At 40.7% G+C, this 71,997-nt stretch overlaps 3 protein-coding genes across 4 annotated transcripts in view; 2 read left to right on the top strand and 1 right to left on the bottom strand.

Annotated features, from left to right (window-relative positions):
• Nucleotides 1–3,801, top strand: part of FAM227A (family with sequence similarity 227 member A) — a gene marked incomplete at its 5' end in the record, with an annotated part of 38,254 nt that extends 34,453 nt beyond the window's left edge. The window contains 1 exon segment of the mRNA XM_080939226.1: nt 3,718–3,801. Coding sequence (XP_080795352.1) covers nt 3,718–3,790 — 73 coding nt within the window. The 3' untranslated portion in view covers nt 3,791–3,801.
• An 11,136-nt stretch (nt 3,802–14,937) lies between these two features.
• Nucleotides 14,938–54,035, top strand: DMC1 (DNA meiotic recombinase 1; the record flags this gene model as incomplete). 2 transcript variants are annotated; one of them, XM_080939846.1, is made up of 13 exons in its annotated part: nt 14,938–14,988; nt 15,838–15,882; nt 17,184–17,330; nt 20,515–20,597; nt 22,939–22,991; nt 24,545–24,586; nt 27,234–27,306; nt 30,580–30,671; nt 31,152–31,225; nt 31,347–31,461; nt 31,952–32,012; nt 48,513–48,629; nt 53,966–54,035. In XM_080939846.1, the coding sequence occupies 13 exons, from the start codon at nt 14,938–14,940 to the stop codon at nt 54,033–54,035; spliced, it is 1,023 nt and encodes a 340-aa protein (XP_080795972.1). The 2 variants fall into 2 exon arrangements, with proteins under 2 accessions (XP_080795972.1, XP_080795973.1); XM_080939847.1 differs by lacking the exons at nt 27,234–27,306; nt 30,580–30,671.
• Nucleotides 39,798–40,472, bottom strand: LOC308438074 (high mobility group protein B1-like; the record flags this gene model as incomplete). The annotated part of the gene is made up of 1 exon (XM_080939403.1): nt 39,798–40,472. Exon 1 carries the CDS (start codon nt 40,431–40,433, stop codon nt 39,798–39,800), a length of 636 nt encoding a protein of 211 aa, XP_080795529.1. The 5' UTR covers nt 40,434–40,472.
• Nucleotides 54,036–71,997: the final 17,962 nt, after the last annotated feature.

Raw genomic sequence — 71,997 nt, forward strand, 5'->3', positions numbered from 1 at the left:
ATGGGATCTGATGCCCTCTGCTGGTGTGTCTGAAGACAGCCATAGTGTACTCATATATAATAAACAAATCTTTTAAAATCTAGTTTTTAAACTTTTTCTTAATCTATAAAGATCTGCCACACCCATTAATAATATATTCCAATGACTTCCTGGTTTTTAAAGGACCATCCCTGGAAATACCATGACATTACTGCTTTATTTCAAGGGCTAGATATTAGTCACGTGGTTATTATTGCAAGGGAGCTTGGGAAATGTAGTTTAAAAGGTGGAAACTATTTTCATCTCCAAACTGGTTTCATTGCCAGGGTGAATGAATGGCTTGGTTGGTGACTGTTCCCGTCACTGATAGGTGGTGGCAGCCTCTGTTTTAGAGATGAAGAGATCAGCACTCAGCCACACTAAGAAGGCTAGCCTATCGTATTAAACCTGTGGACTAACATTTTTCTTGAGTCGAGAAGACTTTGGACTCATAGAAGAAGTAGGGAGTGTCACTAACAGGCTTTTCACATTATCCTAGCTTCTCAAGCATCAGAACAGCAACTCAGTCTAATTCCCTCAGATCCACCCATTCAGACTCTACTCCCCTTTGTTTTTTCTCTCACCCTAAACCCAGCTCAGTCTCCCCTCCTCCAGGACGTCTTCCCTGATATTTGCTCAGAGCACATCCTAGACTTGAGCACCCCCCTCCCTGTATTTCCACTTTGTCCTCAGATCAGAATCATGTTTCCCCAGAGTCTTGTCCAGTCCTGGCCCCAAGCTGCTGTCGGAGGATTAATGAGAGGCATGGCCTTGTGCTGACCCTCTACGTCATCACCTTACCAACCTTACCAACGTATATTTATTTCTCTTCCAGTGCACATCCAGGTAGCAGGGAAACTGCTGCCAGAGAAACCACACTGAATTTCTGAACTGGTTTTTATTGGTATCCATTTTGCTTCCCCCACAGGAAGGAAAAGAAGGAGGTAGAAGAGAAACGTAAGGTTTTCCAGTCCCCTTTCTCACTCCAAAACTCTATGGATAACTATTCCCCGGGCCTAAAAAGCCCCCACAGAATCAAGTCTCCTTCCAGGTGAGGTGGACCAACAATGGGAAGATAGGGAACTAGCAAGTGCCCATCCCTCCCCCACTCTGCTCCTTCAGGGTTTACTGGAGACCTGGTAGGAAGAGTTGTGCGGGGCCACAGCATCTTTTCAAACTTGTATTTAAAGTGTGGCCATGATAGTATTACAGTGCCAGGCAACAAGGAGCATTAAGAAAAGAAACCTGGTGCAACCATGACCTCATATGAAAGCTGAGCTTTTTTTGGGTAGGGATTAGTCACCACATCCCAAGCCCAGAAACAGGTTATAGCATCCTCCAAAATTTTCTGCCGCAGGCACCTTGTAGCAGTAGGATGTAGTCGTGGGGATGTAGCAGGAGGTACTCAAAGCCACATTTGACAAGTAGCTGGTGGCAGGAGGCAAATTAAATGCCCACAGTACTGGGGACCCAGGGAAGATGGAACAGGGGTCCAGGATCCATGCAGGAGTGATATCCCTGAGTCTGGCACGGATGGCAAGAGTTCCTGGCAGGAGAAGATTCAGAAGAGGCCAGCTGCTAGGAGGGCAGAGCAGGGGGTGGAGAAAAGCTCAGCAGTGTGTGGAGGGGGCAGGGCAAGATGTGGCTTCCAGGGCATCAGGAACCTGGAGACCAACTCTGGGCAAACAAGGAGATTTCCATGAAGTTCTTGGCTTTCTGTTATGGGGACCACCGGAAGATTCGGGGGCCACACTGATTACACTTGGCTTTTCAGAGGCCCAGTAGGTTTTAGTGTTCCTGTTCGGGTGACTTGTAAAGGCTCCCACAAGTCTGTACTGGGTGCCTGTCTATACTTTTCAATCAGGAATCTCCAGGCTTTCTGGATTTTGGCTCGAAAAAATATTTCAGGAGCCAATCCTTAATATCACATTAGTAAATAAGTAACCATTTACAAGTAGAAAGTGGAGGCATGGGGCTGGCAACACAGCACTGAGGAGGCTGAGGCCAGAGGATTTTAGAACAGGCACTCTGGTGTCTAACTGTGGTGAATTAGTTCATTTTTGTTGCCCTAATGAAATACCCAGGGCTGAGTGTCCAGGTGCCTTAGTTAGGGTTTTACTGTTATAAAGGGACACCATGACCACAGCAACTCTTATAAGGACAACATTTAATTGGAGCTGGCTTAACAGATTCAGAGGTTTGGTCCATTATCATTAAGGCAGGAGCATGGCAGCATCCAGGCAGGTGTGGTTCAGGAGGAGCTGAGTTCTACATCTTCTTCCAAAGGCAAACAGAAGACTGGCTTCTAGGGAGCTAGGATGAGGATCTCAAAGCCCACGCCCATGCCACATATATGCAGCATTCTTGTCCACTCTGTTCTTAGAGCTTTGTACACTAGCTCTGTATGCACCAACTACATTCTCCCAGAACTCCTGCAACTCTCCAGTAACAATGACACACCTCCTCCAACAAGGCCACACCTACTCCAGCAAGGAACATCTCTAATAGTGCCACTCCCTGGACCAAGCAAATTCAAACCACCACACCATGTCAACAAGATTTATTTAGCTTACAGTATTGGAGGTCTCAAAAAAATTGTATGTGTATACTGTGTATGTTGTGAAATACAGAGTAAAGAAATTAGGATTGTAAAACCACACACACACACACACACACTGACACATTGTCTGGGAGAGAGCACAGTGGGTAAAGCCCTTGCCATATAGGCATGAAGACCTGAGTAGGAATGAATCTCTAGAACCCAGCCTGCATCTGTAACAGAGATAGTAGGGGAGCCAGAAATCCTTGGGCTAACCTCACACATGCGCCATGATACCTGTGTGTCCTCACACATATTGTACACATGTGCTCCAGGTATGCCCCAGGTAAGTGTTAACCAGGTGAACAGGTTCTCTTTTGTTTGACCCTATAGACAGATGAAGGTATGGAAACAAAGTGTGTTAGAGAGCTGTAAGTAATTGTCATTTCATAGCTGTCACTTCTGTGGTCCTTTTCAAGTCTCTTAAGTTAGGGAAATCCCGCAGCGTTTCTGGTTAGAAGTCCTGGCCACGCTCTACCCACAAGGACTCCTTTGTGCTGGGCCCTGGATCCAGGGGAAATTCTCAGAGCCCACGAGACAGGTTACCATCACGTGTAATACTAGTTCCATGGGATCCAATGCCTTTTTCTGGCTCTAAGGGGACGTGGTATGTACATGCATGTATGTTGGCAAAACACTCATTCATACACATAACATAAAGAACAAATCAATCCTTAAAAAAAGATGTAATTGTTATTTTAATTGAAGTAGGGTGAATTAAGGCATATTCATCTCTCTCTGTCTTTGTTTTTTGAGACAGGGTTTCTCTGTGTAGCCTGTCCTTGAACTCACTCTGTAGAACAGGCTGACCTCAAACTCAGAGATCCACTTACTCTGCCTCCCAAGCGCTGGGATTAAAGGCATGTGCCACCATGCCCAGCCTAGGTGTTCATTTTAATTTTTCTTGATTTTTTTTTCTTATGTGTTTACCGCAGTGCACCCACACATTCCTCCTCGGTTGAGTTCCTGTCCTTCCTGGGCCCTCCATGCCATCTGTCATTAGCTGGCCTTTTGACCTCCTTCCCCCAGATGCTTGATGCTAGCCTGCTGACCTCTTGGTCATATGAGGTTACCACCATTTCTGTCTTCTTCCTCCACAGTGAGCGCCGCCGCAGTAAGTCCAAAGGCAAGGAGGACATGCTCTTCCAACTCTCACCCACCTTCATTGAATAAACTCTCTCAAGACCAGGAGGACACTGCGGAGGTGACACCTGTGTCTGTTGTCAAATGTGATAGAAAACAGAATCAGCAAAGGCAACTGAGTGCCCTGTCGGGGATGTATAGAGTCTCCCAGTCCTCAGGAGAAAGAATATTAAAGTTCACACCTACCAGGAACCACTCAGGGCTTAGAGACACTAATGTGTCTCATCTGTCAGACGTCTACTAATTTGTTCTTTCATTCACTTGATAACAACAACATAACTTATCACATCCTTACGAAATAGCAAGACCTTGTCTGAAAAAACAAAAAAACAAGCCAACAGCATTAAGCTACCTAGTCCCAGCTATCTGCAGGCAGGGGCAGGTGGATCTCTTGATTTTAAGACTGGTCATCCATACATGTTTGTTAAAACATGTGACACTTACTTAATTAAGTAATTTATAGATGGGGCTTACTCATCTATTAATCTCTATTAAGTTAGATATTAACACTTAACACTTATTTACATGTTTTTGGTGTAAATTTTCTGTCTGTTTGTAGTACTAGACATTGAACAGGCCTTGCCTGTGCTAGCAAACCTCTCCTTTCTATTTGAGGGTCTTGCTAAGTTTTCTGGGATGCTTGTGTGAGTCTCTTACCTTAGTCACTGAGCCCAGCTGCCTCTACCTGGTTTGGGGGTGATCATAAAATACATTTAAAGTGAAGCATTGGACATGAGTTTGAGCCTACCTATTTGCAGCCTTTAGTCCTGCACCTCTTTGTATTGGTTGTCTGAAGTGTGTCACCCTCCTGGGCCTGCAGGCTCTCCCAGAGCTTTAAAACAGTGCACTTCTTTCTTGGGAATGGAGAGTTGGTACTACCAAACATTTCCAGGAACCTTAGATTGCTTTCAAGGTCCCTGAAACTGCCTGCCCCACAAGCCAACTACACTTCTGGAAATCTACCCTGAGAGAATCTCAGGAAAGAAGACATGTAGAAGACGCTTCACTTGTCATCTCTGATTAGAGGGGAAATTTGTTAATAACAGACATCCAATGCAATACTGCGCAGCCTTTTAAAGCTGCAGGGAAGGAGGCACAGGAAGCGCGGAAGTAGGCCTGGGGCGTGGCCGAGCAGCAATGCATTGATTGCGTCTTTTTGGTTTTGTTAATGTTTTTAGTAAAAACCAACTGTTACTGTTTTGGCTTTGGTTTCTAAAACTTTGATGATTTTGTTTTCTTCCTGTTAATCTCAAGGAGGGGTTGAGATTCGTGTATAGGCACACATCTTAGAGTTTGTCAGAATATCTCTTTGAAGTAATAAGCACAGAATTGGAAATTGGTACTAGAAACAGTGGAAGATGGGCCAAGAGATAGAGCTTGCGGCCTAAGGACATGTGTTCTCAGTCGGCTGCCCTTCCACTGGACCCCAGCTTCACGCACCGTCCCACATCAGCCTTTGCCCTCCTATCCTGCCAGACGCTCAGGGGCTCAGCCCAATTGCCATGTTGTCCATCCCGACCCTGGCAAACTAGATCAGGTGTCCCTGTGCATGTTCCATATCACCCTGTTTCTTTTTCTGTTATTTTTAAGATTTCTCATTTTTATTTGTATGTATGTGTGTATATCCATGTGTGTGTAGGTCAGAAGAGGGCATCAGATCTCCTGGAGTTGGAGTTTAAGGCAGTTATGAGTCACTTAGTGTGGATGCTGGAAACTGAACTCACACCTTGGCGCACATCTTTAGTTCCAGCACTTGGGAGGCAGAGGCAGGAGGATCTCTGAGTGTGAGGTGAGCCTCAGCTACCGAGTGAGTTCCAGGATAGCCAGAAACCCTGCCTCAAACAAACAAATAAAAAGGAAGGGTTGGAGCAGAGGGACCTGGTTCTCTCTGTGTTCCCGGAAATCCTGACTACATCCTGTGAGTGGTCACACGACAGAACATGAAGAAATATTTTTCTTTCATAGGTTTGGACCACATTTGGCCACGGTAACTTTTTTTTAAAGGGGGAAAATACTTCAATGGTAAAACTGGCACAAGAAACATATTTTTGTTGTTAGAGAGGCAACTAAGCACTCCACTTCCTCCTTAACAGTGTTCAGACCTTTACAAAGTGACTCCGGACAGGGGAGTTAAATAAAATTTTAACTCTTTTTTTCCTTTCCAGCCCAAGCTCCAGATATATTGACTAAAGCTATCATTAAATGCATAGGTCATGAGCTTTGGATCATTCCCTGACTAGCTCTTAACTTAGTTAACCACTTAAACTCTTCTATGTCTCTCTTCAGCCCTGCTGTTTTTCCTCATTGTTTTCCCCGAGTTCATGTTCTGCTGATTTACATCTGTCTCTTTGGTGTGTCTCTCATCTCGTTTCTCCTGGCTTTCCCAGATCTCTCTTTCATCTCCTACTCTTTCCCAGAATCCTCTCTCTTCCTGCCAGTATCTCACCTCTTATTTCCTGCCTCAGCTCATTGGCCATTGGCTTTTAATTGACAGATGATGTTTATAAGAGTTTCTCTCTACAGTAGAGGGGCCTTGTCATGTAACTAAATGGTAACCTAGGCCCAGAACGTTAGTGGTTAGTCAAGCCTGGCACGCGTGTAAGGTAATGACATTAGGGACATTATGCTGAGACACAATGCAACAAACATTCACATGGAAACAGTAAACTGCACAGAGGTGAGCTGTGTGTCTCCCCTTGTTTGGAAAACAAATACTTTACGCATTAAAATCATGGTAGTGTTTGCATTTATAGATGCTGTGTCACACAGAAAGCTGAAAGTGCTATTTCACACCCACAGAAGTAATCCTCAGCATGGTGGCACATGGCTGTTCATGAATATGCCCTACGCGGAAGACACATAAAACTCCTACTTCATAAGAGAAGAAGTGCTACATTTTGTGAAAAACACAAGCCTACCACTTCCATTTTCAATGTAAAGCACCCACTCATTGGTCTGATAACAATGATCTGGTCAGGGAGCTATAAAAGGCTCCCTGTACCAATGAAGGTTAGCACAGACTAGAAGGCAGGACTTGGCACAAGGCAGTTAACCAGAACACAATAATAAACAATCTCCTATTTTTTTTTCTATAGCACATCCTTAATATGGTAAAATGAGAGATCAGCCACCCATTTTCTATTAGTGGGCTGGCCTGTGGTTATAGCAGGACTTTGTGCAGACCAACAGTATAAATAATGGCGGAAGACTTTTATTGTAGTGTAAAGCTTAGGCCTTTTGCCAGGGCAGCCTCCCAGATTATCATTGAAACTTAACCGAACCCTTCTAGCCTATGACCCACCACATGGCTAGCTCTAGACCTTTCTTTGATCTCTCTGGTCCATGTCTGTTCCTTTCCAAGTCAGCTCTCTGAATTTCCCGAGTCTACTTTCTTCTTCTTCAACACTTCCTCCTCCTCCCTGCTCCAGCTACTGGCCATTAGATTTTCATTACAACCAATCAGCAGTGAGACAATCTCTGATACAATTCTAGATTGCCTTTAGGCTGATGAAGAAGGCTAAATATACACAAAATAGAAAGCCTGGTAATAGGCCATAGATATGACAATATCAGAATCCTGCCAGCATTTGGTTCTCTGTCAGTACAGAATTAACAATTGGAAATATAGAGACACACCTTCACACAATGTGAAGAAAAGTTATCCCAACATTCGGTAGTTAAAAATAATTAAAATTCAAGGCAGGAGCTATTTCTTAATTTTTTATTGTTTGTGATTTCGCATTATGTACCCCAATCCCATTCATCCCCCTGTCTCTTGAAACACCTTTCCCTCGGTAAAAAACAAAACAAAACAAACCCAAAATATCTTGGACCACTTCGACTCATATAAAGAAAAGGTTGGCTTTGAACTCAGGGATCCACCTGTCTCTGCCTCTCTACTGCTGGGATTATAGGCATGTACTACCATGCCAGGCTAAAATATTTTTAAAAAAACAAAAAGAATAAAGAATATATAAACTAATTTCTCAAATGAGACAGGCACATTTCTGGTGACAGCAGATAAAGGAATGACACCAAGTTTACTGATGGGACTGGAAAGATCCTCAGTGAGAGACATCTTGAGAGACTTGGTGCTAAAGAACTACAGTAGAGAGCCATCCTGAGTCATCCCACTGAGAGCACTTGCAGAGGACTCCGGCTTAGTTCCCAGCATCCACATGGCAGCTTGTAACCATTCTTAACTCCAAATCTACGGGATCTGACTCTCTCTTCCTGCTCCTCAGGCACCAGTCAAGCACACACACACACATGCAGGGAAGATACTCATACATAAATATAGTTTTGGGGACACGGTCTTACTGTGTAGCTCTGACAGGCATGGAACTTGTGTAGACCATTTGCCTGAGTATTGGAATTAAATGTGTGCAACACTACACCTGGTATTCAATTTTTGAAAAATATTTCTGATGTTGATGCTCAACAGGTAAAGGCACATGCGGCTAAGCCTGGTGATCTGGGATCAACCCAGTGACACACACAGTGGAAGGAGAGAACCGACTCCCTTGAGTTGTTCTCTTTGTGCTGTGTTACTGTGCTTGCACACACACACACACACACACACACACCCCAATGCATATGTATGTTCTTAAAAAGCTTTAATATATTCAGTTTACAAGTAAAATAGTATTGAAGGATTAAAGGAAAAATTTCAGAAAGATTATTTAACAAGATAATGTTGATTGGAGGCGGCAAAGAATTAAAAGAGGGCCTCATGTAGCCCAGGCCCTGCAGCTGAGGCTGGTCTTGAACTCTTAATCTTCCTACCTGGTCCTCCCAAGTGCTGATACTATTGGAGGTGTGGCTACCTCTGACAGGTAAACATTAGTTAAAAACAATCTAACATATGTACATTTTATCTTCTAGCATCTCAATAAAATCTGTTGCACCTGTCTGCCTTGAGGGACGACGTGGTTAATAACAGGCTACTTCCAAAGCCTGTGCTCATCGGTACCCACCAGCCTTTGCAATGACATCTAGGGAAATGTGATGTGCATCGATGAGAGCCAGTAAGCAGGGAAAAGTGGCAGCCCCAGAGGCCTAAGAGGGAATTAGGGAGTTGTGGGACCATGGTGGTGAAGGGTATCCAGATTGAGATAAGTTGAAGCCCCAGGGACCCTAAGGGATGGCAGGAAACTTCCTAGTCTCCTGGGAAATCAGGCCCCTCTCACGTAGCTACTGCCCCTCACAACCCCCTGTAGAGAGGGTTGAGTTGTGTAGGTCATGTCCCAAGTCCCTCCTCTACAGGTGAGGACTTGGCCACATGGCATGCATTCTCAAGACAGAAGCAGGACCACACCTCCAAATATGTAGATGATATTTAGAGCTCTCAGGCCAAGCCAATAGGAAGGACCTGTTGCCAGATTCGGACCCATCTCAAAACTGTATATGAGGCCTGTCGGGAATTAAAGGTGTGCAGGAATTACTTCATCGTCTGAGAGCTTCTGTCATAAAAGCTATAACACCACGGCTCTCCCAAAATTGTGCTGCCAGAAGCTCCGGGCACACAGGCAGAAGCGGGATGGCACCAGCAGCAGAGGCGGTAGACCCAGTTTCCCCTCCCTGCCTGAGTTCTCCCCTTTGCCTGAACCCATGCACCTAGCTGGACCAGAGTTCCAGAACACAGCTCCACAGGGGGTGTTAATGAATTTCCAAGGACTGTTTAGAAAGAATGAAGATTTTCACTTTCCAAATATACAATAGAGTACACATGGTGCTGTAGACCTTTGATACCAGAATTCAAGAAATAGAGGCAGGTAGATCTTTGAGTTCCAGGATAGCCAAGTCTACATAGTGAGACTCAGGGAGAGAGAGAGAAAGAACGGAACAAAAACAAAACATACTACTGGAAGCAAATTATTAATCAAGGGAGTGTACAGGTCGTGTGTGTGTGTGTATTCGTGCATGCATATGTGTGTCTAGACTGAATCTAAGAACAGAATGTTATGTAGAACAGTGATTCTCAACCCGTGGGTCAAGACCCCTTTAGCAATGATTTATCTCTAAACATATTTACATTATAATTCATAGGAGCAGCAAAATTACAATTATGAAATAGCATCAAAATTTTATGGTTGGGGGCAGGACAGCATGAGGAACTGTTGTAAGATGACAGCGTTAGGAAGGTTGAGAGCCACGGTCACAGTATCTCAGCAGCAGCTCACCAGAGCATGCAGTAAGAGAATGGCATTTTTGTGTGAGCACCCGGCCTCAGGGAAGACACATTTTAAATTTCTTGTCAAAGTGACTCGCTGTTTGGTTTCTAAAAATTGCTTTTCAGTCCCAAGGCTCACATTCCATAGAAAGATGAGACTATTCATGGAAAAGTATGCAAAGGGAGAGGCAGACTCGAGGGTTATGTCCTACAGCAGCATCAAAACTGCCTGGTTTTTTTTTTGTTTGTTTGTTTTTTGTTTTTGTTTTTTTAATCTCAGCCCTCAGTAGCACTGGTGCCTTGTCTTTGAGTCTCTACCATGGGAGATCTATTGCAGGGCACGGCACACAGTTGGGAATCAATGCCTACTTTCTAAATGCATTCAATGTTTAAGGAAAGATTTGTCCAACAAATGATTTGGGGTTGTGTGTGTGATGAAACCTTCTTTAATTCTCTATCAAAGTATTTCTCAAATTTGTGCTCTTGAAACTCCAAAGATATACATTCACAGACAGACAGCTGGTGTGATGATTCCCCAGATCCCCAGCGAGACCAGGAACCTCTATTTGGCTGTGAGGCGGTTGTCCACAGAGGGGCAGTACAGTGCAGTGGTTTAAGACTCAGGTCCTGCTCTGAATCCCACTGCCACTTTTACTAAGCATTTAGAATCTATGCCCCCACCAAGTATATGAAAGTTGAGTCATCTCTGAAGTGCCCCCCCTCGATAGGCCATATTATCTGGCAGTAACTAACACAGAAGTGGCTTAGATGTCATGAATAGAAAAATAGCACTTGACATGCAGGACTTCTCTTTCTATATCTATCTATCTATCCATATATCTTATCTATCCATCTGTATATGTATGTATGTGTGTATGTGTCTATCTCTATCCATTCATCTATCCATGTATCTATCTCCATATCTATCTATCTATCTATCTATCTATCATTTTATCTATCTATCATCTATCTCTATTCATCCATCCATCTCTATCATCTATCTACCAGTCTATCTAACTAGCTAACTAACTAGCTAACTATGTTTTTTTGAGACAGGGTTTCTCTGTGTAGCCCTGGCTCTCCTGGAACTCACTCTGTACACCAGGTGGCCTTGAACTCAGATCTGCCTGCCTCTCAGATTCTGAGACTGAAAGCAGATGCCACCATACTGGGTTGATTTTTTTTTTTTTTTCTTTTTTAAACATAGTCTTACCGGGAGCTTGGAGAAGTGGCTCCATGACTAGGAACTCCTCCCTACTATCATAGTTCTAGTTCTAGGGGATCTGATGCCCTCTGCTGGCCTCAAAGTTGCCAACTTCTGAGGTACACATGCAGGCAAATGCACATGCACATAATCTTATCAGTCTTCTATGGCCTTTGAATTTTGTGCTCTGCCCTGCTCTCAAAGGGGACCTACATTTGCTCCCTCGCACCCACACAGTGGCTCACAGCCATCTGTAACTCTAGCTCCAGGGGACCCGACACCTTCTGACCTTCACTGGCACCAAACATCCACATTGTACACACACATGCAGGCAAAACATTCATACATATGAAATAAAAGAATGTTAGTTTAAAAAAAACACTTTTTAAATAAAAATAAATGGCTCCATGTTTCCTTCTCATGCGTTTCTTATGTTGTTTGGATTGATCCTTCTAGAAGTTATTTTGGCATAAGGTGTGAAGTGTGGCTCCAGTTTTGTTTCCCTCCAGATGGTTACCCAGTCGTTCCAACACCATTCGCTCGTCTCCTTCCCTTCATCAGCTTGAAACTGCCACTTCACGATGCTCAGAATTGCTACAGAATCTTTCTTCCTGGTTTGAAGGGAAGTTGCACTCCCCCCCCCCCCCTCGTTTGTGGCTGTTTTTAAACGTTTAAAAAGTTGCACAGAACCATCAGTGTGCTATCCTAACAAGCCTTTCTCCTCACTTCATGAATTTGTCATTACCAAGCTCATTTCAGTTTCTTCCTTTGAGTGTACTGCACACAACCTTCAAATATTATGAGCATCTCTCTCTCCCAGCTGTCGCCGCAGCAAACCACATATGCTAGATTTCCCTAAATCGTCTTGCTGCGCTCTTTGCAGCTCTCCGGTATACTGTTGATGTCTTCAAACAAGTTGCTCAAAAGTTACTGTATTTTAGGTGGATTCAGAAGGAAAGCCTGCCATCGTTATTGGGTTCCTTTACAAATGGACAATTTTCATTCGAGAAGACAGGCAGTGATTCTGTAAATAAGAGCATTCTGAAGAGCTATAGCATTTACTGGTTTAAAAAAAAAAAAAAACTATCAGTGGGAGACGGGAATGCCCTTCAAAATAACTATTTTGGAATTTATTCCATTAAAAAAAGGTTCAAAAAAATTTTTAAAGGTCACCTGTATTGGTGGGTCATCCAAGACACTTCCAAGCTACCTCAGCAGATGGTCTTTCAAGTGTTTCATGACTCCTAACCATCAGTTTGCATTTAAGGGGAAAAGGAAACAATCTGGAGAGATGTCCTTGCTGGCATCATGGCTGACCCTGAGCTTCTATTTAAAACGGAACTAAAACCTGTTGTGTTTCTCTAGACCATTTAAAACCAAGTTAGGAAAAAAAAAAATTACTCTCCATCTCAGAAGAAAGGGCCGCAAATGTAGAGTCGGGAGAGAAGAGGGGAATGGGAAGGTTGGGTACCCAGCCTGCTATGCAAAGCTTGAAGTGAAAGCAGCCCCAGGCAGGGGAAACCGCATCCCCATGTTCGACCTCCTAACAGTCCTAGGTCGTCATCTCCCACCCTAGTCAGCTGCCTAGGCTCAGCGTCCCAACTTAAGAGTTCTCTCCCCCTGATTCAGCAACTCCCTTAGCCCAAGGGACGCCCGGGCTCCCTTCTAAAACACAAACCTCTCCCTTGCCCAGCCCTGCCCCACAGCTCAGCCCCGCCCCACACCAAATCCCCGCCCACCCACAACAGAGCCCCGCCTCTTAGCTCAGCCCCGCCCCACACCAAATCCCCGCCCACCCGCGACAGAGCCCCGCCTCTTAGCTCAGCCCCGCCCCACACCCAATCCCCGCCCACCCACAACAGAGCCCCGCCCCTTAGCTCAGCCCCGCCCCACAGCAGAGCCCCGCCCACGTCGGGGGCTTGCTCCAGCGGCCCTCATTTGGCGCCAAACCCGTAGATATTCGACGCCTCGGTTGTCGGCCTCCGCGTTCTGGGTCCGCGTGAGAATTCTGGACTGGACGAGAAAGCCGGAGCGGGAGTCGTAAGGGATTCACCTTGAAAATCACGGGGAGGCTGTGGGTACGAGTGGGGATGAATGGCATAAAGGAAGCGCGGGAAAATCTGAGGAAAACGAAGCGCTGAGAAAGCGTTCCTCTCCGTGCCCTTTCTGTGGTAATTTTTGGTCGTTATTGGACGTGGCCTGGTGTCTGTCACCTTCCACCCAGGCTCTGAGGCGTGTAGTGATTTCAAGACATTGCCAACCTCCTGTAAATTAAGTCTGACCCAACTCTTGAAGGCCTCCTCGCATTATGAGGGAACTAGGTCAGGCCTGGAAAATGTAGGCCCCAGGGGCCCTCACTGAGCCTCTGGCCACCTTCTCTCTGCCTGCTGCTCCCCGCCAGGCCTCTGAAACCGAGGCTGGGTGCCCTGCCCGGGGTCGGGGTGGACATGCCTGTGACCCCAGCAGAGGAAGGCAAGGCCAGTACATGTAACAGACTCTGTCACAAAATGAGAGGCGATTGATTTGCATTTCTCGGTAAGAATAGTCTGGTATTTAGGCTAATCATGCGTAAGGGGTAAGAAATAGGTATAGTAGTGCACATCTGTACTTCCAGAGCTGGGGAGGTAGAGGCAGGAGAGTCAAAGAGTTCCAAGCTGGGTAAAACTTACACACACACACACACACACACACACACGCGCGCGCGCGCGCGCGCGCGCGCGCGCGCGCGCAAGCGTGTGCGACCCCTCAGGAGGTAGAGGCAAGTCTTTCATTGTAAACTCGAAGCCCATCTGTTCTACTTGAAGAGTTTCAGAACAGCCAAGGCTACAAGCAAAACCCTCACCCAAGAGTTAATAAAAACAAACAAACCCCAGTCTTCCAGAAGAGCCCACTCAAATACTGTCCTCATCTGTACCCAACTCTTTGCCACCTTAGTAGATTGTTTCCTTTGTGCTGGCATCCAACACTTGATTGACTTTGATATTAAATGAGGAAATGTGAAGCCAGCCAGGGCTACACAGAGAAGCCGTATCTCAAAACAAAAAAAAACAAAAAACAAAAAAACAGAACAAACAAAAACAAAACAAGGGGCTGGAGAGATGACTTAGTGATTAAGAGCACTGACTGCTCTTCCAGAGGTCCTGAGTTCTATTCCCAACAACCACATGGTGGCTCACAACTATCTATAATGGGATCCGATGCCCTCTTCTGGTGTGTTTGAAGGCAGCAACAGTGTACCCACATACATGAAATAAATTAATTTTTAAAAAAAGATCTAGCTCTAGGGCATATTATCAACTAGTGATTGATAGAAGAGGGCCCAGCCCATTGTGGGCAGAACCACCTGTGCAGGTGATCCTGAGTTATATAAGAAAGCAGGCTGAGCAAGCCACAAAGAACAAGCAAGCAAGGAGCATTCTTGTGCTTCAGATTCTAACTCCAGGCTTCTGCCTTGAGTTCCTACCTTGGCTTCCCTCAGTGATGGACTGTTATAGTGTGTAAACAAAATAAACCCTCTGGTCCCCAACTGCTTTTGGTCAACGTTTTGCTCAGTAATAGAAAGCAAATTAGAGCTGGGTGGTGGTGGCACAAGCCTTTAATCCCAGTGCTTAGGAGGCTGAAGCAGGCAGATCTCTGAGTTCGAGGCCGGCCTGGTTTACAGAGTTCAGCCAGGACAGCCAAGGCTACATAGAGGAACCCTGTTTGGAAAAAATAAAAAAGCAAAATAAGAAAACTACTTATTTATAATAATACTTCTTATTTTCACAGAATTGATTATTTTACTGCTGTGTTCCTTTCAACATGAAGGAGGATCAAATTGTACAGGAAGAATCTGGATTCCAAGATGAGGAGGTATTATTAGAATGTTGAAAGTTAGGGTGACATCCAGTCTTTCCACAAAAATCAAGTTCCTTGTTTTTTAAGCTACTGTTTTTAGCAACTAAAAGGATAAATACGACATACACATAAATGTGTAAAGATTTCTTTGGCAAGGGTGCTAAGTTTAGCTACTTAGCAACTGGCATGAAGGCTTTTTGTTGTTTGTTTTGCAATGGAAGAGATCCGACCCAATACCTCTTGCTGGTAGGCAAAGGCTCTTCCATTGGTTACAGCTCCAGCTCCAGCTCCATATGAAAGTAGTTTGATAGCACCTTACTCCTGTCTGTGCACAGTGGTCCTGAACAAGGATATCAAGGTTGTATTGAATAAAATAAGTCAAATGAGGGCTGGAGAGATGGCCCAGCAGTTAAGGCAGCTACTCTTCCAGGACCAGGGTTTGATTCTTAGCACCCATATGATGACAAACTCCAACTCTAAGGGATCTGATGACTCCTTTAGTCTCAGAAGACACTGCATGCATGTGGTATACAGACATACATGCAGGCAAAACACCCATACACACACAAAAAAACACATTTTGGAAAAATAAGGTTCAAATGTTCCACTGTTTCAGAGAGCTTTTTTTTTTTTAAGTTATGAAAGCTATTGTAAATGTGATGGGCTACCTAGGACTTTCAGTGTTGGTGCATGTTCTAAATATGTAACATGTTTGAAAAGGTGATCTCTCCTCAGAGTTTAAAGAAGTAGAATTGATGTGTTATGGAACAACTAGTAAATCAGTATTTGTCACTCTAAAAATTGTGAAATATATATTTAAATAAGAAGATCTAAAATCCATTCTTTCTCTTTCATTTCACTTAGGACTCTTTGTTTCAAGACATTGACCTATTACAGAAACATGGAATTGTGAGTAACTTTTCAGTACTATAGAAAATGGTCTGTTCCATTTTCTCAGCCTTGACCTTAACAGCCCTGGATAATTCTTTACTATGTGATGAAATGGGCTGGCTATATGTCTTAAGTTGTTTAGCAATATGCCTGGTGTTCCACAACAGTTTAGTCCTAGTATATGAGAACCAATCCCATGGATCCAAGAGAATGAAGCAAGAAGCAGTCAAATGCAAAGTTTTAGAGAATATAAATATGGGGAACTTACTAGCAGGAAACTCCCTGGATGGCAACAAGTCCATGTAGATCCCCACAAATTGAGTTAGAAGGATATATTTGCTAAGATATAAGTGACCTCATCAAAGCTGGAATGAGTCTAGTTAATTTGTCAAAGACACACTCCAGGGCCCAGTAATAATAAAACTCCACATACCACTGTCTAGTGGTTTGGTTTGTTTATAGTATGCTTGGAAATTATACAAGAAAAACCCAACCAACTAGTTTTACTCTGGGCATTCAACTTACAGATATCAGTAGTCACATCAAACTGAAGTCATATATCTGGCTTCTACTCCTATGACAATCAAAAATATCTCTAGACACTGTTGAGGACTCCCAGTGATTGAGAACTATTGGTTCAGCTAGAGGTGTTCAGAGCTTCTCTAAACCATCGCCCCCATCTCGTTAGGTCTTACACTAGGTATGCTTTCTTTTGCAGAAAATTCTATTTGTCAAATGACTAGGGCAAATGATGATGGCAGAAATGTAGACTAGCAAAGGATGTGGATGTCAACAGCAACTGGCTAAAAGTTTGCTGAGGTTGTCTTTTAAAATCTTTATATTAATCGCTTTCCATTGATTCTAGAAAATAGAAGTAGGAGAAAATCCCAGTCTTTTGGTGATGTAGTTATTTGTGTTCTTCAGGAGCAGACGGAAAAATAAACTTTGAAAACTGTAGAGAACATATTGGTAATGAAGTTCTGTAGAAAGAAGGAGCTGAACTGAGGGGGTGAATGTGTGAGAAACTTGTTAGCTTTTCCACCAACAGACTTTTCTTTTTAATTTCTTGCTACATTGCAATGGTCTCACTAACATTCTTGGGAAAATCAGGGCAGAGCCAGAACATTTGGCAACATGCTGGGTATGTTCTACTCTGATATTTCCAGAACATTTGGCTAGGTGGTGGGTGGGTTCCACCTGGTTGCTTGTGTAAAATTAGCATCGTGATGGAAGGAGATGGACACGAAGCTCATGACATAGTAGAGAAGCCTTTTAGGTTGGCATTTTATCAATCTGCTACACTCATTCTTTTATTTCAGAATATGGCTGATATTAAGAAACTGAAGTCTGTAGGAATCTGTACCATTAAAGGGATACAAATGACAACAAAAAGAGCCCTCTGCAATGTCAAAGGCCTCTCAGAAGCCAAAGTGGAAAAGATTAAAGAGGCAGCCAACAAACTTATTGTAAGCCAAGTTCATTCTTCTCTGTTTTAGTTTAGCAGTGTCATCTTTCTTATGAACACTAGAAACTACAGTAGAAAATTGTAAGTTCTTGTAGATAGACCACAGTATGTTATACTCCCATGTTACCTGCTTATCACTTCAATTTCAAAGCTACAGGAATTAGTCTCTGAAAGACTGGGTCAAACTTTAAGATACCTAGAACATTAACTGGGCCTGAGTTCCATTCCTAGAATGGCAACCATGTTGGAAAATATTCACATGGTAGAAAGAGACATCATGCTGTGCACCCCTAACACACATACAGTTAAGGTGATTAAAATCTGAAAAAGACCTGTTTTGTTCCCAAAGATACTTGCTATACTATTGAAGGTGGTTATTTTATCAAAATTTGCCTTTATACTACTCTGGCTCTTTGTTCCTCTGCCATTTGTTTGTTTGTGCCTGGCCCTTCTTAGGTTGCTCTTGTCTCCTCATATATGCTTATAGCTGCTCTGACATTCAGGAGTAAAGAATTTACTCTTCCCTGGTGTAGGCTAGTTGAGCAGACAGCCCTGGATTGGAAAGAGGCTAGCATCAATCGGGTCTATGTGTGTGGAGCTGAAATAAATATGACAGTGATCATGTCCATTGAGGCTGCTGGGTTCATAACCTATACCATGGATTGCAAGCAGTCAGGCTGTCAGGGAAAAGCATATAGTTTTGACTTAAACTCTCCTGTACAGTTTTGGGAATCATGAGGGCCCTGCTTTTAGGTCCCTGTTTTTAGTCTGAAAATAAAAATGAAAAAAAAAGTTATTAAGTATCCCTCTCTACAGAAGACCCACGGCTTTCTATTTCTACATGTGTATGCATGGGTCTCATGCCAGAAGTGGCAGTCAAAACAGGAAGGTAATACAAGTGCATCCTAGCCTTGAACTTGGAGCGGACCCAGGCAACTGACCACTAGGGTTCCTGGTTCAATTGCTTTGTTCTAGACCCACTAAGGCATTGTATTCAGAGTCACTTCCTCAACTGCCATAATTTCTAAGGAAGTACTATAGTACCACCCAGGTTTTGGGAAACTATTACTTTCTAACTTCTACATTTTTATTTTTGTTTGTTTGTTTGTGTTTTTGTTTTTCAAGGCAGGGTTTCACTGTATAGCCCTAGCTGTCCTAGAACTCACTCTGCAGACCAGGCTAGCCTCAGAACTAGGAGATTTGCCTGCCTCTGCCTCTCAAGTGCTGGGATCAAAGTCACATACCACCTTGGTCTACATAAAATTAAAAAAAAAAAAATTTGTGTGGGGGGGATTTGCACCTAGGTTCAGAGAACAATTTTGTGGAGTTGGTTTTTACTTTTAACTGTGTCCTGGGATTGAACCCAAGTCAAGTTCAAAGCAAGCACTTTTACTCAGAATCATTTTACCATTGTCCATAGTCTTCTTGTCTTTAGAAGCTAAATTTCATTATTTTATATGTATGTGCTGGTATGGTGTACACATATATGTACAAGTGTGTAGAAACCTCAGATATTGTTCCTTGGGCACCATTTACTTGTTGGTTTTTATTTATTTATTTTATTGTTGAAGCTGTGGGGGGAGGCATTCTTTCACTAGCCTTGAACTCATGAAGTTGGCTAGGCTGGCTAGCCACTGAGTTCCAAGAATGTACCTTGTCTGTCTCCTACTTCCTGCTTTGTTTCTTTCTTGTTTGTTCATTAGTTCATTTGTTTGTTTTTCAAAACAGTGTTTCTCTGTGATGCTCTGGCTGTCCTGGAACCCTGTAGACCAGTCTGGCATTAAACTCACAGAAATCTACTCCCCCATCTCCCTCTAAACCCCCCTCAGTGCTGGGATTGAAGGTGTGCACTATCACCTTCTGGCTAGTTTACTGCTTTCTAAACATGAATTCTGGGGATTAAGCTTAGGTCTTTATGCTTGCAAAGCAAACATTTAATGACTCAACTATCTCCCCAGCCCCTAAATTTCGTGTGTGTGTGTGTGTGTGTGTGTGTGTGTGTGTGTGTGTGTGTTAGTGTGTGGGAACATGTGCCTATGCTTGTGTATTCAAAGGCAGTAATGTCTTCCTCTATTCCTCTCTACCTTGTTGTTGAGACAAGGTCTCTAACAGTATCTGGGGCTTAGTTTTGGCTAGGCTGGCTGGTCAGTGAGCTCCTGGGAGCCACCTCTCTCTGTTTCCCAGGGCTGGGATTACAAGCACAATAGCCATACCTAGCTTTTTACATAGCTGCTGGGAATTTGAACTCAGGGGTTTTTGTTTTGTTGTTGTTGTTTGCCTGCATAGCAAGTGTTCTTACTCACTAAGCCATCTTCCCAGGCATAAATTTTGTTATTCAAGGAAAAACAAAAGAATACCATTTATGTATCCAGAGTCTTATCATTTCTTGTATAAAGCTTGGTCTGGGCTTAGTCCTCCCTCCCTCAAGTTCTTCAAAGTTTAAGAACCACTGTTAAGAGCATGGACCAACAATGAAAAGGAATTAACTACATTTGTGTCTGTTTTCACTGCTAATCACTGCATCAGCTGTAGCTTGTTAATTCAGTAAATATGGATGCATCTGCCATGTAAAGACACAAGTAGTGAAAACTACAATTTCTGGGATCCTTGAAATGTCTAGAGCTGAGGAGGAATGATGCTATTGAATGTGATCAATTGAATCATTCAGTAAAATGCTGTTTTGTTTTATGCCATGAACCTATATTCTTCAAGACTACCGCCTAAAGGCACAATATTATTATCTATATTAGATCCATTCTGAATTGTGTCAAGTACCCTTTATCATGTGACTTAATAAGAATGTGAGATGACAGTAAGCCCCCCCTTTTTTAAAGATTTTTATTTTATGTGGATGAGTGTTTTGTATATATGTATGTATGCATGTGCATCCAGCATCCATGTAGAACAGAAGCGGGCATTTGATGTTACAGATGGTTATGAGCTACCATGTGGATGCTAGGAACTAAACCCAGGTCCCCTGGAAGAGAAACAGGAATTTCTAACCACCGAGCCATCTCTCCAGCCCCAAGCCTATGTTCTTATCCATGTTCTGGTACGATCTTCAAAGACCAGCATGCACAAATGATGACCTTGATAGAGGGGGCATGATACTCGTGTTGCTGGGAGGCAGTTGGCATTCCAATCATCTTATACTGTTTTGTAACCTCTCTATTGTCTTTCTTTAGGAGCCAGGATTCCTAACTGCATTTCAGTACAGTGAAAAGAGGAAGATGGTTTTCCATATCACTACTGGGAGTCAGGAATTTGAGTGTGTATCTCGGTTTTTATTCCCACTAAGTACAACCTCTGCAGTCCATGCTTCTTTTCCTGAGTCTCACCTTGATTTCCACTATTGTAGGTGGAAGTAGCTTCCTCCTTTGAAGGGGTTTGTAGTGTATTGTTCCAAGGTGAATGTGAGGCAAATTCTAGGCTGCTTTTGGGAACAGATTACATTTCTTACAAGGAATTCACATTCATAAGTCATTTTAATTTAGCCTTTATTTGCCTATGACCTGAAAGGTCTGCTTATATTTCCTTCCTCTCCATCTTCATTAATGAAGAAAATTTCATTCTCCACTTTGGGTTTATTTAAAAATCAATTGTTAGATTGAATATTTTAGGAGACACACTTTTCTTAGGTCTTGTAGGTCTTACTCCTCAGCAATCCCTTTTCATTTATTCTATGACTCTGACATGTATTGTCATTTTTCCCCAAATGGGTTTAATGTGTTTTCCTGCAACTATTTCATCTTTTTATTAAACTAGGTTTTATTAAATTCTCCTGATGTGAAATATAGCAGCTCAAGTGACCTTTCTGCTTCCAAGCAGCTGAAGCAACTAAGTTTAGCTTTGTTTTTATTTTTTATAATAGTTAATTTATAGATTTTCTCCAAGACTTATCTCTTCTTACTCCAAGTTTATAATTGTGATATATTTATGAAAGAAGCTAGGTGGTTTCCTTTTCAATAGCAGAACAAGCAGGGTTTGCTAATGTAGTATAATTAGGGTATAGGGGAGTTACCAAAGATGACACCTAGGTTTTAGGTCTGAAGATCAGCAAACTATAGATCACAAATAAGGGACTTGTAGAAGGAGCAGATTTCGAACCAAAGGCTGAAGACTTGAAAGTCTAAGCTATGTATTAGACCCCAGTGACTGCTAAGTGCACACCCATCTTTACCACCATCATATCTCCACTACTATACCTAAAACTATTCATTCCTTGCCACCAGTTATCTTCCCAAGAGATCTCAATTTTCCAACTGTCTTATAGATGACTAGCACAGGTGAGGCAGAGTCAGGAGGATCTCTGTGAATTCAAGGTTAGCCTGGTCTACATAGTGAGTTCCAGGACAGGCAGGGTTACACAAAAAGACCCTATCTCAAAAAGCCAGACAGGAAGGAGTTGGGGAGAGTTATAAGATGAAATAAACCCTTTCTTCCCCAAGTTGCTTTTGGTCATGGTGTTTTATGGTATCAGTAGAAACACTAACTAAGAAAGTCTTACATAGAATATTAGCAGTTAGAAGAACAACTGCTGGATTTTGACAGCATATATTTAATTGGTAATACAATGTTTCAGTGCATTTAACGTTCTCTATGAGAAGAACTAAGAAGTTATGATCTCATTCATCCATTCACTAGATGCAGTAAGTATGTGTTGCTGTACTGAGACCTGGTAGGAATACTTAGAAAGCCTTTGTAGTTTCTATTAGCATGTCTTTGGGGGTGCATCACAAATCAGACAAAGCCTTAAGAGAACAGATTTGTATTTGTCTAAGAAAGACAGCAATTGAAGTTAAAATTAATGCATTTTGGAAGTTATCCACAAAGTTAATGAGAGTTCTGCTTATTTCAATTAAGAACAGGGGCTAGAGAGCTGGCTCAGTGGTAAAGAACACTTGCTGCTCTTTCATAGCGCTAGGTTTGGTGCCCAGCACCCACAGCGTGGCTCATGACTTACTTTAATCCCAGCACTTGGGAGGCCGAGGCAGGTGGATAGCTGTGAGTTTGAGGCCAGCCTGATCTACATAGTGAGTGAGTTACAGACCAGTCTAGAGAATATAGAGAGACCATGTCTCAAAAAATACTGAATACTCAGTTAACTTTTAGAAATACTATCTATGCACAATTTGAGAAACTTGATTAGTAACAAGACAATTGCATGGTGTGTAATCCAAGCTTTCTTAGCAAGTACAAAACCCTGATTTTATCTCTAGAACCACAAAATAAAACAAATCTTTTAATTCCAATTTTAAAAATGGACATAATGCCTTATTGACTTATTTACTGTTGGCACTCAGAAGTAAGAACAGGGCTTATACATTGCTTTGTTCATCTGCCTGCCCTTCCACAGTAGAACCTGTGATCTAAATAGTTATGATCATTTCTTTCAACTGCTAATTCCTGTTCTTGTTAGACAGACAATGTTACTAATTATACAAATTTCATCTCCTTTATTTGTTTGTTTTTTGAGTACTCCTGGCTGTCCTCCTGACTCTGCCTCTTTGGTGTTGGGATTAGATGCATATGGCCACTCCACCCAGCCCATCTTCTTTCTTGATTTCTGTATTTATGCTCTGTCACCAACACTTTACATCTGTTTTCAGTAAATTATTAGGAGGCGGCATTGAAAGTATGGCAATTACAGAAGCTTTTGGAGGTAGGTAGAACCTTAATAGTTTTCTGTGGAATAATAAATGTGTATATATAAAAATATTAAATAAGTTCTTATTTGGGAACTCTTCATGAAATGTCAATTATTATAATGCAGGATCATTCCAAGTTAAAGTAAAAATAAATACTAACATTAGCATATTTCTTTAAGTTTGTTTTATTTATATGAGTACACTGTCTCTGTCTTCAGACACACCAGAAGAGGGCACCAGATCCCATTACAGATGGTTGTGAGGCACCATGTGGTTGCTGGGAATTGAACTCAGGACCTCTGGAAGAGCAGCCAGTCCTCTTAACTGCTGAGCCATCTCTCCAGCCCAGCATATTTCTTATTGACATTTTTCTTCCTCTTATCTCTGGTTACTATAGAAAGAAATTGATTTTTTTCTTATTTCCTTAAAGGGTAATTGAATAATAATGTTTTTCTTTTGTTTAGGCAGTACATATTTCATGAATATATAAAATAGATTTTTTTCTCAGTTTATAGCATATATAATTTGATGTGTACATGAGTGCATGCTGGTGTGTGTGTGTGTGTGTGTGTGTGTGTGTGTGTATGTGTGTGTGTGTATACAGGGTTTTATTGTATGGCTCTGACTATCCTGTAACTCTGCCTCCCAAGTGCTAATATTAAAGGCCTGTATCACCACATTCAGCCTATGTACTATATTTTTATAAATAATCCATGCACAGCTGTTTTACATGCTGAATCTTGACAACCCAATATTTGTAGTCTTAGAAAACCAAATGTTTTTTGTTACTATTTTGTTAACTTGAAGTAAATTTGGTTTTTATTATTTCTACTACTAATAATTTTATTATTACTTTAATATTTCAATATTAGCAATTTATTTTATTTTGTATTGCTTATAAGTTTTTTAAAAAGATTTATTTATTTATTATATACACAGTATGTTTATATGATATTATATATCAGAAAAGGGCACCAGATCTTAATACAAATGGCTGTGAGCCACCATGTGGTTCATGAGATTTGAATTCAGTACCTCTGGAAGAGCAGTCAGTGCTCTTAACCTCTGAGCCATATCTCCAGCAAGTTTATGAGCTTTTTAAAAATTTAAGCTGAGAGTTCAGTGGATCCAAGTGATTAGGAGGGAAGATTTCATATAGAGAACATTTGCTTCTGATGGCAACTAGGGACACCACTATTCAGGATCACACCAGCCTTTCCTTGAGGATCTCAGCACAATGAGGGAGCCTGGCTGTCCTTTCTGTGGTCAGGTCTGAAATCTAAACAGTTTTGTTGGGGAGGATGAATTTTTTTTTGTCTCTCACTTTTGGTATTCATACATGTAGCATCCTTTTCTGACAGGAGGTCCTTTAAGAGAGATCTACCAGTTAGAAAGCAGTGAGATCTCTTGTACTGGGGATGAAATCTGGAACCTTGGGCTTTTAGACAAGTGCTCTACCACTAAGCAACATTCCTAACCCTATGCAGTGTTACTTTTGCTTGTTTGTTTAGTAAAAATAATCTAAACAATAAAACTTTTCTAAAAGTTCCTTTTTCTACTTTTACAGAATTTCGTACTGGAAAAACTCAGCTGTCTCATACCCTCTGTGGTAAGAACTCACTCTAAAATCAGCATTCACTTACTAGAGTGATAGAACATTCCCTTATTAGAGTTCTGCTGCACTTTACATGACTGGATACAGTCTTACCCATTTTCCAAGGAAACAAAATCTCAAGGGGTTATTTAAACAGTCCACTGTTACACAGGTGGTTGTGGAATGTGTGAGGCAGCATCAGTCCTGAACTATGAACATCTGAGTGGAAGCACAAAGAAAGTAATGGTTTATGAATGAATCGGCAGGAGAGCCACCCTGTGTCAGTTTCATCCTGTCTATAAACACAGTAAGGACATAAAATTTGCTGAAGACTAGAGTACTATCTACGGGGTGCATTCTGTCCAAAGAGAAGAGTAAAATTACATTTGGAGCCTATCAAGATGACTCAGTGGGTAAAGGCACTTGTTTCCAAACCTGAGAAACTGACCTTGTTGGAGAGTCAGCTCCTACAAGTTGTCCTCTGACCTTCACAGATGTGACATTGCATCGTGTCCCCCTAAAATAAATACATACATAGGTAAATATAATTTGAGGGGTTTGGTTGGTTAGCTTTTTTTTGAGAGGTCTTACTATCTAGGCAGCTCTAGCTTGCTATGTAGGCTAACCTCAGACTCACTGAGTGATCTGCCCGCTCTGCTTCCTAAGTGCTAGAATTAGAGGCATGTACCACCACATCTGGAAAAAAATTTTTAAAAGAAGTAAAATATAATTTTTTTCTAAAATAAAAAACCAAATTCCTTGTTCTCAAAGATTCTATTTGTATTTATTTTACTTAAGAAAAGTAACATAGAAAAGTGATTAAAGGTTCTGATGTGTACCCTAACACATGTGAATATGGATATATACAAGCTAGCACAACACACAAACACACAAGAGAAAAGTAAAAAGTAGGCAGTATTTTAGAATCAAAATGTCTTGGCTCTACTGCTGATAGCTGATAACAAGTTATTTTACCCCTTTAAGTGTCCTCACAGTAAAACTGAAATAATGACAGTGACAAATCTTGGAGGCATTTTGAAAAGTAAGTGAGATAATGTGTGTCTAGTATGAAGTAACTTTATTGTTAACTACAGCATGATAATACAGATGAGTTGGGGATGTAGCTCAGTTGATAAACACGTGTCTAGCATACATGAAGCCATAGGTTCAATCCCCAGCACTATATAAACCATCCTAAACCTAAGTAATCTTATATGGAGGTGGATCAGAGTTCAAGGTCATCCTTAGCTTCATAGTAAGTAGGTTAGATGTCAGTCTGGAATATATGAGAATCTGTCTTTAAAAAACAAACAAAAAAAAGCAAATGCTTGGGCTGGGGAAATGGCCCAGTTGAGAAAGTGCTTGCCACATAAATTGTGAGGACTTGAGTTTGCATCTGTAGCACTTCTGTATAATTCTGGGACACTACAACACATACAATCCCAGTGCTGGGAGACTGAGACAGGACGGCTCCTGAGCTTTGCTGGCCAGCCAGTCTAGCAAAATCAGCAAGTTCCAGGTTCAATAAGAGATGCTGTCTCCCTGGGCCTGGTGGCACATACCTTTAATCCCAGCACCTAGGAGGCAGAGGCAGGCAGATTTCTGTGAGTTTGAGTTTACACAGCAAGTTTCAATTCAACTAGAGCTATATAGTAAGATCTTGTCTTAAAACAAACAAAATGCTCAAATTATATTTACTTATATATTTATCTTAGGGGCATATGATACAAAGGCATGTCTGTGGAGATGGTCTATATAGTGAGTTCTAGGACAGCCAGGGCTACACAGAGAAACTTTGTATCACACACAAAAACAGATGAATATATATATATATATATATATATATATATATATATATATGTACATACACATAGGAATAGGTAGAAGTGCCTACAGTGCACACATTCATGCATGTACAAGGAAATGCACTTAAATATTGACAGCAATTGAAAGGTAACTAAGATAAGTTATTTAACATAAATTATATTTATGTCATGAAAGTAAAATTAGTAGTATTTAAATTCTATTTATTTGGAAAAATTGACTTTGACAAATATTTCCCATTGTGAGAAATGTTGAAATTCTCAGATGAATTATTATCCCAAGTTAGAGTTTTATTGCTGTGAGAAGACACCATGATCATGGCAATTCTTATAAAAGAAAACATTTAATTGAGGCTGGCTTATTATTTTCAGAAGTTTACTACATTAGCATCATAGTGGCATGCAGGCAGTTCCACATAGTGCCAGAGTTAAAAGTTATACATTTTGATCTGCAGGTATTAGAAGTCATTTGTGCACCACACTGGGCATAGCTTGAGCATATATGACCACAAAGCCCACCTCTCAGTGACACACTTCTCCAAAAAGGAAAAACACCTATCCAATAAAGCCAAACCTCCTAATAGTGCCTCTCCCTAAGGCCAAGCATTCACACACTTGAGTCTATGGGGGCCATTCCTATTCAAACCACCACATACTGAGAGTACTTATTTTACTACTAGTTACTGAAGTAGAAATATAGCAATCTTTTTAGAAGCCAATGGGTCATTGTTCTTTGCTAAGTTTACTAGAGTTGCAACCAACATAAAATTAATATTTATGTATTTATTTCTACAAAGTTTGTTTATTTCTGTTAATATTAATTTTTCATTGTTTCCTAGTGACAGCTCAACTTCCAGGAGCAGGAGGATACTCAGGAGGAAAGATTATCTTCATTGATACAGAAAATACTTTGTAACCTTTTATTTAAACAAATCCCAAGACAGTGTTGTAGAACAATATTACTACAAGAGAGTGCCTTGATATACTGGTTTTGTAGTGATCCTAGAAACCAATGATAATGACAGGAACCAAGGGGATAGCAGTGCTGACCAAGTGCTCACTGTGTGATTTACTTACCTATACCTATAAATAATTTTATGAAAAGTAACAAAACAAATACATGAGATAAAGTTGTATATTAATCATTCTTAAATCTTCATATCCAAAGATTTTGCCTCAAGTAGAGAGACACTTGAAGAGCTTAAGCGTACAGAAGGAAAGGGTCAGAGTTGTTTGGGTCACAGAGGACATGGCAGTTTGATATAGAAGTATTCTAAAATACTCAGCCAGAAAAGTGATTTGTGTCTAAGATATGAAGGGCTTTGAAACCAGATGGTGGGTGTCAATTAGATATTTTTCCAGAAATCTATGAAAATGGGAGTTTTTTATCTACATTGGAAGCAATAAGAACAAAAGGAAACTGGGTGAGGTGTTACATACTCAGGGGGCAGAAGCAGGCTGATCTCTGAGTTTAAGGCCAGCTCTGTCTACAGAGTGAGTTCCAAGTCAGCCAGGGATATGCAGAGAAACCCTGTCTCAAAAAGCAAGCAAATAAAGGAAAAGAACAAGAACAGAACAAGAAGCATTAGCAAGGGAACTGCAGGCAAAGGAGAGCCTCTTGAGAAGTGATTCCTAAGTGGAGTGGCCCTGAGGACAACCAATGTTTCTTGACAGTGTGTTGAACATGAGGGGTATGAGGCAGTGCAGATGACAATGGGAAATTCTGGGGAAAGGGTAGAATCAGAGATGTGGATGAATTATAGAGAGGGTAGAGAAAACTTTGATGTGTGCTTGTATTTATGAAGAAGACTAAAACCAAAGTGCAGTGAGAGGAAGGAGGAAGTCTTCAGAAGGCAAGCAAATGTGAAGTGTGAAGAATGAGGTAAATCACTGGAGTTGGGAATTGATTGGTTCCAGGAAACATTTACAGTGGAGTCTAGGATGATGGAAGCATCATGTAAGGAAACAGCAAGTGAGGGAGGCAGTGTGTTAATTGAATGGAAACAGTGATTTGAGGAGGTTCTAAGTTCAGAAGATGTAAGATCTACACAGCTTCACTAAAGCAATTCACAGTGAAGCCCGGCCTGCTTCACCAGGCTTATTTCTCACCATGGTCACAACTAGAGGCAAAGAGATGGGAATGTTCCAGTCCTGCTAAATATGCTTTGTTGTTAAAAATTGGAAAAGGTTGTGCATTAACTTTCTTTGGGCTATAAAGGCTTTTGTGCTCTTATCAAGGCTTCTTAGATCCCCAGAGCTTCTGTTTTGCTATATCACCTTCTTAAGTGCTGCTTTCAGGAAGGTGATCAGGACTCCAGAAACAGACCAGCATGTCTAAAATGCCTTTGCTTTGCTCTCTTCTGTCAGTCGTTGGCTGGTCATATCTAAATTCAAGTGTTGCTTTCCATCCTACAGGGAATTTGCTCCCTCTATTTCTATGTCATAGTCTTACTGAATCCCACAAATGGTTAAGCCACTCATATCAAGGCCTGATCTTTCTGATTTTCTGTAATTACCAGATTCAGAAATCTTGGCCTTCCAGAACTATTGTAGAATTAATTATAAGAAACACTCCTATGAAAGAAAAACAAACCAAGAAAGATTTCAGAATGTTGAGAAATCTGGGCATGAGAAGTCTCAGCTGGAGTTCAGCTAGGTGTAGAAAGAATGACCTCAGAGAGTGAGGAATGATTCTTGCAGATTAGCAATCTGGATTTTATTAAGATGGGAAGAGAATAGTTAGGAGAAAGGAAAATTTAGGAGGGAAATCTCTCATGCTATTCTCTTGTGGTTTCTCAACCTATACTGTCATTTCTTGTTATTTTTCTTACATTTCTATTTTGTCTTTTTGTATATTTTAAACTTACCTAGGGCATAGGTTCTTATGATTCTTTATACTTTCTACGATTAATGGGTTAATATGGCCATCAGTAAGTACTTGTAGATTGATTTGTATTTCCCCTCCATGTAAGCCCTACTCTTAAACCCTGTTCAGAGAGAATCCCTGGTTTGTAGAAGCTGACATGAATGATAGTTTTGTTGCCTCTTGCCTAGGATGTGCAAGGGGTTTAATACCTAACAATGGAGTTTTTTTTTTTTTTTAAAGCTAAACCTGGCAGTGGTGGCACACACATTTAATCTCAGCACTCAGGAGGTACAGACAGGCAAATCTCCAAGTTTGAGGATAGCCTGGTCTACAGAGTGAGTTCCTGGACAGCTAAGGTTATACTTACACAGAGAAACCTTTGTCTCAAAACAAACAAACAACCAAAAACCAAAATAAACAAATACATAAATAAAAATTAAAAAAAAAAACCAGCCATGCTTCCCAGTAGCCAGCAGTTTATGAGCAGTGAGAACAGGAATGACTGTGAAGCTGCGCACAGGCAGGCCTGCTTCTTCATTGCACGGTAACACTGCGAGTCACTAAGGACCAGAAAATGAAGTGCAGTTCCTTTCTGTAGTTTACAGTTGGTAATTATTAGCATCTTCTATCCTTTGAGGTATACGGATTTGCCTCCACTGGAACTAATTTCAGAAAGCTACCAACTCCTTTAGAAGAAGGTGTATAAAAGCCAAACTAAAACAAAACAAATCCCTGCTTCAATTCCCTTTTAGACCCTTGAGGTTATTTTCTGACCCTTTATGTAGTTAAACTTATCAATTTTTTGCCATATTTTATTAGTGGAATGCAAAACTATTTCATTTTGAGCCACTGAAGAATTTGAAGTGACTTGAATATATCCCAGTGACATTAGTGTTCTAGAATAGGTCTATTTTTATAGAACTGAGAACAAAAGAGACTCATAAACCTTAGTTTCTGGTTTTTCTATTTTAACTATTCTGTAGCATAATCCTAAGTTATTTGCCAAAACTCTGTCAATGTCCTTATAAAAGGAAGACATCACAACAAGCTTCTTAACTTGTTTTTAAAATCATATGCCTTAATATTTAATTTCTGATTTACAATAACTGTACACCTACCATTATGTAAGGCGTTTTGAAGCAGTTATGAAAACAACCGCTCTGACAGTTTCTTAAGTAATTAGTAGCATCCAGAACGCCTTTGCAGATGCACTGTTTGTTATGTCTCAATTGCTTTACTTGCTCACAGTGCTACATTTGTAGCTATCTAAACTTTCTTTGGAGTTGGCTTATTGGATCCTTAATCTTGGCACACTCCAGCCGTCCAGATCGCCTTCGGGACATTGCTGATCGCTTCAATGTAGACCATGATGCAGTGCTGGACAACGTGCTCTATGCTCGTGCCTATACTAGTAAGAGCCCTGTGTAGTTGCATGCTTGGGTTATGGGACGATTGACAACACTGGTTTACCATTTGATGATACAACATTTTCACTCGTTTTCATTGCTTTATTTAAATTTTCTGCAAATTAGTCTTCAAATATCATCTGTTCTGTTCTCAAGGTATGCAAATGCCTTCAAAATTTGTATTTGTTGTCCCTGAAATGTAGAGTAACAGTCAGCTATTTTTCCTATTTGGTGCTGGGATTGAACCCAAGGTTTCCCACACTCTAGGTATGTAGTATAGCATTGAACTAAAGCTCCCTAAAACAATATCATTTTGTCTGAAGGCACTGTTTGCCACATATGGTCAAGCAGAGTATGCAGCCCTATTTAGTAAAGTGATAAATAGTCAGGAGAAAAGAAGAGGTCTATCTACCTGGCACACAAAGGCACACTTATGAGCATAGCCTCTGCTTCCAGCTTTTGTAACACTTTCTCTTTCCCTTCAGGTGAACATCAGATGGAGCTACTTGATTATGTAGCGGCCAAGTTTCACGAAGAAGCTGGCATTTTCAAACTATTGGTATGAGTTTTTAAATAATGTTCTCTGGCAGAGCTACGTAGCATATTATTCTATTCTGTTTGAATAGGCACCTTCCTTCCATTTTAAAATTCACGTTTGGTTTTATGTTACTCCCTTGCAGATAATCGATTCAATAATGGCACTTTTTCGAGTGGATTTCAGTGGCCGTGGGGAATTGGCTGAACGCCAGCAAAAACTGGCCCAGATGTTGTCACGACTTCAAAAAATCTCAGAAGGTAGGTCTTTAAAATAAAATGGCACTGTCATAGAGTGTCTATTGACTCTGTTTGCTGTAGTATGTTTTGCAGAGAAGCTCAGAAGGATGTCAGAAGCATAGCATTTAAAAATTACTTCGTGAGAATACAATTATTTAAACTAAAAGTGATTTTGATAGAAATAATAATGATGATGACTTTAAGTAATTTTTATTATTAATGAAAATAGGAATCTGGGCAGGATAGCACACACCTTTAATCTCAGCACTTAAAAGGTTGAAGAAGGAAGATCACTGATTTGAGGCTAACCTGGTCTACAGAGTGGGTTCCAGGACAGCCAGGGTTACACAAAGAAACCACATCTCAAAACAAACCAAAAACCAATAGGAACAAGAGCTTGTTTATAAAAATAAACTGATGGGGGCAATGTTCCTAAACTGAACTCTAAACAATGAACTTTTAATTTTTATTGCCCTTTTCTTAATTTCTTAATTATATTTTTTTGATGCAGAGTATAATGTTGCTGTTTTTGTGACCAATCAAATGACTGCAGATCCTGGAGCAACTATGACGTAAGCCCTTGTTTTGTATTCACAGAGATTACTATCAAAAGGTTACTGAATAAAATAAAATCACTTAGAAATAACCAACCTTATCTGGATGTGATATCACATGCCTGCTATTCGAGCACTTGGGAGAGGATCACAGGAGGCTGGTGAACTCAAAATCAGATTGGGCGATGTTGTGAAGCCTCATCTCAAAACAGCAACAATAATAATCAGCCTTGATGTGAGCACATGCATCATAGATCACTTCATTACACAGTGTGCTGTTACTTCATAACTGCACATGGCAGCTATTTTGTTACTTAGGACCTATTTTTCTGTATTCTTTATAGAGTAAAGCAGCATTTTAATCAGTACTAGGAGCCCCTTTTGGGTCTAAAACAAAGGGGTGTTGAAAGACAATAAGAAAAAGATCTTAGGGGATTAAAAGATAGCACAGCAGCTTAGAACACTGTTCTTACAGAAGACCTAGATTTGAATCCCAGCACCTACATAGTGACTCACAACTCACATGATGCCAGTTCCAGGGAGTCTAATACCTTCTGACCTCTGCAAGCACCAGGCATGTACATGGTGTACATACATACATACATACATACATACATACATACATACATACACACATGAAAGCAAAATAACAAAACATGTAAAATAAACCAAAAAGAAAAGAAAATGATCTTAGGCAGATAAAGGCTTACATTCTAGAAACATTGAAAGGCTGCTATACTAAAAAATAGGCTTTTGATTAGATATACAAGAGACATCTTTTTAAAAAACACAAGAGAAGTCTGCTGCTCATAGAAACAATGTCAGTCATGCAAAGCATATTCAGAAGTATTTACTGAAATTTGCCCACATACAAGAGTACAATGGTTCTCTGAAAGATGGCAAGGATAGAAAGTTAAAAAAAAAAAAAAACTAAAACAAGATTGTGAAAGCACAACATTCAAAGAAAGGTTTATATCCATCCAGAAGGTTGTGTATGAGTCGAATAATAACTTTCAAAAGTTTTCTACATTTTACTCAGAAAACTTTTTAACCAGAGAAAAACTACACATTAGCATAACGAATAGACATGCTGCATTTACTTAAGTTTACCAATGGTCCTTGGAACACACACTTCCTCCCCTCTCTCTGGGGGTCTAAATAGATATGACTATTATAGACTCAAGTTTGAATGCTTGGCAATAAGAATGTGCTATTAGGAAGTGTGGCCTTGTGGGAGTAGGCATGGCCTTGTATGAGGAAGTGTATCACTGTGGGAGTGGGCTTTGAGGTCTCCAATGCTCAAGCTATGCCCAGTGTGGCATACATTCTCCTTCTGCTGTCTGCAGATCAAGATGTAGAACTCTCAGCTCCTTTCTTCAGCACATGTCTGCCTTCATGCCACCATGTTTCCCGTCGTGATATTAATAGACTAAATCTCTGACATTGTAAGCCAGCCCCATTTGTTTTCCTTTATAGAGTTGCTGTGCTCATGGTGTCTCTTCACAGCAACAAAATCCTAAGACATTCTCTTATGTGCATATCTGTGAAATCTCTTTTTCTATGTAGCTACTCAGAGTCATGCACTGAGATATATTGACATATATCCTATTTGTGTGAGCCATTTGAGAGTTGTCTGGAGTTTTTTCTGATTATTGAATTATTTGTAGATGTTAACATTTTACCAATTAATACTTAAGAATATGTCTTCTAAGAACATTCTCCTTTATAATCACAGTACAATTAACACATGCTGTTTAATATTAACAATGATGCTATCTAATATCCAAATTTCTCTAATTGTTTGAACAATGTTCATTTTAATTGTGAAGAGTTATTTTAGGCTCATAGTCCTCAACAGAGGGTATGCTATATATGTACTTGTTGAGTTTCTATAGTCTCCTTTAATCAAAATAGCTCCTCAGCATGGTAAACATTTATGACAGTGATATTTGGTTTAAATTTTTTAAGGTTTATCTTTGAATCACATGCCCCTCACATGTGGGGGGCATGTGCACATGTAAGTGCAGGTGCTTATGGAGTCCAGAAGAGGATGTGGGATCCAACATGAGCCTCCAACATGGATGTTAGGAACAGAACTCAGGTTCTTTTCAAGAGCAGTATGCATTCTTGGCTAATGGGCCATCTCTCTAGTCCCCTGTGACATTAACATTTTTGAGCAACAGACCAACTATTTTTAGTATCTCTCAATTTGAAGTTGCTTAAAATTTTTAAGAACTTTTTTGACTTATGAGTACACACACACACACACACACACACACACACAACTTGCAGAAGTAAGCTCCGTCTTTCCCCATATGAATCTGTATATTAAACTCTGTCAGGCTTTGTGGCAGGTGTTTATTTGATGAGCCATCTAGCTGGCCCTGATCGTTTTTTTCTCATTATTTTAAATGTAAAATGCTTTTGGTAGGAAAACTACATAAGTGATATTAGACCCTTCTCAGTGTGTCATGTCAGAATGCATGACATGGCAGTTTGCCCATTATTAAGATGTTAAATTTGGCCAAGCATGGTGGTGAACACCTATAAACCTAGCACTCAAGAGGCAGAAGTAGGCAGATCTCTATGAGTTTGAGACCAGTCTATCTTACATAGCAAGTTCCACGCCAGACAAACCTGTGAGACCCTGTCTCAAAAAACCAAAACCCAAGATTCTTGAGCAAAGTATAGTGATGCATACTTTAATCCAAGCCCTTAGGAGGAGGCAAATAAATCTTTATAAGTTCAAGGTCAGATGACTCATCTATGTCTAAAACAAACAAACGAACAAAAATTCCGCCAACTGGGCTGGAGAGATGGCTCAGTGGTTAAGAGCACTGACTGCTCTTCCAGAGGTCCTGAGTTCAATACCCAGCAACCACATGGTGGCTCACAACCATCTGTAATGGGATCCGATGTCATCTTCTGGTGTGTCTGAAGACAGCTGCAGTGCATTTATATAGAATGAATGAATAAATAAATAAATAAATAAATAAATAAATCTTTAAAAAAAGAAAAAAGAGCCTATGGGAGTCACCTGTAGACATACAAAATTCTCACTCTCGGGGCTTAAAAGAAATCTAGCCAACTAGTGTTTGAGAGGAATGGTGTTTGTGAAGGTTTTTCATTAGTTAAGCTACAAAAGCACATCTTCAAAATTTGTGGCAATTTGTAGGTGATGCTCATACCATGTGGCATAATGTTTTGCAGTCAGCTTTCATCATTTATCTTAGTACTAAATTCATCATTACTTCAATGTTGCAAAACAAAGTGATTTTACTTTAAACCAAGGTAATGTTTCTAATATGTGCATATAAAATGAGACATAAATGTACTAGCAGATACTTAATAACATTAGTACAAAATTCTCTAAGTTGTGCTGAAATGAAATGCCTCTCTTCAGGCATTTATTTATTTATCCATTCACTTTTATTTCATGTGTATGTTTTACTGCCTACGTGTAAATATATGCAACACATGGATGCCAGGTGGAGCCAGAAGACAGCACCAGATTCTCTGGGACTGGAGTTACAGGTGGATGTGAGCTGCCCTGTGGGTGCTGGGAAACAAATGCAGGTCTTCTGCAAAAGCAGCCAGTGCCTTTCATCACTGAACTGCCTTGCCAGCCACCGACAGTCATTTAAAAACTTGACATAGTGCACCACTGTATCTTCTGTATCTTGATTTATCTCTTACCCTTCAATTCATTTTATGAGTATTTTTTACTTAGCTAAAGGAAAAAAATTAATGTGGAAAAAATCAACTATGTAAGTAGTCAAAAGAAAGTTAAAATACTGAGGGAACCAAAAGTATAGCTAGTGATAGGATGTGCAGTCAGCATGTGGAAAGTCAGGCTCAACTCCTCTCCCTTTCAAAAAATAAATAAAAGATTGAGGAGAAAACTATCTATTCTTTAGTTCAAATATTATTGAAAACCTATTAGGTAACAAGAGTCTGCGAATTCATTAGCAAAATAAAGAAACAAAAACCTTTGTTTCAATAAAAGATAAATGGTATCTATTTAGCTATTTAACTCAGTATTTTAAGTCTTGATATGTCCCATATCACATCATCTCTAGTGTAGTCCTTGAATGTTTAAAGCAATCTTTTCTCTATGGAGTGTCTTTTGTATACAGGACATGAAGTACTTCACAAAGAGATTAATTTTAAACTAACGAGAAATGGAAGATTTTAAAGGTTTGCTTTAAAAAGAGAAAATGACTCATTGGCTCAGAGGGAGGAAGTGGGTTGCATTCAGATAAAACAGTACAAGTTAAAGAGCACTGTTCTCTCTTCAGGTGTGGGGAGGGAGCACTGAGGAGGCCCAACTGTCACTCTTGAGTTACAAGGCAAAAGAAATTAGGTCAGATAGAGGTTCTTTTCTCTTGTATTTGTAAAAAGTTTCAAAAAGAGTAAAGCCATCTTGAAATTACTCTGGTAAGACAGTGAAGGAAGACTTGAGAGGTGATAGAAAGAAAACAACTTAAGATGGAGGCAGAATAATGTATAATGAAGAGAGCTAAGCAGAAAGCCAGCAAAAGGAACAAAGCCTAGTATTTTTGCTGGGTAAGTCTGCCATGAGAAGTCTCTTCCACCTAGCCAAGCTGTAAGGAAACAAGGATCACTGTAATTAGTATGTTCTGAAGTATATTAAATTATAACAGTACGGATTAAATACATGTCTTCATGTAAAGCATAAAATTACCACATCTAAATGAAAAATGGGGACAGTTTTAAACTAAAGGATCTCCAATGCTATTAGAAATCCTCCCCTAAAGAAAATATCTTTGTTTCTTGGTGTTGAGGAACTCCAAGCTCAGCTTGCCTGGAGCCTGTCAGAGAAATATCACTATAATTGGTATGAATCCCCAAGTACACTGACAATAATTGAGGCTTGTATCCCATGCATTATACTTGATGGCACATTGTATTAAAAAAGAACAAAATTATAGAGGCAAGAGCTGCTGCTGTATGATACAGCAGAGCAGAGACTCCTGGATAGGGCTGCAGATTCAGACGTTAGGGTTGGAACAACCCAGCCCAGGGATCCTAGAGATACAAGTCAGAGGATGGACCTGATAAGCTGCACCCCAGGGCAAATAAGCAGAAGACCATGAAAGAGAGACCATGATGTCACCACATACTTCTGTTGTGTCTGTGATTCTTAAACAAAAGCCATACACAATATTTGCAGCCTTGTGGATGTATCACTTAGTCATTAAGCATGTCAACCTATAACTTAACATTGTCAACTTAAATGAGGAAGTAATGTGTTTATGGTCACCTTATGCAAAGTGTTTAGATTATTTGACACCCATTCTTCTCTTTACTATTCCACCCATCAATTAAGAGAATGTATAGTTACTAATTACTTACCATGACCAGAAGCTTTTCTGCATAATCTCATCTAATTCTTATGTGACCCTGATGTACCTCCCCCTCTTCCACATTCCTGTGCTTTCTATGAAACCAGTATCAATATGTGATTGAACCTCTCCCCACCACCAAACAAGAATTCTAATTTCAAAAGATGAGGGGGGAAACTATTTTAATATGTGCATATTTGGGAGTAGACAGAAAAGATGTAATACTTAACAATGACAGTAACTACTCTGGGAACTCACTGTGTAGACCAGGCTGACTCTGAATTCACAGAGATCTGCCTGCCTCTGACTCCCAAGTTCTGGCATTAAAACTATGCACCAACACACATAGTGTACAACCTGATCTTATGAAAGTATTTTCTTATTGCGGATTCTTCTTCTCAGATGCCTTTAGCTTCTGTCAAGTTGACATAAAACTAGCCAGCGTACCTAGCATGCACAAGGCTCTGGGTTGAGTCCTTTCTTTCACCACTACCTCCACAACAGTAACAACAACAAAAAATACAAAAGAAAGAAAAGAAGCTGATATTTCTTAGTCTCAATGTGTTCTTCCACTCTATCTGACTTCATCTCAGATCTATTCTTCATGACCTCAGCTAACTTGGAGTTGGAAGACCAGAATGATAGAATATGCCATGTCCTGTTCAACCAAAGTGGGAAAGCTCTTTCTGTCCCTCCTTATTCCTAATATCTACCCTCACCTGCCCCCTTGTCTCCACAGAAAAGAGGAAATGAGAGGAGAAGAAAATATAAAAGGCTATAGGAGGGACGTGGGAGGCTTTCTGATGCTGTTAACTTGGTCAGAAATAGATGTAAATTAAAGCCCTCTAGAAGGATGCAGGCTGCTACACCACCTCCTTATATGTCACTTCAAGCCTATGACTATTGCAGTAGTCAGGAAGTGAAGACACTTGAAGAAAAATTTCTTGGACTATGTTTCATAGAAAGATGACTATTTAAATTGAAATTTTAATTTAATAAATAATAACTATTAATTAAATAAATAATAATTTATTGAGTATATCTGTCCTAGTCAAGGTTTCTATTCCTGCCCAAAACATCAATACCAAGAAGCAAGTTGGGGAGGAAAGGGTTTATTCAGCTTACATTTCCATATTGCTGTTCATCACCAAAGGAAGTCAGGACTGGAACCCAAGCAGGTCAGGAAGCAGGAACTAATGCAGAGGTCATGGAGGGATGTCACTTACTGGCTTTCTTCTCCTGGCTTGCTCAGCCTGCTTTCTTATAGAACCCAGGTCTACCAGCCCAAGGATGACACCACCCACAGTGGGCTGGACCCCCCCCCTGTTGATCACCAGTTGAGAAAATGCCTTACAGCTGGAACTCATGGAGGCATTTCCTCAACTGAGGCTCCTTTCTCTGTGATAACACCAGATTGTGTCAAGTTGACACACAAAAACAGCCAATAAAATATCTTATGTGGTAAGTTTGCTGATGTGGTAGAGCTAATGTGTATAAATAAACAGCCATGGTTCCTGGTATACGGTGGTTCCCAATAGTTATTCATAATATCGTGAGTCCTCACAATAATCCTAAAAGGTCAGGAGTTCACCTCACTCCCCATTTTACTATGAAATAGGTAGTAAATATATGAGTCAAGATTAGAACAGTAGATAATAGCCGTAGTCCCTAAGCTAAGGCTTTACCTGTCTTAGTCTTACAATTGTTCTACCAGTTGGTACCATTATGATTCCTTATGAATAGTCAGAAGTAGAATGGTTAAACCTGAGGTCCCAGAAATGACAAACCAGCCTTTGAACTCAGGTCTAATTCTGAAGCTCTTAAGCAACATTAGGGCTATACCTGCCTGAGGGAAAACTAGCATGTTGTCAACAGAGATTTTTCAAGAATACACCTATTCTTTTTTTTTTTAATAAAAAAAATTGTATTTACTTAGAAGCATTCAGAATGTCAACAAAACAGCCGCAATTTTTTTTTGCAATTACAGAGTGGTATTCAGTTAACAGAATCTTCTTATAAGCTGCATCAGAGACAACTGAAGATGAAGAAGAAGAAAAAAAAAAAAAAAACCCAAAATAAAACCAAAAGAAAAAAAACCGGAAAAAAAAGAAAAAAAAAAAAAAAAAACCAAACTACTGTCCCCATATATAACTAATTTGTGCTGTGCACCAACAAGAACCTGCTTTAAATTTCCATGCCAATTTACAACCCCCAGACTGTACCAGGCAAGGTTAGTGGCTATTGAAAATACCACCAGGACAGGGCTATCTAAAGACACATTCGGTAGTGTGTTAACTATACAAAAAAAGACACTGTACAGTTTAAAAACAAATCTTACACAGCGTTACATTTCAATTTTTTTCTTTAAAAGGAGTGAGTTGTGTACAGGGGGGTTAAATGCTTTATAGACAAGAAAAAAAACTGCGCTAGAACCAACTTATTCATCATCATCATCTTCTTCTTCATCTTCGTCTTCCTCCTCTTCCTCATCTTCTTCATCCTCCTCATCATCTTCTTCCTTCTTTTTCTTGCTCTTTTCAGCCTTGACCACCCCCTTTTTCGCTGCATCAGGTTTTCCTTTAGCTCTGTAGGCAGCAATATCCTTTTCGTACTTCTCCTTCAGCTTGGCGGCCTTCTTCTCATAGGGCTGCTTGCCATCCGCAGCAGTGTTGTTCCACATCTCCCCTAGTTTCTTTGCGACATCACCAATGGATAAGCCAGGATGCTCACCTTTGATTTTTGGGCGGTACTCAGAACAGAACAAGAAGAAGGCCGAAGGAGGCCTCTTGGGTGCATTGGGGTCCTTGAACTTCTTTTTGGTCTCCCCTTTTGGGGGGATGTAGGTTTTCATTTCTCTTTCATAACGAGTCTTGTCAGCCTTTGCCATATCTTCAAATTTCCCCTTTTCTTTAGCAGACATGGTCTCCCACCTCTCTGAGCACTTCTTGGAGAACTCTGAGAAGTTGACAGAAGCATCCGGGTGCTTCTTCTTGTGCTCCTCCCGGCAGGTTTGCACAAAGAATGCATATGAGGACATCTTGCCTCTCGGCTTCTTAGGATCTCCTTTGCCCATGTTTAGTTGATTTTCCTCCGCGAGGCACAGAGTCGCCCAGTGCCCGCCCAGCTCTCGCTTGCCCCGGCGCTGTCTCTATCGAATACACCTATTCTAATGAATTGATCATGAACAGAAAGGGTCCTCAGCCTTGAAGCAGAGGTATGTGCTGAGGTTCAGGAATTGCCACACAAACCATATGAATACTGATCTCAGTTAAGCAAGAATAGTTTATTGACTGTACACCCCAAGACTGAACGTTCAGGACCTCAAAAAGGATTCTGGTACCTAATTGTAGTGCCCATCTGTCCTAGAAGTAGGCTTTTTATAGGAAAAAACAGGTTCAAAAAGTTTAAAAGGCAAGGAGGGGAGCAGTCCAACATTTTAGTTAACTAGACAGTATTATTAGCTAACTTTTAAGCCAATTGGTCCTGAATAAGAATAAGGTAATAATGGTGGTGGATGGGTCCAGAACAGAAATTTCAGAACACAGATAACAAAGCATAAGTAAATCAACCATAACTTTTTTTGGCTTATTAGTAGCATTCTTTAGTGTCAGCCATGAATAATTACTTCTGGGAAGTAGAGTCTGAGAACCTGAACTTATTTTCACCTTATGAGCAAAATAGAGACTGTATACAAAATGGCTATGGTTATGTTAAAAGGAGCAGCCTCAACAGTGTGATTGAATCAGTGAATCTTTTTCTCAGGGGAATCTTAAAGCTAGTTCATCAGACCCAGCAAAAGACAGAGGACTAGGTGGATAAGGAAAACGTAACTATATTTGAAGTTCATGTGACCAGTGAGTGCACACTCTCTCTATATATAGCCCAATTCTCCAAATTATTACTAAATCTGAAATCTAAGCTAAGCGAACTATAGGTGACTTAAAAGAATGTCTTTCATAGTGAGGACTCAGTAAATCTTGATTCAATGGCACTTGTAAACTTACAAAAATACTTATATATGTGTACATATGTTCATTTTGCTAGATGTGATTTTGTATCTTTTATTACATTGTCAAGTGTTAGTGATTTATATAATAATTGTTAAGGCTAAAAATTCCATACACAGTTATTCACAGAATTGTTGATAGAGCAAACAAAATTTGAATTAATTCTACCAAAGCTAAGGCTGTTGATACTTCATAGTCTATTTTGATTAAATATGATTTCAAAGTTTGGGTCATTTTGATAACTTTTTGTGGTTCACAACCCTTTTGAGTAGCCTGTAGTAATTTTCCCCATATAGCTCAATACCTTTGGAAAGAACATTGTTAATGCTCAGTCTCTTAACCTGGAGCCATCGAGGACAGGCAGTAGAAGCTCCTCTCCATGGTGTGTAGTAACATTAGTCACTAGTAACAGCAATTTGCTAAGAAAAATATCTTGACCATTTATCTAGAAGCTCCACTGTGCCTCTTGTGGACAGGTTTCCAGAACAGCCAACAGAGGGATTACTTCACCTGAGAGAACTGGAAAGCTGTCCTTTTTATATTTTTCTTTATTTTTAGTTTTTCTTTATTTATTTTTATCTTTGAGACAGGGTCTCACTATGTAGCTGCAGCCATCCTAGAACTCCCTATGTAGAGTAGGCTGACTTTGAACTCTCAGAGATACCCCTGCCTCTCCCTCTAGAGTAATGGGATTAAAGGTATATATTACTATACCCAGTTTTATATTTGCCTTTCTCTTAGAAATTCTTCCACACGTTTTTTGGTGTATAGTTTCTTTGAAGAGAAGTTATAAGCATGTATCTAGAAAGTCCTCCACCAGGGAGAGCCAAATTATCTTCTCTGTGTTCATTGCTGTGTTCATGAAAGACCTTCACGTGGCACACACTTGTCTAGACATTAGATAAATAGGAATTATTTAGATTAGCAGTGAAGGATGATTTCTTTCCCTTTGTGATGCTAGGGATGCTTTGCACATGTTAGGCAAGACTTTACCCCTGTTGAGGAGTATGCTTTAACAGAAAACGACACACCATTTCAGGAGACCACAGAGCTTCAGGTTCCCAGAAGGTGGCAGCTGAGGGATGAGTGGGAACTGCCTGAGTAAACCTGGTATGGAAAGGATCTTTCATTTCAGAGGTAAAATTATGTGCAAAGGCATCGAGGATAAGAGAACTTTCTTGAACAAGAAAAAAGAAATTTGAATGTGGGAGGAGAAAACAAGTACAACTCTAGTTAAGTTCGTGAGCAGTTGTGTTAGGTTTCCATTACTATAAACAAATGCCTTAAGCATTTGGTTTACAACTAGAAAAGATGGGCTGGAGAGATAGCTCAGAGGGTATGAATACTTTCTGCTCTTCCAGAGGACCCAAGTTCAATTTCCAATCTTGGTGGGGGTGGGGTAGGGGAGGAATGGGGAGTTGTGCAGCCTTTCTGCCCTCTTCTGGTCTCCAAAGACACTTATGCTTTGTAGTGTGTATGTGTGTTTGTGTGTGTGTGTGTGTGTGCGCGCGCGCACACGCGCACGCGGGCATGTGTACTAAAATATCTTTTTTTTTTTTTTAATTAACCAGATAGTGATGGCAGCACATACTTTTAGTCCTAGCACTCAGAGGGCAGAGGCAAGTGGATCTCTGAGTTTGAGGTCAGTCTGGTCTACAGAATGAGTTCTAGGACGCCCAGAGGTACACAGAGAAACCCTGACTCAAAAAAAAAAAAAAAAAAAAATTAACTAGTGAATAATAGTACTAAAGGCAGAATGTAAATAAATCAGGCTGGAAAGATTGTGTAGTTAATAGTGGTTAAGAGTGTGTATCATACGATTATAAGAACTAAAGTTCAGATCCCAGAACCCATATAATAAGCCAGATATCCCAGTTTGGCCTGTAGCCTCAGCAATAAGGGATGGAGGTGGGAAGTTCACTGGGCTTGCTGGCTTCCCAGCTAACCAAGTAAAAGAAGTCCAGGTTTAGGAAGAGATACTGCCTCAAAACAATGTGGAGGGTGATAGAGAGCACCCTCTTCTGGCCTCTGCACATTCACAGGCACACACACATACAAATATATATATGGGCAAACACTCACACAGACACACACAATATATTCTAAATATATTCTAAAGAGAAGCATAAATCATTGTTGCAGATTCAGAGCTCATATCTCATATTAAAATGCTATCAGCCCCTCTGAACCATCTCTGTACAGGATAGGGTTCTGGGAGATCATGAAGAACCACACACTGTCCACATGACCTATACACACTATAGAGCTGGCTAATCCAACTGAGATGTCTTTTTTTGCTTCCCTATACAGTAGCTTCTGCCTCCTGCTAGATCAGCCAGCCTCTGACTTCCTGACTGTTGATAGTCTCAACTACATGGCTACTGCTTCCATCATACAGTTTTACCAAAAGCTGTGTTTGTAGGGTTGAAAAGATGACTCACAAGTTAGAAGCATGTCCTGTCCTTCTAAGGGAGTGGAGTTCTGTTTCTGGCACACATATTGGCTAGCTCACATCTATCTGTGGCAATCACAAACAAATATGATAAATAATTAGATTATACAGGTATGCAACTCTGGTCTATACTCAGAACTGTGTAGTCAGTCTGACCTTCATTACACCAAAGCTTAAATTTAAAGTACCCCAAATCCCAAACATTGTCATGGAGCAAGCACAATTTATAGTGACTTGGAACTGTGTTTTTCCAGAGTTAAGAAATATCATGTCACGATTTATTCTAATCAAATATAAGCTATTTATGCTCACTTTCCTTTACTGGGGACTATTGAGTCTATGTTTTTACCAGTTGATACTTATGCTAAGTTTTTTCTTCATCCTACTAATATTGTTAATAATGTTGTTGATTGTTTTATTGAATCACCATCCTTGCAATCCTGGGAACAATTCTACATGATCACAGCATATACTCCTTTCTGTGTGCTTGTGAACTCAATATGCTGGTACTTTGTTGAGGTCTTTTATGACTAGGATCTTTAGAATCACTGACATTAGGGTTATTATGACATTTTTCAGGGCTAGAAATATGACTTATTGGGCTAGAGCACATACTGTGTTTACAGAAAATTTGGCTTAGGATCCCAGCACACATTTCAGGCGGCTCACAACTCACTTTAACTCCAGCTCCTGGAAACCTGATGGCTCTTACCTGCATGGACAACTGTACCACCTGCACATAACCACATACACATAATTTTCAAAATAATTAAATATATCCCCTCTTTTTGTTTCATTTTGGTAATGGGTTTTTGGGTTTGTTTGTTTGTTTGTCTGTCTGTTTCTTGGTTTTTTTGTTGTTGTTGTTTCTTTGAAATGGTTTTCTGTATAGCCTTGGCTGTCCTGGAACTCGCTCTATAGACCAGGCTGACCTTAAACTCAGAGATCCTTCTGTTTCTGCCTCCCAAGTGCTAGGTGCCACCATTGCCTCCCCCACCCCCAGCCCCTCTCTCTTTCTCTTAGAAGAAAAAATATTTACTTTTGGCATTGGGAATGTTAGTCCTCAAGTATTTCTTAAGGTAAGTATCAATAGTATTTGTAACTTCTTTATAATTTTCAAATCACAATGAATACACATAGGTAAGGGCTGTTTTGTGTATACACACATATTTGTGTGAATGGGGAAATGTGCATGCATGTGTATACATACATGTGTGCACATGTGTATATGCATGCTAGTAGTTGGCATCAGATGTCTTCCTCAGCTGCTTCCCACCTTAATTTTGGGACAGGTCTCTCACTGAACCTGGAGCTTACCAATTTACTTAGAGTGGTTGAACAGCAAACTTCAGGAGTCTTCCCGGCATTGGGATTACAGATGCATACCACCACACTCAGCTTTTACGATTTTATTCCTTAAATATTCATATTTAGAGAAATAAACTATGGGTAGCAATGATAAAAGTATTTTCAATATTGTTCTCACTGCACCTTCATAATGTATAACATTGAAGGACCATACAATTAACGAACAAGAAAGACGCTTTCTGGAGATTGGAGAGTTGGACCAGTCATTAAGAGCATTTGCTGCTGTTGCTAAGGACCTAGGTTCAATTTCCAGTACCCACATGTAAAATTACCACCTCCTCAAGGACCAGCACATGTGGTGCACAGATACACATGCAGGTGAAGCTCTCATACACAGAAAATTATTTTTAAAAAATTTAAAGGCTCTCTAGAATGAGGATGTAGCTTACTAGTAAAACACTGGCCTAGTATATTTGAGACTGGGTTCTATCCACAGCACTACAAAAGAAGAGGGAAGAAAGGAATTCACAATTTGATTTTAATTACTAAACCTCAAGGAAAAAGTCTGGAGCTTTTGTAAGTTTATCTACCTATTTAGAGGTAATGTTTCACTACATAGCCCAGGTTTGCCGTGAACTTTGCATATTTCCACCTCAGCATTCCTTCCTCCTAGCTTAGAGAATTCTTAGTCATTAGACTAAAATGTGCTTGGACATACACCATTAGTAAATATTCCTGATAAACAAGTTAGTGAGTAAATAAATCCAGTATTTGTAGCTTTTAAGGACAAATTTTAACATCAACTGTTATGCTAAGATAATCAATGTTTTATATTCATTCTCTCTCTCCCTCTCTCCCTCTCTCCCTCTCTCTCTCTCTCTCTCTCTCTCTCTCTCTCTCTCTCTCTCTCTCTCTCTCTCTTTCTCTCCCTCTCTCTCCTCTCTATCTCAGTGGTGCTGGGAGTTAAACCCAGGCTCTTGGAAATATTAGGCAAGGACTCTACCTTTATCCCTGTATCCCTAGCCCTTGTTTGTACTTTTAAAATATTCATTTATTGATTTGTGTGTGTGTGTGCGCTCGTGATAAAGATTGAGTTCAAGGCCTTAAACACTGTAGGTAAATGTTATAACTCAATCTTCAATAGTAATTTGTTTTTAAAAATTCAAACAGAACATGAAAAGGCAGGAGGATTATGAATTAGCTTTTAGCTAATCTGAGCTACAAAACCTAGTCTCTAAAACAAAAATAACAAAGGAGGAAATGCTTATCAGGAACTCTGAGAAGCCTAGACTAGATGGCAATGGGATACTATCTTTAAACACTGGCCTCCACAGTTTTCTCTCTTCCTTCCTTTGTTCCTTCTTTCCTTCCTCCCTCCTCCTCCTCCTCCTCCTCCTCCTCCTCCTCCTCCTTCTCTCTCTCTCTCTCTCTCTCTCTCTCTCTCTCTCTCTCTCTCTCTCTCTCTCTCTCTCTCTCTCTTTCTTTCAGGCCTTAACTGTGTTGTCTTGACCACCCTCCCTCCAGGAGCCTAGTAGGACTTACGCCAGAATCATCTGTTGCTTGTGGGATTTTTATTTCTTCTTCTTCTTCTTCTTCTTCTTCTTTTTTTGTTGGATATTCTCTGTATTTACATTTCAGATGTTATCCCCTTCCACAATCCCATTCTCCTCCCCTTCCCATTGCCTACATGAAGGTGCTCCCTCTCCCAACCACCTTCTCCCACCTCAGCACCTTGGTGTTCCCCTACACTGGGAAAACCAGCCTTTGCTGGACCAAAGGCCTCTCCTCCCACTGACGCCAGAAAATGCTATCTTCTGCTGCATATGCACCTGGAGCCATGGGTTTCTCCATTTGAACTCATTGGTTGGTGGTTTAGTCCCTGGGAGCTGTGGTGGGTTTGGTTAGTTGATCATTTTGTTCTTCCCATGGGGTTGCAGACCCTTTCAGCTCCTTCAGTCCTTTCTCTAGCTCCTTTATTGGGATCCTTGTGTTCAGTCTGATGGTTAGCTGCAAGCATCCTCCTCTGTATCAATATGGCTCTGACAGAGCCTTTGAGGAAGCATCCATATCAGGTTCTTGCCAGTAAGCGCTACTTGGCATCAGCAATAGTGCTTCGGTTTAGTGGCTGCATATGAGGTAGATCTCCAGGTGAGACAGTCTCTGGATAATCTTTTCTCCAATCCCTGCTCCTCTCTTTGTCCCTTTATTTCCTCCCATGAGTGTTTTGTTCTCCCTTCTAAGAAGGACTGAGGCATCCACCTTCTGCCTTCCTTCTCTTTGAACTTCATAAGTTCTGTGAATTGTTTCTTGGGTATTCTGAGCTTTTTGGGCTAGTATCTGCTTATAAGTGAGTGCATACCATGAGTGTTCTTTTGTGACTGGGTCACCTCACCAAGATAATAGCTTCAAGTTCCATCCATTTGCCTAGGAATTTCATGAAGCCATTGTTTTTAATAGCTGAGTAGTACTCCATTGTGTAAATGTACCACAATTTCTGTATCCATTCCTATGTTGAAGGACATCTGAGTTCTTTCCAGCTTCTGGCTATTATAAATAAGGCTGCTATGAACATGGTGGAGCATGTGTCCTTGTTAGACGTTGGAGCTTCATTTGGGTATATGCCCAGGAGTGGTATAGCTGGGTCCTTAGTAGAATGTCCAGTTTTCTGCGGAACCGCCAGACTGATTTCCAGACTGGTCGTACCAGTTTACAATCCCACCAACAGTGGAGGAGTGTTCCTCTTTCTCTACATTCTTGCTAGCATCTGCTGTCACCTGAGTTTTTGATCTTACCCATTCTGACTGGTGTGAGGTGTAATCTTAGGGTTGTTTTGATTTGCATTTCCCTGATGACTAGGGATGCTGAGCATTTCTTAGGTGCTTTACAGCCATTCAATATTCCTCAGCTGAGAATTTTTGTTTAGCTCTGTGCCCCATTTTAATAGGATATTTTTGATTCTCTAGAGTCTAACTTCACAGTTTTCATATAAGCCTCTCTTGTTTGTTATAGATTACAGATCTGAGAACTAAGGAGAGCACTCAGTTGTAAAGTATTTGTTATCAAAGCATGAGGTCCCCAGTTTAATCCCCAATAACCACATACTAAGCCAGTCATAGTGGCAAAAGTTTGTAATATCAGTGCTGGGAGGTGGAGACAAGGCAATCTCAACCTCACTGGCCATCCAACCTAGCCTAAGCAGTAAGCCTACCAGGTTCCAGAGACAGCCTGTCCCAAACATAAGGTAGGTGGCTCCTAAGACATACCTGAATTTGATCTCTGAAATCTATACACACACACACACCATCCTGCCATCCCATTTGTGTCTTCCTTGCAAAGTACTACTGTGTATCCAAATGAAACCTGAAAAAGTGTTTTATTGATTCAGCTTCCAGGCTGATCCCAAAAAACCCATTGGTGGACACATTCTGGCTCATGCTTCAACAACAAGAATAAGCTTGAGAAAGGGAAGAGGAGAACTGAGGATTGCCAAGATTTATGACAGGTATATATTTCTTTGTTCTTCAGATCCTGTACATGTGCCTTTAAACAGAATTGCTACCCCTGAGAGACTATACTCACTCCCTGACTGATACTATTTGCTTGAATTTCCTTCTCAAATATTATGATTGATCAGGAATTTCCCCCTTATACTCTATACTTGGGACTTGGGGTTCTACAGTCACAGTTATCAGCCTCTGATATTACAGAGCATGTAGTGAAGCAAGCACTGACATTACTCCTACTTAGATCAAGGGCTGTTAGGTTCTAGGGAATTACACAATACGGGAACATGTTCTCCTTTCTTTTGTGTCCTGGTTAACACCATTCCTTTTTAGATGTCAGTTTAGACATCATTGTCTTAATCCAGGCATGGTGGTACATATCTACAATCCCAGCTCAGGAGGGTAAAGCAAAAGATTGTAAATTATAGGCCAGAGTGGTCTTCATAGTAAGATAGTATCTCAAAAGAAATTAATAAATTGCTGGGAGCTGAGAGTGCACGTAAACCCAGCACTTAGGAGGCAGGAGAATTGTTGCATATTTGAGACCATCCTGGGCTACAGAGTGAAACCCTGCTTTCAAAAAATTCCTTAAAACAAGGACTGGAGATATAGCTCAGTGGCAGTGTGATTGCCTGGCTTAGGCAATCTACTGGGCTTCATCTCCACTGAAAAAAGTAAAATTAATTTAATTAGTTAAATAACAGTTTCTCAGGAAACCTTTGCTTAATCTTTATAGTTCAGTCTATCAGGGTACTTTTCATTTGTGGTGGATACAGTAAAGATACTGCTGGCATGCGCACTTCATTGGGGTCAGGGGGAAGAGGAGTTTTTAGGTTTGTGTTTTATTTTGTTTCTTTTTGTTGTTATTTATTTATTTATTGACACAGTTTCTCTGTGTAACTCTTGCTGTCCTGGAACTCATTCTGTAGACCAGGCTTGCTTTAAACTCAGAAATCTGCCTGCCTCTGCCTCCCAAGTCCTAGGACTAACGCTGGCTCTGGGGGAAGCTTTGTATAGTGGGTAAGAGAAAGAAGATGTTGAAGCATCTGGAAAAGTCCAGGGCAGAGAGAAAAAGAAACAAACTGTAGATGGCCAGGGAAGCAGTAGAGCATGAGCGCAGGTGAAGGCTGTGAGAGAGAGCCCAGGAGAGCATGCAGCATACAGTGAGTAGAGAAGTGGGGGTCATATGGAAGAGCTGGGGAAGGGATTCCTTCTGGAGAAGGTATACCACTTCACAAGTTCCTGAGGAATGCTGGCTTCTCTCTAACCTCCAGAAAGCCTTCTGTAAGTCCAGCTTGAGTTTCTAGACATGGAGGGCCTGAGACCTGAAACAGGTTCAGTGAGAGACTATCTCAAAAAAATAAGGTGGAAGCTGGACAATGGTGGTGCATGCTTTTAATCCCAGCACATGGGAGGTAGAGGTAAGTGGTAGCCTGATCTACAGAGAGAGTTTCAAGACAGCCAGGTTACACAAAGAAACCTTGTCTCAATAAAAAACTGAATAAAATAAATAAATAAGGCAATGAAGAAGACATTCAGTATCTTCTTTCTGCTTCTACATATGCATAATGTGCACACCTGCATGCAAAAGCATGTTACCCCACACACAGATACATCCATTCCACCTGTAATGATTTCTATACTGTGTCATCCTCCCTAGACAATAAGTGTGAAAGTTTCACACTATTTGTTTGTCTGAGACATAATAGACAATGCAATATCTGTGACTGACTTATTAACCAACACTGAACAACAAAGCAAAGTCTTGTAGTAACTCTCCTCAGAGGGAAAAGTAGTTCTCAAATAGTAGATGAGATTTTAGTCTGGATTCAGTATGGACCACAGGAGGTAGAATGTATAGTATTGAGTTCCCACATCTTCAACATGCTTCTCTTCTGTCTGCAGAAGCTGTCCTATATAAATGCTGTGGTTTTTGAACTTCAGTCATTTCTAGAAATTGGCTACAAATGTTCTTTGTTAAATGACATAAGGGATCCTGTCTTATTATAGGAATTGCATTGTTTATTTATTTCTTGGGTAGATTGCTATGCCTACAACCCAAACACTTTTCATATGTATATATATGAAATACTTTGTTCATTCTCATTTATAATTGACTGTTTGCTAATAACAATCTCCCTCACAACAGGGACTAGTTCACTAATCTCCCAGCAATGAGCTGAGACTTGGCACATGGTAGGCCATATTGATCACTAAGTTAACAAATGAATGAACCCAAGTACCTGTTCAGTTTTTTGTATGTCTCATCCAGGCCTCTGCAGATCTTTAAGATAAATAGTTCCTATCATTCTTATTGACCTAAGAGGTTGTTTCAGCCTTGCAAATTCAATAAAGCATTGGAATAGTAAATTGTGAACAAGGTTAGTCATATCAAGTTTCCATAAACTTTATTCAAATCAGATGTGGTGGCTCATGACTGTAGTCTCAGCTCTTAGAGGCTGACACAGGAGGATTGCTGCTAATGTGAGACTAGCCCAGTCTACATGGTGAATTCCAGATGAGCCAGGCTAGAGAGTGAGTGAGACCTGTTGCAAATAAACAAAGAAATGTACATCTTATATAAAAACAGCAAAACTAGATTAGAACTTAAGGCATCAAACTGGGGCTGGAGAGATAGCTCAGCAGCAAGAGAACTTGCTGCTCTGCCAGAGAACTCACCAGGCTTCTCATAACTTAAAACCAAGCTCAAGTAGCCATTTACAAAGCCATTTGTAATTACATTCCATGAATGGCTTTTTTTTAAGGGATTCATCATTTAAAAGATTTATTTATTTTAGTTATATGAGTACACTGTAGCTGTCTTCAGACACACCAGAAGAGGGCATCAGATTCAATTACAGATGGTTGTGAGCCATGATGTGGTTGCTGGGAATTGAACTCAGGACCTCTGAAAAAGCAGTCAGTGCTGTTAACTGCTGAGCCATCTCCCCAGCCCCATGAAAGGCTTTTAAAATTCTGTTTATTTTTATTGAATGTGTATGATTGTTTGCCGGTGTATGTATGTGCCTATGCATCCCTGGTACCTATGGAGGTCAAAAGAGGGCATCAGAGCCCTCAGAAACAAGACAGTTGTGAGCAGCTAAGTGCGTGTCCACAGTGTTGGGTACTGAACCTTGCTCCTCTACAAGACTAGCAAGTGTTCTGAATCTCCTACCCAGCTCTGCAGCCGCACCAATGACCTTACACCCATTCCTTGGTTCTCTTATGTGAGTACCACTGGACTCCTCCAAACTAGGGTCCTCATGTTTGTGAAGCAAGCACCTTACCCACCAAGCCACCTCCCCTGGAGAAGGTCACATTTAACCAAAGGCTTGAAGTAGGTAAGAAAGATGGTTAGGTAAAGGGCTATGTGGCCCTTGTCCCCTAAACTTCCACCATTGTTGTTTTTGAGACAGGGTTTCATGTAGCTCAGGCTGTGCTCAAACTCTCCATGTAGCCAAGGATGACCTTGAGCTTCTGATTTTCCTTTCTTTACCTCCTGAGTGCTGAAGTTTCAGACATGCACCACCACACCTGGTTTCATAAAATGCTGAGGATTAAAGCATTTAATATTAATACAAGGCACATACTCTACCAACTGATCTTTCCTACCCATCCCATTCTCCTTTTTTGAAGCGAGATGTTATGTAGCCCAAGCAGGTCTCAAACGTGTGATCTTTCAGCAAAGGCACTGCTGGGCAGGCCTTAAGAGTCTCTGCCCACTTGTTTCCCCTGCCTGGAATAACCCTCCCCACATAGCCCTTTACCCAACCATCTTTCTTACATACTTCAAGTCCTTGGTCAAATGTGACCTTCTCCAAAATGGGGAGATGACTCAGTGGGTAAAGTGCATGCTACACAGGTAGAGGACCTGAGTTTGGAGGAGGCTCAGTAGTAGCTGCACAAGAGCTAATGGTATTTATCAGCAATTACAGTACTGGGGAAACAAAAGGATTCTGGGGCTTGCTGACCAAGTGCTGCTGAAATAGAGTACTCCAGACTTAGAAAAGATCCTGTTTAAAAAATGAAGTAGAAACTGATGGAAGTTATCAGATATTAACTTGTAGCTTCCACATATACACATAATTAGCAAGCATGCCTGTACACACACACACACACACACACACACACACACACACACACACACACACACACACACTATTACCTTCTCAGCTGGGGAGGCAAGAGGGTGAGGATTTCAATACCAACCTGAGAAACATAATGAGATCCTACATTTAAGAAAAAAAGGAGGTAATTAATCCTAGCACTCAGGAGGCAGAGGTTGGAGGCCAGCCTGAACTACATAGAGATTACCAGGACAGCCAGGAATACATAGAGAGACCTTGTCTCAAAAGAAAATGTTGAAATAACTAAAGGGCTGTGAGACCACTTGTCTATCATGTCCAAGACTCTGAGGTCAGTCTCCCGCACTACACAGAGAGCAAAAACTTGCCTGCTTACCAACTGACTGACTGCCCAGTGCCCACATAGCTCACCCTCCTTACTCAGCTCCATTTTTCTTTCTCCAAAACACTTTTACCCTAACACACTGACTTAGTGTGGGATGACTCAGGTGATCCCTTATCACCTTATCAGTAAGTGCCTCTACTGCTAAGCCATCTCACCAGCCCACATTAAAGATCCTGAAGTCACCAATTAATAAAAACTAATAAGTTTTTTTAAACTAAATCAAAAGAAAACTCAAAGTATCACACATGTTTGGTCAAATAGGAAATTAAGAAATGAATCAATTGATCAATTAGTCAATCTCCATAGTTCAGTACTCAATGGTGTTTATTCTACTTTCAGTTTCTGTTTCTCTAAACAGAGAGAACTGCATGACTTGCAGTTAATGACAACACAAAATGCATAGAGCCCTCACAGAACAAGAGCCAGGAAGCTGAAGGACATGCTAGACAGCTCAGGACTGCCCTGCTTTATTTCAAAGCCTTTTCAACTTTCCCTTTGTTAGCAAAGTCTGAAGAAAGATTCACTCCCCCCACCCCACCCCCAGGAGTCAGGCAAGCCCCACAGGACCTGTACCACAGGCCTCAAACTACCCTGACAGAAACACCCAGTTTATCCTGATTTGCCTGTTTCCAAGTTTGGGAGTAATTTTTCTTGACATTCAAAACCTTATATATAGAAATTGTTTAACAAATGTTTGCGAGGGCTGATAACACTGCTAGGTAAGTTCTGTCGTCCACATTTAGCTGTACCAGCACTGCAGAGTCTCTGGAGACTCAGACTGATGGGAACGTGATGAATGTGACATGTGCACAGTATTTATAGAAACAGAGCTTTTTATAAACTTCTGTTCCCTTGTATTCTGTAGCCCCGAGATGCCTGAAAATGAAGCCACCTTCGCAATAACCGCTGGAGGGATCGGGGATGCCAAGGAGTAGGTGGGGAATTGGTACAGACTGCTTCTTGCTGCTTATTAGGGGCTAGAGAAGTGGGAAGCAGTCTTGAATTTACATCTTGAAATAAGAGTTTGTTTTTTTTCCATGTGTTATTAAAAGAAAGTCAGCAAAAGAGATGTAAAGCTTATATTTATCTTAAAAGTTCCTTCCTGATATGCAACCAACTATATATATACTGCATGTTGATTCAGAAATATGCATACATATTCTTGAATTACTTGATAGACACATATGCATGAATGTGTCTGTCAGGTATTGGGGAAGGGGGTACCAAGGGAAGGTGACCTTCCTTCTGCCTACTACAGTGAGCCATTGAGCACACAGAAATTCAAAAGAGCTCAGAAATGTATCAGTCTCTCCAACCCCAGGCTTCTCATCCCACATTTTCTTGGGACATAGCACCAGTGGCTATGGCACTGGGAGTAGGGAACTGGATGCTGTTCCCCAAGAGAGAGATATGTGAGGGGGTGCTCAGAGTATACGTAGGTTATTTGTAGTCTCCCTGGCAGCCTCCACATTCATCTTTATGATAGAAGAGAAACATTAAGCCAACTTTTAAATCATTTGATTTGTCAAGTTGAAATGACTTTTAAAAATGTATTATGAGAACCGGGCATGATGGTGCACACTTGTAATCTCAACATTTGGGACCTAGGTAGCTTTAGCTACATAGTAACTTCAAAACTAGCCTGGGCTATATGACACTGTGTCCCCAAAAAGGCATGTTTTTATGTATTGAGTAGAGAATTCAAAGGTTTTTTTTTTTCATTTTAGAGTTAATATAAATGTAAAATCTAGAACTGAGATATTATAAAATGTGTGAAAGAACATTGGTTTTGAGTATGACTGTCGAAAATAAAGTCTAGTTTTCAAAATATGAGGCTATTTAAAAATTAAAATACTAATATATAATTGCTACAGGTGATCTTTTATATTGTGTTAATAACATAAAAATCCAAAAAGTAAATAAAGTATTTGCTACCAAATGTTTTTGATTCTTTATTCAGTCATTTACTGGCTAGTTCTTAGATGCTACATGTAATAGATAACATGTGAATCCTGCCTCAGGGAGCAGCACACTGAAGAAGGGACTAATGCTCAGGAAAATGAGAGAGCAAATGGTGAGAATCTGGACTAACCCTTAGCATGAAGTACTAATGTAGGGAAGGAAGGGTCAAGCATAGGCCTCAAAGGCTCCCTGGGGCAGCAGAAAACACTCAGCATGTAGGTTCTGAGAGGCAGAGCCCTTCAGCCTTTTTGTCCTGTAAAACCACAGAAGTGGTTCCTCTGACTAAAGCAGGAACAAAGGCATCTAAGAACAGATTTTCTACATTCTGCAATTCTCTTAAATAAATTGTTTTACCATGCTAATTCTGAAGCATTGTTTTGTTTGAGGAATTTGTTACTAAATGCATTTTTAAAAAAAAAAAAACTTTCTGGGGCTGGAGAAGTAGCTCAGAGGTTAAAAGTGATAGCTATTCTTCCAAAGGTCCTGAGTTCAATCCCCAGCAATCACATGGTGGCTCCCAACCATCTATAATGAGATTTGGTGCCCTCTTCTGGTGTGCAGGCATACATGCAGGCAGAACACTGTATACATAATAATCCTTAAAAAGAACTTTCTGGCCCTTTTATTTGGCTTCTGTTTGTTTTTCAAGACAGAGTTTCTCTGTGTAACTGGCTGTCCTGACAAACTACCTTTGTAGACCAGGCTGCTCTTGAACTCATAGTGATCTGCCTGCCTCTGTCTCCAAATGCTGACATTAAAGGTATGTACTACCTCTCCCCACATACTTGGGCATTTAAATTTTTTTCTAGCTCAGCAGTTGGCAGTGGGGTCAGAAACCAGGGCTCAACATAAAGGCCTGCAATTCTTGGAGGAGACCTTGTTTCATTAGAGCACGCAGCTCAGACCAGAATCCTTTCTATTTGACTATGATGTGTCCTGCTTGGGAAAACAGAAACTGGGCCTATGGAGATAGAAGAGAAACTGAAATTTGGGCTCAACTTTCCAAGAACTCAGCAAACCTTGTAGGTGTTTGGGCCAGCAAGAGGTATACTTTGATCTGTTCTAGCCAGGATTCACTTTGTCACCTGTGACTGAAGCACCTGGGTTGTTATTTTCCTTCTAGAGTTTAGAAGGAGGTCTGTCCCCCATCCCCATTTTAGAGGAGAGCAGTGGTAGAAACATGGAGAAAAAAATTGTCATGTAAAAATATCTTTATTGACCTGATGTAATTGTCTCTGAGATTTACCGCCTCCATACGTCTACTAACCTAGGCCTAGTCCTGGAAACTTCTAGCTTCTGTACAACCTTATCTAAACCTAAACGTTTTCAGCCTCTGAGACTTATTGCTGAATAAGTTCACACTTTCTAGTTCTTTCTGAGCTCTGGCTGGCTGGTCAACTCAGCTGTTCTGCCTCAAACTCCTCTCCATGGTAACTGATTCAATCTGGCTTCTCTCTCTCTCAGTCTTTCCTTGTCCTCAAACTAACTCTGTCTGTTCTAATAATCTTCTGGCTCCTTCTCGCTCTCTGTGTCACTCTGTCTTCACCTGTGTCTATTTGTTCCCTATTCAAGCTGTCTCTGTAACACTCTCCCTGTGAAACTGCCTCTTCTTTCTTCCTCTCCCTTTGTGCTGCACCATCTTGCACTGCCTCTCTTCCCTCTCTCTTCTCATGAGAATAAGGCCAGATCCTATTCTGTCAAAGCTTTCTCTGAGTCATCACTTTGTCTGCCACTCCGTTGGACATCACTTTCAAACATGGCGCTTCCTACTACAAACTAACTTTACTATCACCATTTGGGGTTTAGAGGTATGTACTAAGGGCATGTCTGTATTCCAACCAGAGGGATTAAAGCTGTGTGCTAAGGGCTTTGCCACACCACAACTAGAAACAGGTTTTTCCAGTAAACAACACAATCTCAGGGTTCACAGTATGATCAAATATCCTGCAACAGTCAACACTTCTGGTTGCAATCCACAGAAATTCAAACTAGCATGTACATATCAAGAAATTCATTAGCTCGGGGAACTGAAAAGCTAGCTGAAGAGCTGACTTCTGCCACCAGTGGTGCCCAGATCACTTCATGTGCTCTACTGCCGTCAGGCTACTAACGTTCTGCCACATGCTGTCCCCTACAAGGTAACCAAGGTGCCTACCGGAGCTCTGGGGTGCTCTTCCACCAGAGCAGAACACCCAATAGAGAAATCATAACTTTCCTCCACCATCATCCATCCTGTGAAGTGAAGACTTTGTGCAACACTACATATACTCAGAGCTTGCAAGAAGCTTTAAGACTTGGCCACCACTGGCTGTGGTAGGCTCAAGGCAGGCTCAAGAATAGCCTTAGTAGTGAAAAATACAACTGATTTTAGGCCCTCACTGGGAGCTGGTGTGGAAAAGCAGCTGGAACAGTCACCTGGTAGAAGCCCAGATAACAGATACAGGGATAACAGTGGTACAGGGGAGAGGTGGGGCAATTACACTGATCCAACTGAGATAGTATCTTAGTTTGGGATTTATTTCTGTGAAGAGACACCATGACCAAGACAACTTTTACAAAGGACATTTAATTGGGGCTGACTTACTGGTTCTGAGTTTCAGTCCTTTATCATCATGGTAGGAAACATGTCAGTGTCCAGGCAGGCATGATGCCAGAGGAGCTGAGAGTTTTGTCTTGTTTTGAAGGCAAACAGAAGATTGGCTTCGAGGCAGCTAGGAGGACAGTCTCAAAGCCCAACCCCTCAGTGACATACTTCCTCTGACAAGGCCACATCTCCTAATCGTGTCACCCCCTGGGCCAAACATATTCAAACCACCACAGATGAGACCAGACCAGGGTGTAGCTCAGTGGTCATGCTCAAGGCCCTTCTAGATGAAACATCAGAGTTGGAATAAGATGAGCTATAAAGAGAGAAGGAGGGAAGCTCACAGGTGACTGCTGACAATGTCCTCTACCCAGAGAGAAAGAACAAAGCTTTCATCAGGCATGGGGAGGTGTGAACCTCAGCACTTTCACCTGAGAAGGTCACTGCATGAGCTGCTAAGACTGCCCTAACAATTCCCACCATAGCGCAGTGCAAGAGCACCTACCTCAAAAGTATAGGGCCCTAGGTTTGCTCCTCAGCTCTTTGAAAAAGAAAATAAATCAATCGAAGTATAGCACTCTGAAGCCAGAGGAGATGTAAAGCAAAAGTTTATTGTCTCTAGCCAGCTACAGTGAGTGGTGCATGCCATTAGTCTCAGGCGGAAGAGGCAACTCTGAGTTAGAGGCCAGCCTGGTCTACATAGTAATTTCCAGGCTATCCAAATCTAGATAAGGTATCCTGGAACAAAAATAAGTAAATATTTCATTTATAATTTATAAATTATAAATTTATATAATTTTGTTCATATATTATATGTTTATATTATAGTACATTGTGTTGTATTATAATTATACTAATTATATTCTTTTATATATTAACATATATGTAATATTATAATATAGTATGGAAATAATACATAATTTGTATACATAATATAATTATTTATAATAAATTATAATGTATTTACTTTTGGTTTTTGAGACAGGGTTTCTCTGTGTGGCACTGGCTGTCTTGGAACTCGCTCTGTAGACAGACTGACTTCAAACTCAGAGATCCATCTGCCCCTGTGTGCTGGGATTACAGGCCTGTGTCACCATCACCCAGCAAGAATAAGTAAATAGATAAGTTCACGTCTTCCCAGCTCATGTAGTCTATTTTGGGAGTAGGATACTGAGTGGCAGTGCTAAGGGTGATGGCAGGAGTTAAAGGCACCTGGATACAGTGACTCAGGTCAGCAGGAGTGCCTGTGCCCAGAACAGGCTGTCTCTGCTGCTAGGCCGGTGCTCTCTGCCTCCTGCCCACCCATGACCTTTCATATCCTTCCAACAAGGTTCCCTGTGCTCAGCCGGCAGGAATTGGAGCCCAGTGCTTGCTGTCTAGAGTCCCAACCAAGGCCCAAGCAGTATAACTCCACAGTGCTGCTTTCGGGCACCAGAAGGGGACCAACCAGCATTTTCAGATCAGGGGCCTCAAGATTCACTCACCATGGTGTCCTCTACAGCAGCAGCAACATAGTAAACAGAAAGTTGTTGAAGAAACTAGTATTAGTCAATTAGTTGGGATTTTACTTGGCTGAATAGAAAAGAAAAACCTCAAAATCATGTCTTATATAAAATCCAGGTTTATTTCTCTCACACAGAAAAGAAACATTAGCGCCAAGCATAGAGACCCAAGCCTGCAATCCTGGCACTTGTAAAGCTGAGGCAGAATTGTGAATTCCAGACTAGTTTGAGCCATATAACAAGACTCTATTTTTTAAAAACAACAACAAAAACTAAAAGAGAAGGTAGGCAACTCTGGAGTGGTTCCAGTTCTTCCTCAGGGCCCAGGTTTCTGTTCTGACCATCTTAGCACTCCATCCAAGACAAAGGCTGGGAATTCAGGTTAGGCAAAGAAAGATGAAAGGGAAAGAGACAAAATAAAGGTTTCTTCCAGCAGAGTCAGCTCCTAGGAAGCTAGTCAAGCTAGGTTGAGATGTTTTTACTGCTGGCTCTGATGTAGAAAATCTTGGCGAACAATATGAAGTTCAGAAAAGCACACTCTTAATAGTTAGGGACTTTTTGTGGTCAGGGAACAAGAACAGTGGCAGCACTGGCTGACGTGACTCTCACTGAGGCTGGACTGGTGAGGATTGATTTCTTACACCCATTTTTGCCCTCAGCTTCCTGATATGATTTATTAAGAATTGCTGATGAGTAGACATGCATTTTGAGCGTTTGAGGTAGATATGATTGATTTTTATATAACACTTGAGATTTGTGGTTCTTTTAAGATTCTTACAAGATTACTTTAAAGATAAATAATAATAATTACTCTTCTTTGTAACCACAAATTGCTGCTGGCCAATAACTAGCTTTAAAAAGCTACCTTCCTTGCTTACTTACACTTTGTTAATCTCTAACAAGTTGCTTGGTTACGAATGCACATGGGTTCTTGAGAATAATTTCTTTCTTTACCTGTATTATGTAATGTTATTTCTTATAAAGTTATTGGAGAACACACTATTTTTTTTCACAACCATTCCATAGAAGAGAACTAAAATGCAACCACTTTGTAATTTTACACTGCTTGAAATATTTGCTGGGTAATTAAAAATAGTGTGAGAATTGAAACATTGTTCCTTCTATTGATCAACTGTGTGTAAGTGTATGTGTAAAGTTTGTGTGAGTGGGGCTTGGAGCTTGATCCATCAACCAATTGTGTGTATATTATATATATGTATGTGTGAAATGCTTGGAGCCTGCTTGCTGGAGCTTTGCTCTAACCAGTCAATGAGTGAATGTGTATATGTCTGTCCATAGGTCTGGATGTGTGTGTGTATGCAAGTATGTATATATTAGTATGTATGAAGTTACCAGACCTGCCTTTTGTTTCATCCACTCTTGTGTGTGTGTGTGTGTGTGTGTGTGTGCCTGTACATTTTCTCCCTTTTCTTCTCTTCCCTCCAGCCCCAAAGAATTTAAAGAGTTTATTGTTTTTCTGATGGCCACAGGGAGTGCCAGTCCCAGTAAATTAAGCTTTGTTCCCTCAGAGAAAAGTCTGCTGAGTGACTTCTAACCACTGGCTACCATAGGCAGCAGCCCATTAGGTATCTGGATCCACCCCTATCAGCTTCTCTAAGCACTGACACCCCCCCCAACAGCTACCTGCCTCAGTTTACCCACCACATGGATGCCAAAGTTGGCAATGTTGTTAACTAATGTTCACAGTCATACCCCTATTGTGAGGGAGTTTGTATGAGAACACAAGCTCTAAGATTAGATTCCCAGAAGTTCTCTGCTCATTTGTCCTTCATACATTACAGTTTGATGGCATCTGTTTCAGATCATTGTCCACAACATATTCATATCTTCAACCTTTTGGGTAATGAATCAGCTTATTAAATAATTCATACAAGAAGCCAAGTGTGGTGGTGAACACCATTAATCCCAGTACTAGGGAGGCAGAGGCAGGTGTTTGTGAGTATGAGGGCAGCCTGATCTACAGAGTGAGTTCCTGGACAGCCAGGGCTACAACCCTGTCTCTAAAAACAAAACAAAACAAAACAACAAACGACCCCCCCAAAAAAAACGTGCCCCACATGAGTCTCGTAAAGACAAAAAACTGCTGTGGTAGCTGTGCTGGGAACAGACACATCCTGCCCAAGGCCAGACCCAGCCCAGTTGCATCAGGACTGGTGGCCTGCCAGCAGGTTGCTGGGCACCTAGAAGAGCTGCAAGAGGGTTCTCACTCCTGAGCATGAGTCCATACTCCCTCTCCACTGTCTATCCCAGGAGAAGCTGCCCAGAACTCTCAGGGCACAAGTAGTAGTGCTGCCTGGAAACAGACACTTCCGGCCCAAGCACAGAGCCAGCCCAGTTACATCAGAACTAGGCACTGCCATCGGAACTCACAGCCTACCCAGACAGCCAAACACGCAGGAGCAATTTCCCTTCAGAGACCACAGACCCACAGACCCACAGGAGAGACAAGCTCCAGTCAGAGACAAGATCATCTTGTGTCACCAGTAAAAAGATAGCAAGAGGCAAGCTCAAGAATCTAAAAAACAGAAACCAAGACAACCTGGCAACATCAGAACCCAGTTCTCCCTCCACAGCAAATAGTGAATATCCCAACTCAGCAGAAAAACAAAATTTAGACTTAAAATCATACTTCATGATGATGAGGAGATCCTCAAGAAGCGCATAAATAACACACTTAGTGAAGTACAGAAAGGGGAGCTGGAGAGATGGCTCAGTGGTTAAGAGCACTGACTGCTTTTCCAGAGGTCCTGAGTTCAATTCCCAGAAACCACATGGTGGCTCACAACCATCTGTAATGGTATCAGATGCTCTCTTCTGGCCTGTCTGAAAACAGCTTCAGTGTACTCATATAAAATAAATTTTAAAAAAAAGTACAGGAAAGCCAGGAGAACACACACAAAGAAGTTGAAGCCCTTAAAAAAGAAACACAAAAAACACAAAAATCACTTAAAGAGCTACAAGAAAACACAACCAAACGTGAAGGAATTGAAAACAGAAATAGAAACAATAAAGAAATCACAAAAGGAGACAACCCTGAAGTTGGAAAACCTAGGGAAAACATTGGGAGTCGTAGACATAAGCATCACCAACAGAATACAAGAGATGGAAGAGAGAACCTCAGAAGCAGAAGATACCATAGAAAACATTGATATAACAGTCAGAGAAAATGCAAAAAAATCAAAAAGCTTCTATCCCAAAACATCCAGGAAATCCAGGACACAATGAGAAGACCAAATTTAAGGATAATAGGCATGGAAGAGAGCAAAGATTCCTAACTTAAAGGCTCAGTAAATATTATCAACAAAATTATAGAAGAAAACTTCCCTAAACAAAGAGATGACCACGAACATACAAGAAGCCTACAGAACCCCAAATGAATTGGACCAGAAAAAAAAATTCTTCCCAACACATAATAGTCAAAACAACAAATATTCAAAATAAAGAAAGAATACTAAAAGCAGTAAAAGGAAAAGGACAGGTAACATATAAAGGCAGACCAATCAGAATTACACCAGACTTTTCAACAAGGACTATGAAAGCTAGAAGATCCTGGACTGATGTCATACAGACCCTAAGAGAACACAAATATCAGCCCAGCAAAACTCTCAGTTACTATAGATGGAGAAACAAAGATATTCCAGAACAAAAGCAAATTTACACAGTATCTGTCCACAAATCCAGCCCTATAAAGGATAATAAATGGAAAACTTCACCACAAAGAGGGAAACTTCACTATAGGAAAATCAAAAAATTAATATTCTTGCAACAAACCCTAAAGAAGAAAAGCACACAAACATAATTATACCTCTAACAACAAAAATAACAGGAAACAAAGATCATTATTCCTTAATATCTCTTAACATCAATGGACTCAATTCCCCAATTAAAAGACAGACTATCAGACTGGATATGTAAACAGAATCCAGCATTTTGCTGCACACAGGAAACTCATCTCAGCAACAAAGACAGACACTACCTAAGAGTAAAAAGTTGAGAAAAAAAACTTTCCAAGCAAATGGTCCCAAGAAACAAGCTGAAGTAGTCATCCTAATATCAAAGAAAATAGATTTTCAACCAAAAGTCATCAAAAAAGATAAAGAAGGACACTTTTTACTCATCAAAGGAAAAAAATCTATTAAGATGAACTCTAAAATCCTGAACATCTATGTTCCAAATACAAATACTCATATTCATAAAAGAAACTGTACTAAAGCTCAAAGCATATATTGCACCACACACAATAACTTCAACACCCCACTCTCATCAATGGACAGATCATGGAAGCAGAAACTGAACAGAGACACAGTGAAACTAACAGAAGTTATGAACCAAATGGATTTAACATTTGTATAAATACATCTATAGAGTATTTCATCCTAAACCATAAGAAAATATACCTTCTTCTCAGTACCTCATGACACCTTCTCCAAAGTTGACCATATAGTTGGTCACAAAACAGGCCTCAAAAGATACAAGAACACTGAAACCATCCCATGCACCCTATCAGATCACCATGGACTAAGGCTGGTCTTCAATAACAACAAAAACAACAAAAAGCTAAATCATGTTCTACTCAATAATAGCTTGGTCAAGAAAGAAATAAAGGAATCAAAGACTTTTTACAATTTAACGAAAATGAAGGCACAACATACACAAACTTATGAGATACAATGAAAGCAGTGCTAAAAGGAAACTCATAACTCAGAGCCTCCAAAAAGAAACTGGAGACAGCATACTCTAACAGCTTGACAGCACACCTGAAAGCCCCAGAACAAAAAGAAGCAGATACACCCAAGAGGAATAGATGGCAGGAAATAATCAAACTCAGAGCCCAAGTCAACCAAATAGAAATTAAAAAAGAACTGCACAAAGAATTAACAAAAACAAGAGCTGGTTCCTTGAGAAAAATTAACAAGATCGATAAATCTTTAGCTAGATTAACTAAAGTGTGCAGAGAGAGTATTCAAACTAACAAAATCAGAAATGAAATGGGAGACATAACAACAGAAACTGAGGAAATTCAAGAAATCATGAGAACCTACTACAAAAGCCTATACTCAATAAAACTAGAAAATCTAGAGGAAATGGACACTTTTCTAGGCAGATACCAGGTTCCAAAGTTAAATCAGGATCAAAGAAACCATCTAAACAGCCCCATAACCCCTAAAGAAATAGAAGCAGTCATCAAGTCATCAAAAGCCTCCCAACCAAAAAAAAAAAAAAAAAAAAAAAAAAAAAGCCCAGGACCTAATGGGTTTAGTGCAGAATGTACTTCTATCAGACCTTCATAGAAGACCTCTCCAAACTATTCAATGAAATATAAACAGATAGAACACCATCCAACTCATTCTTCAAAGCCACAATTACACTCATTCCTAAACCACACAAAGACCCTACAAAGAGAACTTTAGATAAATTTCTCTCATAAACATTGATGCAAAAATACTCAATTACTTTCTTGCAAACCGAATCCAAGAACACATCAATACAGTCATTCACCATGATCAAGTAGGCTTCATCCCAGGGATGCAAGGTAGGTTCAATATATAGAAATCCATCAATGCAATCCACTATATAAACAAACTCAAAGGAAAAAACCCAACATGATCATCTTTTTAGATGCTGAGAAAGCATTTGACAAAATTTAACACCCCTTCATGTTAAAAGCCTTGGAAGAATCAGGAATTCAAGGCTCATACTTAAACATAGTAAAAGCAATATACAGCAAACCAGTAGCCAACATTAGCCAACATCAAACTAAATGGTGAGAAATATGAAGCAATTCCACTAAAATCAGGGACTAGACAAGGTTGCCCACTCTCCCCCTACCTATTCAATATAGTACTGGAAGGACTAACCAGAGCCATCAGACAGCAAAAAGAGGTCAAAGGGATACAAATTGCAAAGGAAGAAGTCAAGATATCAGATGATGTGATAATATACTTAAGTGACCCCAAAAATTCCACTAGAGAACTTTTACAGCTGATAAACAACTTCAGCAAAGTGGCTGGATATAAAATTAATGAACAAATCAGAAGCCTTTCTCTACTCAAAGGATAAACAGGATGAGAAAGAAATTAGAGAACCAACACCCTTCACAATAATCACAAAGAATGTAAAGTACCTTGGGGTGACCCTAACCAAGCAAATGAAGGATCTGTATGAGAAGAACTTCAAATCTCTGAAGAGGAAAATTGAAGATCTCAGAAGATGGAAAGATCTCCCATGCTCATGGATTGGAAGGATCAACATAGCAAAACTGGCCATCTTGCCTAAGGCAATCTACAGATTCAATGCAATCCCCATCAAAATTCCAACTCAATTCTTCATAGAGTTAGAAAGAGCAATTTGCAAATTCATTTGGATTAATAAAAAACTTAGGATAACAAAAACTATTCTCAACAATAAAAAAACTTCCAGGGAAATCACCATCCCTGACCTCAAGCTGTGTTACAAATCAATTGTGATAAAAATTGCATGGTATTGGTACAGAGACAGGCAAGTAGATCAATGGAATAGAATTGAAGAACCAGAAAATAGCCCACACACCTATGGTCACTTGATCTTTGACAAAGAAGCTGAAAACATTCAATGGAAAAAGGACAGCCTCTTTAACAAATGGTGCTGGTTCAACTGGCAGTCAGCATGCAAAAGAATGCATATCAATCCTTCCTTATCTCCTTGTACAAAGCTCAAGTCCGAGTGGATCAAAGACCTCCACATAAAACCAGGTACGCTGAAACTAATAGAACAGAAAGTGGGGAAGAGTTTAGAACACATAGGCACAGGGGAAATTTTCCTGAACAGAACACCAATGGCTTATGCTCTAAGATCAATAATTGACAAATTGGACCTCATGAAATTGCAAAGCTTCTATAAGGCAAAGGACACTGTCAAAAGGACAAAAAAGCAGCCAGCAGATTTGGAAAAGATCTTTACCAATCCTACATCTGATAGAGGGCTAGTATCCAATATATAGAAAGAGTTCAAGAAGTTAGAATCTAGAGAATCAAATAATCCTATTTTTAAAATGTGATACAGAGCTAAACAAAAAATTCTCAACCAAGGAATATCAAATGGCTGAGAAGCACCTAAAGAAATGCTCAGCATCCCTAGTCATCAGGGAAATGCAAATCAAAACAACCCTAAGATTACACCTCACACCAGTCAGAATGGCTAAGATCAAAAACTCAGGTGACAGTAGATGCTGGCAAGGATGTAGAAAAAAGAGGAACATTTCTCCACTGTTGGTGGGATTGTAAACTGGTATAACCAGTCTGAAAATCAGTCTGGAGGTTCCTCAGAAAACTGGACATACTACTGAGGACCCAGCTATACCACTCCTTTGCATATACCCAAAAGAAGCTCCAATGTCTAACAAGGACACATGCTCCACCATGTTTATAGCAGCCTTATTTATAATAGCCAGAAGCTGGAAAGAACTCAGATGTCCTTCAACATAGGAATGGATACAGAAATTGTGGTACATTTACACAATGGAGTACTACTCAGCTATTAAAAACAATGGCTTCATGAAATTCCTAGGCAAATGGATGGAACTTGAAGCTATTATCTTGGTGAAGTGACCCAGTCACAAAAGAACACTCAAGGTATGTACTCACTTATAAGCAGATACTGGCCCAAGAAGCTCGGGAATACCCAAGAATCAATTCACCAAACTTATGAAGCTCAAAGAGGAGGAAGGCCAGAAGGTGGGTGCCTCAGTCCTTCTTAGAAGGGAGAACAAAACACTCATTGGTGGAAATAAGGGGACAAAGAGAGGAGCAAGGATTGGAGAAAAGATTATCCAGAGACTGTCTCACCTGGGGATCCACCTCATATGCAGTGTCTTAGTCAGGATTTCTATTCCTGCACAAACATCATGACCAAGAAGCAAGTTGGGAAGGAAAGGGTTTATTCAGCTCACACTTCCACATTGCTGTTTATCACCAAAGGAAGTCAGGACTGGAACTCAAGCAGGTCAGGAAGCAGGAGCTGATGCAGAGGCCATGGAGAGATGTTGCTTACTGGCTTGCTTCCCCTCCCCTCTTGATCACTAGTTGAGAAAATGCCTTCCAGCTGGATCTCATGGAGGCATTTTTTCAACTGAGGCTCCTTTCTCTGTGATAACTCCAGCTGTGTCAAGTTGACACAAAACTAGCCAGTACATGCAGTCACTAAACCCAAGCACTATTGCTGATGCCAAGTAATGCTTACTGGCAAGAACCTGATATGGATACCTCCTCAGAGGCTCTGCCAGAGCCATACTGATACAGATGAGGATGCTTGCAGCTAACCATCAGACTGAACATGAGGACCCCAATGAAGGAGCTAGAGCAAGGAGTGAAGAAGTTGAAAGGGTCTGCAATCTCATGGGAAGAACAAAATGATCAACTAACTAAACCCACCACAGCTTCCAAGGACTAAAACACCAACCAATGAGTTCACCTGGAGAGACCCATAGCCCCAGGTGTATATGCGGCAGAGGGTAGCATTTTCTGGCATCAATTAGAGAAGAGACCTTTGGTCCAGCGAAGTCTAGTTTTCCCAGTATAGGGTTATGTCAAGGTGCTGAGGTGAGAGAGGGTGGTTGGAAAGAGGGAGCACCTTCATCGAGGCAATGGGAGGGGAGGGATAGAATTGGAGTAAGGGGATAACATCTAAAATCCAAATGCAGAGAATATCCAATAAAAAAAAGAACTGCTCTATTTCACATGTAGATAAATTTAATGATTCAACTGCAGAATTATAGAATCCAGATCAAATGTCCATACAGAATATACTCAGCTCATGGCTATAAACCTCAACAATAAAACATTATCATTTTCAAATATGATAGAAAAAAAAAAAAAGAACATGTTTCCTAGTGGTTGAAAGATGTCTGGAGTGTGAATTTTACTGTTACAGTAAAACATGGACAATAGCCAATGTATTGTTGGTAGGGAAAGTCTGCAGAGGCAAACAAGAGAGAAACATGAATGAAAGCAACACTGTGAGGTAGACTGGGGTTTCCTGAGATTTGCTTCTGGGTTGGTATGGTATCCCCTTGGCGACAATGTGCAGTGTCTGGAGGCAGTGTGTCATCACTTGGGAGAGCCACCGGCATCTAGAGTTCTAAGGTAAGGGATGCTGCTGAATGTTTTACATTCTATGTACTAAATGTGTGACTCTGGATGAGCTGTGTAACCTGGATCTCAGCCTTCTCATTCCTCAAGTGGAGGCATGGTGGCAGCTAGCAGCTATTAAATACTATACATGAGACTCTCCCAAGCAGTAGTCCACGGGCTTTTCCCAGCATCCATTTAGGGAATCTCTCTTGTTTTGTTGGATTAACCAATGAACTAAAATAGTGAAAACTCTTAGCACACGCCTTGAACAGTGTGAGCACACAGCAGTTTCTTAGACTTTTTAAGGGGGAGAGGAGGTGAACAGAGCTAAGCATATTTTCACTAATTCCAAGAGTTTAATTTCCTTGGTCTCTGATCTCTTTATTGGGTGGAACTCTGTGTTTACAAAAAGACAAAAATTTTGGCACTGGCCAGATAGCTCATCAGTTAAGAGTGGGTACTATTCTTCCAGAGGACCAGATATCAGTTCCCAGCACCCACATCCGACAACTCACAACTATCTGTAACTCCAGCTGCAGTGGATCTGGTGTCCTCTTCTGACCTCTGCAGGCACTGCTTCCATGTGCACAACACACACTACTGTGTTTCAAGAAATCAACTTTTTAAAAGATAAAATGCTGAACCATCTTTTAATATATTTAATTTTTAACTATGGGTATGTGTGTTTATATGTGAGTAGCACATTTAAGCACGGGTGTCTGAGGAAGCCAGAAGAGGGTACTGGATTCCCTGGAGCTAGAGTTATCCTCAGACCATTGTGAGTATCGTTATGTAGGTGCTAAGAGCCAAACTTGGGTTCTCTGCAAGAGCAGTGCACACCCTTAACCACTGAGTCATCTCTCCAATTCAAAGAACAAAAAATGAATTTTTTAAATAATTTTTATTACCGTGTATGATATATAAGTGCAGGTTCTACATAGTCACACACGTGTAGGTCAGAGGGAAGGGCCTCTCATTGTCTCTGCCTTGCTGCATTACTTTGGGTAAATGACATGGAAGAGGAGGGAGATATCTAGAGAACGAAGGCCAGAGATGCTGACCCCCTCCCTGTGTGCACGGTCAGCACCCAGATCAATCTGTCTATAATGTATGTGTATTGGCATTTTGCCTGCAAGCATGTCTTTGTGAGAGGGTCTGATCTCCAGAACTAGAGTTACAGATAGGTATGAGTTGCCACGAGAGTGCTAGAAATTGAATCCAGATCCTCTTGGAAGAGTAACCAGTACTCTTCACTTCTGGGCCATCTCTCCAGCCCCTGGGTCAAGTATTATTTATGAGTGGCATCCATGGAGTGAGACTGGGGGGGGTGGATAAAAGCATAAGCCTTCCTTTTAATATTTACTGCAACACCGAGCTTCATATTGAATTCAAAGCTAGCATGGGGCTACACAAGACCCCATTTAAAAAGAAAAAGGCTACAGTGCTCATAGTCTAAGAAGCAGATGAAGTTATTTGGACTGGCTGTCTAATGACCAATGACATAAATTAAGTAGGTTTCCTGAGCTCTCCGTACATTTTGTTTCCTGTGAATAAATAATATTTTGCTACTAGTCTGTCTTCTACAATCTCAGCATCCTTGTCTTCATAAACCTTATATTTGTCATTATTTGATTTCTTTTTTTTATAAGATTTATTTATTTATTTATTTATTTATTATATATGAGTACACTGTCTCTGTCTTCAGACACACCAGAAGAGGGCATCAGATCTCATTACAGATGGTTGTGAGCCACCATGTGGTTGCTGGGATTTGAACTCAGGACCTCTGGAAGAGCAGTCAGTGCTCTTAACCACTGAGCCATCTCTCCAGCCCTATTTGATTTCTTCTACACTTTAAAAAATGAGATTTTAGGTTCCCTGGCACATACGTTTGTTAACTACAAAATGAATCTATATAGTGTATTTCACTTTCTTGGGGGCTAGTGAGAGGACTTGCAGTAAAAGTGCCTGTCACACAAGACTGACCAGCAGGGCTTTATCCTTGGAACCTGACTTAGGGTTTTAAAGTAAACAGACATCATCACCAAGGCAACTCTTATACAGATAACGTTTAATTGTTGCTGTCTTACAGGTTCAGAAGTTCAGTCCATTATCATCAAGGCAGGAGCATGGCAGCATCCAGGCATGGTGCAGGAGGAGCCAAGAGTTCTACATTTTCATCTGAAGGCCACCAGCAGAATATTGACTTCCAGGCAGCTAGGGTGAGGGTCTTAAGCCCACACTCACAGTGACACACCTACTCCAACAAGGCCACACTTCCTAATAGTGCACTCCCTGGGCCAAGTATTTACAAACCATCACAGTGCCTAAAGACTTCTTAGGATATAGACTGTGACCCCGAGTCTAGTCAACACCTCCAGACATCACCCATCGTCTCCTTGGGAACACCAGGAACCACTCTTACCCAGCTTTGACACTACAGTTCTCCATAACCCAACCACCAGCAAATGATTGGCTCCAGTCAGAAACTGAACCATTTCTTTCTCCTCCAGTGGTATTAACCTGCACCAAGTTCCACCATTTCTTGTCTGGATTACACTACCTACCCACCCCAAAGGGTCTCATTCTGTAGCTCTGTCTTACTGCTTATGTAGACCAGACTTGTCTAGAACTCCAGAGAGATCTGTCTGCCACATCACTCCAGTGCAGGGGATGAAAGGGTCACTGCACTGAGCCTTCACTGGCTTCTTAACTGTTTCTGCCCTAGCTGCCTCTGTTTATTCTCTGCACTGCAAAGGGTTCCGTCCTCCTTCATGCTACTCCTTTACGACAGACATTTCCACCTTCAAGAAAACCAAGCACCTTAAGTGGCCTCCAAGTCCTACCTTGGGTTTTGCATAACTGATCTTCCCTCTGGCAGCAAGGATCCTTAGATGAGACCTCAGCTCAATAGCATTTGATAGATGGGAGGGGCCTTCTGAGAACACCCAATTTCATTCCATCTCCTCAAGCTGTCTTTACCCGCTTTCCTGTCTGCTTTTGCTTTTGTGTGTGTGTGTTTTGTTCGGGTTTTGAGACAGGGTTTCTCTGTGTGATCCTGGCTGTTTTGGAGCTCACTCTGTAGACCAAGCTGGCCTTTAACTCAAGAGATCCACCTGCCTCTGCCTCCTGAGTGCTGAGATTAAAGGAAGCACTAGCTTCCCTTCAGTGGGTTTTTTTTTTTTTTTTTTTCTTTTTTGTGGGGGGCGGTGCTAGGTATTGAATTCAGGGTTTCAGTCATGGTCAGCAAGCAGTTTTCCACAGCCTCCACACCATTTTCTTTTCCAACTTAGCAAGGTCATAAACATTTATCATCTGTCCCCTCTCCACCTCTAGAGAATAAAGTTCTGAGTAAAGGAATGTGTTGATTCCCTAGTGCTCTGGTGACTAGCGCAATGCCTGGCGCTTCATGACTGTCTCTATGGCCCAAGTGACAAATGAACAGCTAATTAAAAAGCCCCTTTAGTCTCCTGGCTTTCCAATAACCTGAACAACACTCAGAACAGGAGGCAAGACGGCTTCTATTCTCTATAGAAATGAGCCTAGAGGTTTCAAGGAACACAGAAGTTTCACAATTTTGTAAAGCAAATATGGCCAAGCTTGTGTGGCTTGGAAGTGTGCAGGAGTTGGGTGGCATCCGTGGCCTAGCCCAGCCTGCCTTCACAGTATTGGGTTTGCAAATCCTCGCCTGTAAAACCACCGTTTCTGCAGTCGCGGACCC

Source organism: Micromys minutus, assembly GCF_963924665.1.
Source record: "Micromys minutus genome assembly, chromosome: 27".
Taxonomy (NCBI): domain Eukaryota; kingdom Metazoa; phylum Chordata; class Mammalia; order Rodentia; family Muridae; genus Micromys; species Micromys minutus.